Here is a 71,772-nt window from a genome sequence, read left to right as displayed (position 1 = left end):
AATAGCATGCATCGGTCTGCATAAGGTGGCAAATTCATTGATTCGCGCCACGGCAGGCTGCGCAAAGCCAACCTCAAAAAACTCTTTTCTGAACACGTTCTATTCGGAGATTCCACACTAGCTCATATGGAGACCAGACCACAGATGCATTCTCAAGTATGGGCCGAACTAAAGAGCAATATAGGGCCTTCAAGCAGTGAGGGTCTTCGAAATAAATCCCAGTTGACGATTCGCCTTAGAGATGTTGTTGTTTATTGTTTATTGAAAAATTCAACTGACAATTACTGTCTAAATGAATAAAACTTAAACTAAATAGTTACGGTCAACAGTACAGAAAAGGCCAAGTAGCCGATGACGAAACACGTCAGCTGATACATTGAAGTCGAACATATAAAAAAAGTTGTTGAATTGCCGGCTGATTGCTCGAATTGGCTCGTGTTGTGTATAATTCCGGCTCCGTGGTTCCAAAAACAGAAAGTCGTGATGACGAAGAGACCTCTCAGGGGCATACATATTTAGCTGTGACAGCAGTGTTGGGCAGTCAATGTCACCTGTAAGCAGCTTTCCAGCGAACATAGCTTGAGCGACCGTCCGTCTCACCTCTAATGGCTCGATTCCCAGGAGACGGCAACGCTCCTCGTACGGTGGCAAGTTCGTTGGGTCACGCCAGTTGAGGAAACGAAGAGCATATCTCACAAACTTGCGTTGAACGGATTCAATTCTAGTGATCCAGGTAGCATGGAAAGGGCACCAAACAACTGAACTTGACTCCAATAAGGATCGCACAAGCGAGCAGTAAAGTGACCTGAGACATAGCGGGTCACGAAACTCGTCGGCAATTTTGAAAATAAAGCCCAATTGTCGATTAGCTCTGGAGATGATGTCATTGTAGTGGATTCTGAAAGTGAGTCTGCAGTCCAAGGTAACGCCGGGATCCTTTATGTGCTCTACACGAGCAAGACAGCGTCCGTTGAGAACATAGTCAAACATGATTGGTTCGATTTTTCGGTGATAGGAAATAATGTTACATTTTTCTATGCTTAGACTCATCAAATTTCTGGAGCACCAGTCAGCAAAAATACCTAACATATTCTGGAGATCCCAGCAGTCCGACAGGCTTTTAATAATTTTGTAGATTTTCGTATCGTCTGCATAGAAAAGGCGGCATCCTGATGGTATCAGCAAGGCGACATCGTTTAAAAAGATCGAAAATAGTAGCGGTCCTAGGTTACTGCCTTGCGGGACTCCCGAGTTGTTTGAGAAAACATCCGATTCCGACGCGCCAATCTTGACATGTACATAGCGATTCACCAAGTAAGATCTGAACCAATCCACAGCAGTTGACGAGATGCCAAGTATCTCCAGCTTGGCCAGCAAGATACTATGGTCCACCGTGTCAAATGCAGCTTTTAGATCCATATACGCCGTGTCGACTTGCCATCCTGAATCCATGCATCGCAGAAAGTTATAAGTGAACTGCACCAGGTTCGTGGATACGGAGCGCTTCGGGTAGAAACCGTGTTGTTCTGTATCGATATAATTTTTGCAGCGTGCGATCAGAGCACCATTTATGATAATCTCGAACAGTTTTGAGGAGGCACACAGGGAGGTGATTCCACGATAATTTATGACATTCCGTTTATCTATAAGAAAGTTTCCAGCGGCAGGGGAACTCACATTGCTGTGCCGAGAGATTGAATAGCCTCGCAAGTGGAAGGCAGAGATTGGCTACACAACGTTTTAGAACTGATGACGGAATGCCGTCAGGTCCGGAGGCGAACGAGAGCTTCAGTTTGCGTGTTGCGGCTATCACCATGTCTTCTGAAATGCGCGGAATAACGAAACTAAACACACCACGTGGCATCTCAACAGCAGCATCCAGCACTTGTGTTGGCGAAGCGGAGAAATCGTTGAACACTTGCTTGAAATGACGAGCAAACAAGTCGCATTTTTCTCTTTCACTATTAGCCGAGTCATTCCCGAGAAACATGGAACAAGGCAACCCGGATTCCTTCCGTTTTGAGTTGACAAACGACCAAAAACTTTTCGGATTCGTGCGAAGGTTCGCTTCCGTGCGTCTCACGTGTCGATTATAGAGAAAACGATTGTAATTTCGATAACTACGACTCGCAAAATTGAACAGTCGTTTGTAGTACGGCGAGCGAGAGTTACAATACTTTCGGAGGGCGGCAGAGCGTTGACGTTTTAGCACGCGTAGGCGTGGGTTAGACCATGCAGGCTTTAGCGGAGGTCGTCGAGCTGGGACAATGCGGAAAATACTTCCAGTGCAGCACTGAAAAAATCCACTGCATCATTCACGCTAGCGGCAGTTTCGATAAATTACCAATCAATTTCCGCAAGTGCATTGTTCAATGCAACATAATCGGCCCGGCGAAAGTCCCAAAGAGTAGCACTCAGATGACGGCGTAAAAAGAATCGGCGCAGGTAAACTAAATGACACGACGAGAGCGGGATGATCGGCATCTAGATCCATCAGTGGCTCGACCGGCAAGGAAACAGAAGTGCCCGGTAGTGCGGAATCATTTGCCAGGACAAGATCTATTTTTTTGTTTATTAATTTATTTGATAAGGCTCAACCGAATTAACTTTACAGAGCCGAGGATTCTTGGTCACTATACAATACATCTTAAAACTATAGTCAAAAGGTACAACACAATAAACACTTTATCTTCCGCTAACCAAAAAGCCTCCTCCATCAGAACTGGAGCCGCTTCCAGTAGTTTCATTGTATGGCAAATTGTTGTATGCCAACGAGGGTCAGAGCGCGTCCATTGCAGCAATGGACACAAAACGTGGTCAGCACTCACACACTCATCACGAAACGGTTGCTTTCCAAAGTCGACGACACATCGACCGAAAGAACTGCTGATGAAGAACAATGAGAAGGACCACACAATGGTTGCTGTCGAGAAAACAGACGATCGCGTAGCACACATCGAGAGTGGCCTGCTTTTGTCGACAGCCGAGTGAACACTGAGGACAAGATCTAGCAAACGGAAAAGTATTCACTTGTGTGAACCCGTAAAAGTTAAAACCGTCCAAAAGAGCACAGCAAGCAACCGGCATATGCGAAAGCAGTGGATCAATTAATGGTGTGCCACTGTCTGTAAAGCGCCACTGCAGACCAGCTTGATTGTAGTAACCAAATACGAAAGCGGGAGAGCAGGGACTTAATTGTGACGAAATTGACCCTAACGATTCCACATGCTCACGGATGATCGTGCAGTCGTTTTTGCGGTCGGGAGGCAGGTAGATTGCCCCTACAATAAGCTTGCTAGAACTTCCTACGACAATCCACAGCTGTTCCAGTTGACTGTTGACGTACTTACGTAGCTGCAAGTAGATACTGCAATCAGGACTCCGCCACCGCGCGATTTTTGACTGTTTAGGGCAGACCGGTCAGTTCTGAAGACGGAATAGAGTGACCCAAAAAGTTGCGATGAGTGAATTCGGTCGTCCAGCCACGTTTCCGTCAGCACAATCAAATCATATTCGACCTCCGCAACAGCCAGGCAAAACGAGTTGATTTTAGTCCTCAGCCCACGCACGTTTTGGTAGTAGATCTGGAGACCATTCGAGGAGCAATCACGGGAACTAGAAATCGAAAGGACATCAGGAACCGAAAGCTCGGAATCGCTAACATACTCGCCTGAGGTTGCAGTCCGGAAGCCCTCGATACCATCACCGACCACAGGACCGGGACGATGACGATGGCGGATGTCTGCAGCAAGCGCGACTGGGTCGGGAGGTTCGGAAGCTTCCTCAGTGCCTGTTTTAGGGTGTCCCGGATCCGAGGAAAAGCAGGTGGCGGCATAAACTTGCTGGTAGTTGGCAGGACGGATGCATGGACATGATGTGGCTAGTGTGGAGATCGCAGAACCGGAAACACAGCTAGAAGTTGAAGCGGTATCAGGCAAAGGAGAAGCTGAATCGTCAATATACTTGCCAGTAATAGCTGGTTGGAAGACCCCCGACCTACATCTACACTCAGGGCCGAGACGACTATGCAGAGCGCTGGCTGGAATAAGCGCGACTGAGGCAGAGAAATCAGGGGCTTCCAAAGTGCTATCCACGATGCGTCTCGGTGGTGATGGTGGTGGTCCAGAAGCAATAAAGGTAGCAGCATTATTCTTGGAAATCGTGTAAACATCATGAAGCGTTGCACTGGAACACAGAAACTGATCAGGCAAATGACTGTAACTAATGTATGCATACTTGCCTGACGACGATGCTTGGGAGACCTCACCACCGAACTCGACCGCAGGGCCAGAACGACTCTGATGGCAGGAAATAGAACGGCTTTGATGGCGGGAAACAGCTAGCGCGACTGGATCGAGTGGTTCGAGGTCTCCCATAATGCGACAGGCAGTGCGTTCTGGTCTACAGCGCTCCAATTCACAACGCAAAATCCAATTCTGAATCAGCAGGCTGGGTCTAGTCCGGAAATGGGAGTTGAGAACTCGGAAGGTCCCGGAATAGGAGAGATCGTAATGGTAGGCGTGTTCAAACGAGGCAACCACATGTTTTTTGAACCGTCTTCAAATTCACGGAACAAAATTCCTTTCGGCCATGTATCCGATCTAAGAGCAGCTTCGCGTAGTTTGGGATCCATTCCGACTTTGTACGAGATAAAGCTCATACGGCTGATGTCGGATCCTTTTTTGACTAGCGGCACAACCTTAATCGGATCTTCACACTGTACACAACCTTTGACCAGCTTCTCGATTGATTCAGATTTCACGCTAGGACGAATACGAGGAAGGTAAAGCCAAAACAGCCAAGAATAGTGAAGATTGAAGGTCAACTTTGGGTCCAAAAGAACACCAAGATCAGTAATACGTTCTACTCTGCGAAACGTTACATTGTCAATGCAGTAGTCGTAAAGGATTGAACTCTTAGAGCGGTGAAACGTCATCACTGCACACTTTGGAACGCTGATGATGAGCTTATTGCGACGGCACCAATCCACAAACAAATCTAGCAGAGCTTGAAGACGATGACAATCCTCAATCGAGTGAACTATGACGTATATAGCTTAAGATCATCTGCATAAACGAGCTTGCATTTAACTCCCAACGAAGCTGCTACGTCGTTGAAGAATAACGTAAACAAAAGTGGACCCAGGTTACTTCCCTGAGGTACTCCAGAGGTGATTGTAAACGTATAAGAGAGACAAGATCCTAGTCGTACTCGAAGAGTTCGTCTAGGCAAGTAGGAATGTAACAACGACCAAAGTTGCTCAGACGATCCTAGTCTGGAAAGCTTGCATAACAAAACCGGCTTTCAGATCAGTATGACATCGACTTGTGCCTTATCCTCCATCACCGCATGTACTGGTGAAATCCAAAAGGTTAGTAGCTCCCGATCTACCGGGAATAAATCCATGCTGGTCAGTTGAAATGTAGTTCTTCGAGCGGTTCAGGACAAATTCGCTCAAGATGATCTCAAACAGTTTGGACTGGCAGTTTACTACTATGGTAAAATCCATAAGCAAACGTCAGACTGTGCGAGAAACATGGCGGACTTCGTACTATCCTTTCACTCCACTGAAAATTCCCATAAGAAACTGTCAATCTTTGCTAGAAGAGACGATGTTTCGGCGGTGCCGTCAACGCCAATAGACCTGCCGATGTAGAATGAATTGAATTTGCAACCTCATTTGTTGCCAGAGTACTAAGCGTTACTACTTAAGTAGTTGTAAAATACTGGGTAATTTATTTCGTTTCGTTCGTACACCAATAAGTTTAAATATAAATATAGTTGAACTATGTACTTGAATTTCGATTATTTCAACGTATGTTTAACATACAGATATTTTTTTCTTCGAATAAATGCTTCAATTCTGCAGTCAAACCTAGTACCGTCTATTGTAGTTCAACAGCGGGCTAGGTCTGAAGATGATCCGCGTACGTTCGGCCACATCGTCGTCGTATCGCCGCAGGAACCGATCACCAACCGAATGCGCCGGATAGTCGTACTGGTACTCGCGTGGATCTTCGTACACCGTGATGGGCGCATGCGGTGCCGTCTTGAACATCGGTCTCGGTTCGTGGAAGGTGCGTCGCTGGAACAGCTCATCGTAGTTGCGCACCGGAACCATCGGCGGAAGGCCCGGGTAGATTTCCTGCCCATAGTTGTGCACGTGATGATCGCGATCGTCGCGGAATCCGTCACGGTAATCGTGCAGGTTGCCTAGTAGAACAAGATGCTTTATGAATTTCCTAGATTTCAACAGCAACAAAAAAAACCAAACTTCACAAACCTCGATCGGCAGCCGCCTGATGGTGGAAGTCACGAACCCCGCGAAGATCGAATCCTCCGAAACGATCGTCGTATCGATCCCGCAGCTGATCGTTCCTCAGCTCCTTATTGTACAGATGATCGTTATAGTTGTTCCGCAAGTTCTGCCGATTGTCGAACACCTGCTTTCCACCGCGATCGTCCGAGTCTTCGTAGAACGAACTCTTGCTGCCCGATTCGTCCTTGTGATACGAATTCGTAAATCCCGACTTCACCTGCTTTTGATTGTGGGACTTGTCCGCTTCATAGTTCTCCCCAGCCAAGTGCTTCACCTTATCCTGCGATACACCCTGGGAGGCATCCGCTATCCTGTGCCCATTCACTTGGTTGTCCAGTGCGTGATATCGAACCGCATCGGTCGCCGAGTTGATCTTGCCACCTTCATCGAACACATGATCGCGATTAAAGTTACGCAAATCCTTGCCTCCTTCGGACGTTCCCCTGCTGGATGCACCCTTGAGTAGTTTCGATTCCGACACAACTGCCGTACCGTACGGATACCGGTCCGCATAGGGATACGTTAGACCACTTCGCACCGATCCGACTAGGATCAACACCACCGGAACACAGTTTAGAATCATATCGTTTAGACACCACGCGCTTGAAGCAACTAACTTGTACCAGTCGAACAGTGTCGTATATATACGGCAGCGGTGATCAATGATCCAGAAATGAAGCCACAAATCGATCGTGCGTCTTCTCTTGTGACCCTCATTGTATGGCGGGGTGGTCGGGTTTCGCCCTGTCATCGCCCGAGAGGGCGTATTGACGTTTCGTCACAGTTTCGTCGCTTTAATTCAGGAATTTCCGCGACCACCAAAGTGTCATCATCGGCTTGAGACGTTGAGGTGGAAGACATGACCCTTCGGAAAAGGGATCATGGTATTTTTTTGGGACAGTTAATTCGAATTCAATCTAATTTCTTCGAACAAGCTCAACGAGGAATTAGAGGTCATTAACAGAGCGCGATCGCGGTACAGTCAGTGGTGTGTTGACGTGGTTCCACTTGATCGAATGCAGCTACGATCACTGGCTTCGAGCTGTGTGACCAATGGATTTGGTCGGTCTAATTGATCAAGTCTCACGAGGTGGCAGATCATCGATGCGTACCTATCGTGAACTGTCTGTTCGCGTATCTAGCTGTAAACTTTAGTTGTTTGGAAAATATCAGCAGAATTGAAATCGTTGAACGCTTGATTTGATTATAAAGTCATAAATTACACTGTTGGACATCGATTTAAAATTAAAAAAAATGTGGGAAATAATGGATTCTATTGATTGCACATCTTGACTGGATCAGAGCAGTTTCACGCCAAATGATGAACCGGAAAAACTTGACATTCTCCGATTTGCATAATTACAGGGGATACTCAAAATAACTAGGATAGGCAATTTTTTGGTCTACTTTGTTGGAATGTTGTAACTTCGTCAAATGAGGTCTGATTTTAATTATTTCAAAAGCATTCAACTGGAAAACTAATATAATTTTATGGTGTTGCCACGAAAAAATCATGGTCACCAGATACCGCAGATTTTCCGGTTTTTTGAGGGCTTGTCTAACTTTCTAAATTTGTGTTGTGATCTTCTATAGAATGCTGGTTGAAAATCGATATAAATTCACAGAAGCAAGAACCATTTCCAAAGCGAATGATACATCAAGAACTAAAATTGGCATATAATCAACCAAGATATGGCCATTCCCCTGAAATCGGTTCTGTTGGAAGGTTCTGAATGCGGTCAGATATTTTAAACACTCAAAACATACCGAGTGATTTTTTAATCACTCAAAACATACTCATTCTACATGGTTTTTAACCCACAGGCTTTCGATAGACTTTAACCGAAGACTACAAATCAAGAAGACTGGTAACTGTTCCCTTCTCCCATACAAATGTCAAACGTCACTGATAACAGCGCCTCTGACAATCAAAGGTGGAACTTTAAAGCACAAGTGTTAGCGAGACTGCTTATTAACAGTGACTGTGTGTGTGACCTAATGTCACCGAAACAAATAATCATAACACGGTACTCGTTGTTGTTTTTGTTTTGCTCTATAAAGTTTCACGGGAATTTGTATCCTAATCACAGCAAGCCGGTGGTTTTTCAACTCCAACCCGAAAAACATGTCATGGTGGTCATGGTAGAGGATTGAAACTCGGGAATATTGTTTACTGTTCCTGTTGGAAGCAATCAAATATAAGGAACTACCGTCATTCGAAAGCTGCTGAAAATTCAAGGATTCAAAAAGAAGAGAGATCCGGTTCCTACATCACGATCCAACGGAAGGCGTAGCAGAATCATATGTTGGAGAAAATGAAAATGAAAGGTTGAAGGACTACAATCCCAAACGGTACATATTTCCATTTTAGATATTGTCAGAACATGAAACCACCGGATAGTGATCCTCCAGAGAATGATAACAACAGTGACGGATTGGCCAGTGACATTCAAATGATCAGCGAGTACTAAGCCAAGTTGCCCTCCATTATGGCCAGGTGCCAATGCCATGCGGAACAGGCATGCATTTTACTAATGCACAATACGAATGCCCATAAATGCATCACTAAAGGGCTTAGGAAAAGAGGAAGATAATTCTGAGATAGCAAATTAATGATCGAGGAATGTCCTACCACAGACAAACAGACATAACTTCATCGAACAAGCATTTAACGGACAATATAAAAGTATCGTAGTTGGTAGTACCGCCACCTGTGGCGCGCATAGGCAATTCCCTTACGTTTGACGTTTACACACTACCGCCATCTGTTCAGCGCAGTGCCCACCACAGTGTACTCAACAGATGGCGGTAATGTTTTAGCGACGATGTTTTACAGTGAGAAATATTCAATGTGTTATGTCTGTTTGTCTGTGGTCCTACCATCATTGTGCATGTCATCATTGCCATAGTTTTAATTTTCAAAACAAATTTACTTACGTTCAATTTCAGCTGGATTTCGAACTCGTTGTCAGCATAAAGCAAAGAAAGAAACGTTTCACTTTTTACGACAATCATAACAAAACCAATAATTGAAAGCTAATTATTTCTACCTATGCGTGTGAATGCACTCGTGAGTTAACACACACCATCATACACAGGTTCCACTTTTGCTCAGAAGAGGCGTTGCCCTTACTGTCTCCTGATTTTTTGCAGAGTTGCCAGTCTTCCTGATTTGTAGTCTTCGCTTTAACACTCCTAATACGATGCCTCCAAAAAACGTGTAACGGAAAGTTTACAATGGCATAACTTAGCCATTTCTTGATGAATTTAAAAAATTGTGGTACTTCTAGAATTCCTACACGAAACGAAAATCAATTATCTTATTCATGTATTTCACTTATACATTTTAGCCAAAACATTAGCCTTATACATTCCATAAGACAAACCTCATGGGTCCTATAAGAATGCTTAAAAGGTATGTGTGACCGCTTATACATTTCATTTGACACATGATCTTAATTAACTTTGTGCAAGGCGACTGCTTATTAGTTGACTTATACATTTTATGAATAATAAGCAATAGAAATTTGCCAAAAGGTATAAGGATATTTCTATCCGTGTAGGGTATGTAGATTATTTTGATTGTAAAAATATTGAAAATAGAGTCGTCTACCTTATTCAAAAGCGAAAAGAGTCGTTACCAGTGCTGTTAATTTCCATATCATTCGATTGAAGATGAACCAATACAGCCATTCAATCAATTCTGTGAAAACGAATTCTCACATGACCATATTTTGAAGAGCCCCTTTTTCATTCGATACTCTTCGTCACTGTCAATTGAGTCACTCAGGCTGTGTTCCATTTGGTGAATTTTCACTTAAATTTGACAGATGAAACATTTTCAAATAAACACAGCCTCACTTTAATTTGATACACGACAGTGGAGTATGGAAGAAACCCAGCAAAATAGTCCCGAACAGATAAGTCGACCCCGGTGTAGTGGTTAGCATCCATACCTCTCACACCACAGTCTCGAGTTCAAATGTCACCCCCGGACAAGTCACGAATGACCCAAGAGCGTTAAAGTGACTATAAAGGTCGATGTCGACCCAATGTCGTGTTGTTGTTGGGTCAATTTTGGGTTTATGTAGGGTCAACATCTGGTTGGGGTTTGTTAAAAGTCAGGTTGGTGTTGGCTTAGCTTTTTCGCCGGAATGTCGACCAGTTTATGTGTAGGTTACACTCAATTGGATGATATCAAGCGTTTCTCAAATGAGAATGATCCATGCATGCCTTCGTCAAATGACTAAGCAACTGATATCAATGAGAATTTACAGTACTGGTCGTTACACTGTTTTTTTTTTTAAAGGAGTGTTTATGGGTTTTGTAAGTGGCCTAGGATCCATAAATTACATTAATGGGCACAAATGTTCATAATTACCCAGAATACAGTCATGGTTCCTATATATGGATCCTGGAGACAACGGAACGGTCCACCGGAAGATTCGGAACATCCGTAAAATTGATCAATCCACGAAACTGATCCTAGAGCTCCGTGTTTTTTTTTAAACATTAGAAACTGTGATATAAGAAAGAACTTGGGTTCATGACATAAACACGGACCTGGATGGTCATGGGAGCGTGCTCAGGAAGATCCGAAACATCTGTAAAAGTGGTCAATCCATAAAACTGATCCTAGAGCTCCGCGGTTTTTTCGAAAACACTTGGAACTGTGATATAAGAAATAATTTGAGGTCGTGACATAAACATGGTCCCAGATGGCAATGAGACCATCCTTCGGAAGATCCGAAAGATCCTTGAAAGTGGTCCATCCATGAAACTGATCCTAGAGCTCCGCGGTTTTTTTTTAAACATTAGTAACTGTGGCATCGCTATGTCTGGAGGGGGATATGGAACACAATTTTTTTCAAGCGTAATTGGGAAAATTACGCTAGTGCAATTGGCATGAATCAGTGGTCTGCCGAAGATGAACCGAAGAAAGTCGGTATTTAATATCAGTGATAGGATTTGAAGCGTTGCGAAAATATTTCAACTTTCAATTGACGGAAAAACAGCGTCGCACACCAGCAGCAGCTCTCGTTGCTATCAAAGAAAAAGTTGTTCGTCCGCGGAATATGAACCTCACGCTTATTCTGGTCAACTCAAAATTGAGTCGAATGTACTCATCTCAGTGGCAAGATGTTGACTCACTTTTGAGTAAACTACGTTCTCACGTAGACTGAGTCAAATCCACTCGCCGTTATTTTCAGTTGTGGGGAGAGTTTTTGTTTTGATTTTTATTCAAGAAAATGGAAATTGCCTGCTCCGAATTCATTCTACCGGAGCAAAAAACGGTTCAACACCGTTTCCCTAAGCAATTCGTACTTACCTGAAGGCATTTCAGCCGGTTTTGAGTAACATTTTCTATGAGGTTTCCTCCGACATGACTGGCATTTTCTTCCAAGACCAGGATTTTGCTGACTGAGTGGCTTTTACTCAGTTTGACATTTCTCGTTTACTCAATTTTTGACAACTCGATACATCGGACGAAAGTGAGTACGATCGACTCACCTGGTGAGTAAGCAGAAGTTAGCGTGCTTTATCTGTTCACGGCGAATGAGAACGACGCAAATTTGAGTTTAGTTCACTCATAATCGCCAAAAGTGCAGGAACTCAGCGATGAGTAAATTTGTCTCATGGTTTCCTGTGGAAAACCTAAAAAATCTGCCGAAAAATGAGGAAATCGACGAAAATTTTATTCAGTCTCGGAGTAGTACCAATAGACTGAGTGAATCCAATCATTACTTTTCTCAAATTCGTTAATTTTTCCCTGGAAAATCCTGGAAAACCCTGGGAAAACATGAGTAAGCCAAACTCAAATTTGGGTTGTTCTCATTCGCCGTGTTGGAGTTTCTCTCAGTGAAACTAGAGCTGGAAACATACGTGAGTGACTACCGACTGAGTCGGACGTGTGTGCTGTTTGCTGCTGCGTTCAGTGCTGTTGCTGGTTCGAGGAAAGTGTTCGACGGAAGGCTGGTCCGGTAATACGGATTAGGAGGCGGATTGGTGGAGTGATACGAAGATAAGGTGGCGGTTAACATCCGCAGGTGATGCGCTATAATTTGCCCAGTGTGCATATGAGTGCGAGGGGAGCGCAAGGGGAGTTGCGTTTAAGAGTGGAAATTGTGGATTCCACGCCGAACGGTAGCGATAATTTCGAGTGCGAGAAGGCAGGAAAGAGAAAGAAAAGAAGAAGCTGATAGTGCGGGGAAAATAAAAAGCCAAAAATATAGCGGCAAACAGTAGTGTGTGAGTGAGCACCCTAAAGGGATACAGAGTAAAGCGGCGGTGAAATTCTGTGAGACGAAGAGAGTAGAAAGAGAAGCAAAAAGAAAACGGTGAAAGAGAGCGGCAGCGGTTTTAATGCAGCGACAACCGATAGTAGGAGAGTGAGTGCCACATAGGTGTTTCATCTTCTCGTAGTAGGGGTTAAAAGAGAAAAAGAAGGAGAAGAACAGTGAAGTCCGACCGCAACGCGGTCCGCAAGAAAATAGTTTCCCTAGAAGCCCTTCAATTTATGTCGTTTTCGTTTTTGCGGTGTAGCACTGGTGTAGTGTAAGCAGGAATAAGCGCGAGTCTTTGACAGCTCAACATTATTTGTTTGTAAACAAAGGTGCATCCTATATCTACACCCTAAAATATTTCGGTGTACGGCAGTGTAGCACCGGTGTAGCTACACCGCAAAAACGAAAACGACATTAGTGAAGAGGAAGAAAGTGCTGAGTGGTTGCGATGATGCGCGTTGTTGTCGGCCAAATGTTGTAAAGGATCGTGATCGGATTTACCGGGAACTACCGATTGGAGCTTATGACCATTAAGGGCAGGTAAGTAGTTGGTCCGTCAAGGTAAGATAAATTAATAAACATTAAAGTATCCGTTCGATTTTGGCAACACGTTCTCAGTATATTTAAACTGCTTGTGCTCTGCAGTTATATTATTAAATTCTGTTTAATAATTTTCTTAGATTTTCAGTAAAATTGTGGAGCTTTAAACGTCACCTGCAGGCCTGTTCTGCGAGTAGTATGGCTCTCTGTCACTAGTAGGGTGACGGTGGTCGCCTCGTGTGAGGTGACTCTTCATTTGATTGCATGGAGAGTCACCCCACTAGTGCGTGACTTTTGTTGACTCATTTATTAAAGATTTTGAAAAGCTAAGAAGTCAAAATTGTGTTGACAAAATCTAACGGGTAATGCCGATATAAATATATATATACACACATTAAATGCAAAGGGGAGGGATGGGACCACCAGGGCACCGGATTGAAGCGATTTGGATGGGGAGAGTGGAATTGCCAACTCCCTGTCATTAACATTTCGTGAATTGACGGCGGGCTCTTCCCCCCTTCATTGGGACGTTCCCTTGTATGATGGCTTGTTCTACATCGGGTTGTAGGATTTTATCATTGGAAGGCGATTCTCCTGATCCCGCGGATTGCGCGTAAGTGTATCTGCTTACGGGTTCGCCCCTCCGTTTTTGGCCCTTCTTACAATGGTAAATTGAATACAACCAGGTATCGTACTTGATCAAGTCATACTTGGAGGATGATCCACTGTCTAATGGCTGTGCCTTGCAACAATGAGTGGTATCCTTTACATTCATACATACAAGAGCTGGAAACGATTGATGAATTCCACACAAAGTTGAAGATGTTGGTTAACAACCAATAGTGAAATTACTCTCGAAAGAGCCGTTAATGATTGTCGACTGGAAGAAGTTTCTGCAAAGCGGATCCAGCAGCTCGGTTGTGAAAGTGCCTCTGAAGTGAACAAAATTGAATCGAAAAAGGAAAGAAGAGAGAAGTGTAAATTCTGTGGAGGACGTCACGTCTTCGAAAACGGTTCTTGCCCTGCTAATGGACAAAAGTGCAGAAGATGCAGAAAGAAGAACCACTTTGAGAAGATGTTATAACTGATGTTAGAACCCAGCACTCAACAACTACCTACTCGAATATCACCATACAGCACCCGGTCGACTCAGGCGACAAGAGCAAGCTCCGGAACACCCAGGGTCGGCTAGCTACCGGGTAATCAGAGGGTTTCGCGATACAAAAACGAAGAACTTTCACTTTTCTTTAAACGCATTTATTCGCCACTTTCTGTATTATGTGCGTGTTGTTCTGTGTTCATAATTTCGTGTAATATGTGTCGTGTAGCCTAATCGCTGTTCGCTGTACCGGTACATACCGCTGCTGCCGTTAATGGTGAATCGGGATGGCCGACACAGTGACTCCTGTCCTACTGTGCGGCCGGAACTCTCGCCAGATTGGCGAACCGAGCGAATGACGGGCCAGCGGGCGTTGCTGGACGATGGGATGGCAGGCGTCGTCCTTGGTTGGCACGATCGGCCGACCGTGGCAAGTCCACCTTGGTCAAGCCGAGAAGGGAAAACAACTTTGCGATTATGGCCTACGTTTGGCCAGATAATATTGTTTGGTCCTTGACAATTAGGCTCGGAAACTGGTTCCAATTTCACGAGCCGGCCGTGTGCTGACGGATGACCTTTTTAAGGTCCAATATAAAAGAGGTCCTATCGACGAATACGTAATTAATTTACGGTTTTTTGGTGCAGGGTATTTAGTTACCTGAATGTTTAATTTCCCTAGCGCACACTAGCTGCTGCTAGGGGGGGTTTCTCCTGGTTATCGTTCAAAACACCAACAGCTGCACTTAGCTAATTGAAATGCGTCTTAGCACACGGACGCCTCATATTGAAAGAGGCCGATTTTGGGCAATGGCCGTTCTTTCCTCCCAATGTTCCTTCATCCCGTCATCCTTGTTTTGTATAGTTGTTTGTAGCTCTATGGTGGACATAACGTAATGGCACAACATTTTCACGCGGTACAGAACTCTATCACTTCTGTGGTATACTCATAGAGGTAACTCTAAGACCACTGGGTCCCGAAGAAAATCATTATTATTTTTGGCTCACTCAGTACCAGAACAACGGTCCCAAGCAGTCCCAAGCTATTTCACTCACCCCTGCATGTTCTGCATGAATCCACACACCCCTGATGTTATCTGTCAAACTTTCATAGCGAATCAAAACAAACATAGTGTAGTAATAGAATTTCAACTAGGCCCTTATTACGGGTGTCACTTCACGGTGAAAACGAAGTGAAGTGACCAGTTGTCACTCACGGTGAATAAGAGATGAACTAGCCTCAGGCTAAAAATCTCTAAAATAAAGATTAAAAAAAAAAAAAAAAAAAAAAAACTCACGGTGAAGTGATTGCCGTGTAAATCAAATGGGAATCACTTCACCGTGAGTGACAAGTTATCACTTCACCGTGAAGTGACATCGGTAATAAGGGCCCTAGAATAGGGTACGTTAATCGTTTGCTTGGGACCAATAGGCTACTAAAGTGGTGAGCCAATTTAAAATCGTTAGTTTCGTATTGATTGTTGGTATACTGCTGTTCTTGCACAAGAAACGTGAAGGTTCTGAATATATAATATAAATGATAAAAACCTATGAACTTGTGACCAAACGGCTACAATGTGCCCGAAGCAAAAGTGGGAGAAAAGAAAAAGGTCAAGGAAGTGCTGGAAGACGATGACACGAGTGACAGTAGTGAATCGTACGAGACCAGCGCATCTGAGGAATGCAATGCATCCAGTGGTGACCATGTCTTGGCAGATTTGCACCTAAAAATCAGTGATCGCTGGAAGACGGTGAAGTGCGAGCTTTTTTCAAACTACAAATTTCAAACTACAGAGTTTTGGTGGAGGATCGATTCCGGTAATCGGCGAAGTGAAAATTCCGTGTCGCTATAAAGAATAAAAGTACAAATTAGTACCAACAATCAATACGAAACTAACGATTTTAAATTGGCTCACCACTTTAGTAGCCTATTGGTCCCAAGCAAACGATTAACGTACCCTATTCTAGTTGAAATTCTATTACTACACTATGTTTGTTTTGATTCGCTATGAAAGTTTGACAGATAACATCAGGGGTGTGTGGATTCATGCAGAACATGCAGGGGTGAGTGAAATAGCTTGGGACTGCTTGGGACCGTTGTTCTGGTACTGAGTGAGCCAAACATAATAATGATTTTCTTCGGGACCCAGTGGTCTTAGAGTTACCTCTATGGAGTTACCTCTATGTTAGTACTGCAGGTGGTTGATGTTGACCATCGTCCGTTGCTATCTGCTAACGTATGTTACAAGTTGGGGTTAGTGAAATTCTGCAACTCGGTGACATACAAGCAGCCGGGTTTTTCTGAAGACTCTGATACCTGGAAAATTCACCGTGGAAAAATATGCTGAAGTGTTTCGTGGCTACGGAAAAATGGAAGGAACAGTGTCATTGAAGATCGACTCTACTGCACAGCCATAGAGGTAACTTTTAAACCAGAAGGTCTTGAAGAAACGTGCTCAACTTTTTGGCTCAGCTCTGGTACTATTTTCGGTCCCAAGCTAATCGATGCACCCCTCGAAACACAGTAAAATCCACGAACCCTTCATTTTATCTGTCAAACTTTCATAGCAAATCAAAACAAACATTGTGTAGTACTAGAATTCTGACTAGAATGGGGTAAGTTAATCGTTCGCTTGGGACCAATAGGCTAGTCAAGTAGTGAGCCAATTTAAAATCGATAGTTTCGTATTGATTGTTGGTACAGCCGCAGATCCAACAACCTCGGCGCATACCGATCGCGCTCCGTGAACAACTTAAAGAAGAGCTGCTGAAACTGGAAAAAGACGGTATCATCATAGAGGTAACTCTAAGACCAGAAGGTCCCGAAGAAACGTGCTCAACTTTTTGGCTCAGCTCTGGTACTCTCTTCGGTCCCAAGCTAATCGATGCACCCCTCGAAACATAGGAAAATCTACGAACCCCTCATTTTATCTGTCAAACTTTCATAACGAATCAAAACAAACATAGTGTAGTAGTAGAATTTCGACTAGAATAGGGTACGTTAATCGATTTGCTTGGGACCAATAGGCTAGTCAAGTAGTGATCCAATTTTAAATCGTTAGTTTCCAACTGCTGGTATCATCGTGAAGGAATCCCGTCACACGGACTGGGTGAGCAATATACTTTTGGTAAATCGCTCATCATCATGTGAGTCCTTCAGAATCTTTCTAGATCCTATACCTTTGAATAAAGCTATTCGGCAACCAAATCTTCAATTCAATACACTCGATGAGATCATGCCGGAATTGGGTAAAGCAAAGGTATTTTCAACGGTGGATGCAAGGAAAGGGTTCTGGCAAGTTGTTCTTGATGATGCCAGCAGCCTCTTAACCACCTTATGGACTCCCTTTGGCAGATACCGCTGGATAAGGCTGCCATTCGGAATATCATCGGCTCCGGAGATCTTCCAGTTAAAGTTGCGGGAGGCGATTGGAGATTTGGATGGAGTAGAATGTCTTGCGGACGATTTACTGATTTTTGGATGCGGTGAAACCTTGGAAGAGGCGATGCAGGATCACAACCGTTGTCTGGAGAAACTCTTTGAACGTCTTAAACAGTGCAATATAAAGCTTAATCGTTCGAAACTCGTGTTATGTAGACCGTCAGTTAGGTTCTTTGGACATGTCCTTACTGATAGGGACCTTCAGGACGATGAGTCGAAGATATCAGTTATTAAAAACTATCCAGCTCCAGCAAACCGGAAGGACTTTATGCGGTTTGTAGGAATGGTGAATTATCTGAGCAGATTTCTTCCTAACCTTAGCGCGCAAGCACACTACGCAAGCTGATATCCGAAAAAGTTCAGTGGATTTGGAGTTCCGTTGAACAAAAGGAATTCGACAAGATCAAGGCAATGGTGTCCGACGTCAAAACTCTTTAGTATTACGATGTGAAGCAACCCCTTTGGATCGAGTGTGATGCTAGTTTTTTCGGGCTCGGAGTAGCAGTATACCAGGACAACAGGATCATCGGTTATGCATCGCGAACACTGACACAAACGGAAAAAAAAACTACGCTCAGATGAGAAAGAACTTCTAGCGGTGCTATTCACTTGTATCCGGTTTGATCAAATAATCATCGGAAACCCGAGGGTAGTTGTGAAGACAGATCATAAACAACTAATAAACGTCTTCCAGAAACCGCTTCCCAAGGCTCCGAAGCGGTTGCAGCAAATCTGCAAAAGTACAACATCCAGCTCCAAAAGAAGGTTATCTTCGATTTAATTCCACTTAATAAATTTTGGTATCCATGACAGATACGTATTTCGACTACAATGTGCAGTCTTCATCAGTGTCATTCCCACTAAAGAACTTATCAAAATCTAACCCCCTTGAGTACTCTACTCATCTCCTAGGTAAAAAAGTACTTAAGATTGCTTGTCGAAAAAAAAAAAATTTCACGAAGAACCGGAAGAATTCAAGCGGAACAGAAGCCCTACTTTTTCGACGGGAAGAACTTCCCTAACTGGAGTTTCCGGATGGAGACGTTTTTGGAGGAGCGGCAGAAGATCCAAGAAGATTCCGGAGATCCAAGCGGCTGAAACGGATACGGCTCAGGTAAAGGCGCAGAAGGAGACGAAGCTGGTGGAGCGGAAACTTCTGGAAGCTCGTTACAAGTCGTTGCTGGTGGAGAAGATCGCAGATTCGCAGCTGGAGTACATCAAGGTCAAGTCTACTCCGAAGTCGATCTGGGCAACGTTGCAGAACTTGTTCGCGAAGAAGGGAACTTCCGGCCAGTTTTACCTACTGAAGCAACTGGCCGTAATGAAGTGCAGCGAAGCGGAACCGATGGAAGAGCACCTGCTGCGGTTCGAGAGGATCATCCGGGAGCTGGCCTCAGCGGACATCGTGATGCACGAGCGGCTGGTGGTGTTCAATTTGCTGCAAACCATGCCGAAATCGTTCCAGCAGCTGGTGACAGTCCTCGAAACCCTGCCGGCGGAGCAGTGCACACTCGAATTTGTGAAGGACAGGTTGCTGAGTGAAAACGTGAAGCGTCAGAACAACTGCGAACCGGAAGGTACTCTGGATGGTGAGTCGGCGTTTTTCAGTGAGCGGCCCAAGATGAAGTGTTTTTTCTGTGGCAAAGTAGGTCACAAACGCGCAAACTGCCCCATGAAGAAGGACTTGGACCAACGGAAGTCGACCGGGAAGCCGAAGAGGAAGGAAAAGGCCAACGTCGCTGGGTCCGGAGTGGCGTCTGTAACGGAGTCGGACGGTGAAGCTAAGCGTGACGGTGGGAATCTGAGTCAGTTCTGGTGGATTCTCGATTCAGGCGCCTCCGAACACATGGTGTAGTCAGCGGATTGCCTTCGAGACGTGGTGAAGCTGGACAAGCCGGTGCCAATCGTGGTGGCCTCCGGGAAGGTCGCGTACAGCTATCACTCTGGCACGGTAAGCATGGTCTCGATGGTCGGAAAGCGTCAAATCAACAGCGTGGTGAATGACTTCCTGTACGTGCCGGAACTGCAGTACAACCTGTTTTCCATTCGGCGCATCGGCAAGCTTGGGATGCGTGTGACGTTTGGAAGTGATGCTGTGGAAATCAAGCACGGCAGCGAAGTGGTTGCCACTGGTAAATTGTCCGGAAAGCTGTACGTGCTGAACGCCACCGTGAAGCGTGGACCAGTGGATGGAGCGCTGGTAGTCTTGCCGGTGAACTAGTACGAGCTGTGGCATCGGAGGTTCGACCACATTGGCAAGAGTGGTCTGAAGACTCTGGTGCGCAACGAGATGGTCAACGGCATGGTGCTGAGGAAGGACGCATTTCAAGACAACGAAGTGTGCGAACCTTGTGTGCTTGGGAAGCATGCGAGACAGCCTTTTGGAGACGTACCAGTTCCGAGATCCAACAAGCCGTTGGAGCTGGTACACAGCGACGTGTGCGGTTTCCTGACCCCGACAGCCTGGAACGGAAAAAGGTATTTCGTTACATTCACCGACGATTTTACCCATTTTAGCGCCGTATACATCCTTGCGGCGAAAAATGAGGTACTGGAGGTCTTCAAGCAGTACGCGAGCATGGCTGAGGGGCATTTCGACAGCAAGATCCGTCGCCTTAGGTGCGACAACGGCGGAGAATACGTCGGCAACGAGTTCCAGCAGTACTGCCGAGACCGTGGAATGCTAGTGGAGTACACCGTTCCATACACGCCACAGCAAAACGACGTAAGCGAGCGTTTGAACCGGACGATCCTGGACAAAGCGAGGGCGATGGTTCAAGATTCTGGCCTACCGAAGAAGCTTTGGGGCGAAGCAGTTCAAGCGGCGGTGTACATCGTCAATCGGAGCCCAACGATGGCGTTGAACAAGAAGACGCCGTACGAGATGTGGTACGGGCACAAACCAGACGTGTCCAAACTCCGCATCTGGGGGAGCAAGGCCTACAGCTTCATTCCCAAGGAGAAGCGATCGAAGCTAGACGCGCGTAGCCAGGTATGTTACTTCGTTGGCTACGGTACGAACGGGTATCGTTTGTGGGACAGCCACAAGCAGAAGGTGTTTCTTGCTCGTGACGTCATCGGGAATGAATCAATGTATACGTCGACCAGCGAATAACCTGTAAAAAATGTCAAAGACAAAGCGCAACCGGTTTGGACCCGACCGGAATCGCAGGTGGTGGTCCAAGATGAACCAGTAGTTACAATTGAGCCAGCAAATGAACAAGTTGATCCTCCAAACGACGACCAGGATGACGACAACGATGAAACACTGGTGGAAGATGATGATGATGAAGAAGAGGTTAACCCGAGAAGAAGCGTACGTGTACGGAAGGCCCCGTTAAAGTTGGGCGACTACTCGTGCCTGGCGTACGCGTTGAATGCGGAGAACTACGTGCAGAACCTACCGGACACCATTGAAGGGATGAAGTCGCGAGAGGATTGGCCGCAGTGGCGTGAAGCCATTGAGGACGAATTGAAATCACTAGCTGAAAACAATACCTGGGAGCTGGTGGATCTACGGTCGGGACGAAAACCGGTGGGTGTTCAAGTTAAAGATGACGCCGGATGGCAACGTAGACAAGCACAAGGCGAGATTGGTTGCCAAAGGATCCACGCAGCGGTATGGATATGATTACTCTGAAACCTAGGGCTCCGGTGGTGAAGATGTCGACGGTTCGAATGGTGCTGGGATTGGCAAACCAGGAGAATTTGCTGATCCACCAGATGGACGTCCGGACGGCGTTCTTGAACGGTCATCTATCGGAGGAGATCTACATGCGACAACCTCCAGGATTTGAGGAGGGGGATCGAGTCTGTAAGCTAAACAAAAACATCTACGGTTTGAAGCAGGCATCGAAGGCGTGGAACGACTATTTTCACGAGTTTGCAACCTGGATCGGCTTTCGCAGGTCCGAGAGTGACAGCTGCCTGTACGTATGTGAGCGTGATGGTGAGAAGGTGTTCCTGCTGCTGTATGTCGATGATATCCTCGTCGTCTCTCGTTCCTTGGGTGTCATCGGTACCATCAAGAAGCTGCTGAAGTCGGAGTTCTCGATGCAGGACATGGGCAAAGCGAAGATGTTCCTGGGATTGAAGATTAACCACCGGAACGTGTTGTCGGGACGAATGCGACCAAACCAGGAAAACTACACGAAATCGATCCTGAAGCGATTCGAAATGGAGAAGTGCAAGCCCGTATCAACTCCCATGGAAGCGGGTCTGCAACTTGTGAAGAACGACACGGACGAGAAGCTGGAGAAGCCATACCGTGAGCTGATAGGTTGCCTCACCTATTTGATGGTGACGTCCAGACAAGATCTCAGCGCAGCGGTGAATTACTTCAGTCAGTTCCAGAGCAATCCATCCGAAGATCATTGGGTGCACGCCAAGCGGATTTTGTGGTATTTGCAGGGGACAGCTGACCACGGACTGGTGTACGACCGGTCAACCGGTCCCATCCGGCAAGTGACTGGCTATGCGGACGCGAACTGGGCTACGGATATCAACGACAGGCGTTCGGTTTCGGGAATCCTGTTCAAGCTGTACGGAGTCACAGTCTGTTGGAGTACCAGGAAGCAGAGCACCGTATCTTTGTCGTCGACCGAAGCGGAATGTTCCGCTCTAGCAGACGCAGCGTGTGAGGCCATTTGGATCGGCAAGGTCTTGAAGGATTTGGGGGTGCTCGAACCGCAGCCGCCACTTTTATATGAAGATAATCAATCAACCATTGTTATCATGGAATCAGCCGGACCCTCGAAGCGTTTGAAGCACACCGACGTCAAGATACATTTTGTGCGGGAGTGTGTAGCTTAGAAGAAACTTGAAGTTCGCTACATTCCAACGGGTGAGCAGCAAGCTGACTTGTTGACGAAAGGTTTATCGACGATGCCGTTCCGGAAGCACTGTTCGAGTATCGGAGTTTTCCCACGATCAGTTTGAGGAGGGGTGTCAAGAACGAGCAAACCGATCGTAGTAGCTCTATTAAGATATGTTAGATCGTAGTAGTCATGAGTTTGAGTTTGAAGTTAAATAAATCATTCTTTTAATTATCCTTCGACAGAGGTAGTCGTCTTACCATAACTCTCTACTATCACGACATCAGTTTGCAAAACTATGGGGATTTCAACATTCTACGTCTGCACCACACCACCAACAGACCAACGGTAAGGCGGAGGCCGTCGTAAAAATCGCCAAACAGCTTATCTGTAAAGCGAGTGAGTCAGGACAGGATCTTTGGTTCGTAATACAACTCTGAAAGGTGTTCCAGAAGCAATCAGGAAGAATCGTTCAACTTTAGGCACAATCATCTAAGGTCTGGTCTCCGGGATTCATCAGTAATCAACTTAGTGCTCGATCATACGTAGTTAATGTGGAACTAAGAACTTCACAGACATTTACTGCTCTATTGCTCTCTCGGACGATCTACGTTGGAATACTGCTGTGCAGTCTGGAGCCCGAACTACAATAATGGGGCTGAGCGAATTGAATCTGTGCAACGAAGTTTTCTTCGCTTCGCGCTCCGTAAGCTGCCTTGGAGATACCGTCTTCGTCTTCCAAACTACGAGAATCGCTGCCAATTGATCAATGTCGAGCCCTTACGTATCCGAAGAGATGTTTCCAGAGTGTTCAACCGTCGTAGATACTCTGTAAGGAAGCATCGACTGCGAAGCAAATCTGTAACAAATGAACATTAATGTTTAACCTCAATCACTACGCAACGGTCTTATGCTGAGACTTCCACTTCTTCGAACTAATTATAGCTTAGGGAGCGCTATTTACGGTTTGCAGCGAGTGTTCAACCGAGTAGCGTCGATGTTCGTTTTCCACTTGACATGGAATATGCTTCGCCGAGGATTATCTGCCTTTTTTGCTGACCGAAGGCGCTTGACGGCCAACAGCTAAGTGTAAAATTTTAGACTTATACATTTTCAGTTGTCGACTCTAATTGGCAAAATTGGGGCTGTTCTTTCAAATAAAACGACTGACTACTTTTTAGAAGTGCAACAAAATTAGGTGTAATTCATAGCAAACGGTTTCATAGGTGAGTTATTACGAGTAAAAACATTATCGAAGCAGGTTACAATATATTTCACTGCCAGAGCCTAACGTTGGACAACAGGAAAACTCAACATACGACACCAGTGGGAATAAATGCGGGAATATTCACGTAAACAGCTTGTTTATTTGTAGCTTCGGGAATCGATATATTATCGCTTTGATGGAATAGGCTCAATGTGATTAGAAGGATGAGAAAATGGATGTTAGTACGACGCCTTGTTCTGAAAAGTGCCAGTTGGACTTCATTTCACCGAAATAATTACGTTCTGTGTGTTCGATGAATGTAAGTTTGAGGTTATGTATGAAGTTTCCGAGGGTTTTATGTCCAGTCCAGTCGAAATTTAGTTCATGTTAAGAGACGCGTGCAGTCCACAGAGGAATCAAAATGCAATTATTTTGGGGGTCAGTGAACTACGCCGTTTCTCTCCCAGAGTCTTACAGGACTTTCTTTGAGAACCCTTTACAATGTTAGGAGAATCTAGTTGGAAATGTTTTATTAATCCTACTCAAGTTACCAAGCTATCAGCTATTTGAGATCATCGTTTAAAAGTGTTGCTCCTCATTCATAAAACGACCAAGTTGGACCGAGTTGAAGCACGGAACTATGCTCGAAAAGCTTCTCGGAGACTTGGAGAACCTGTTAATCACTTGAAGTGATACGATCCAGCGTCCACCAATCATCGACAGAATGGTTCTTTTGCAACGGCCACTCCCTTACAAGGTTTGTTTACAAAACTGGGGTTGAGGCCTTTTCAATTGTTGGTCGGCATATTCAACTGTCTTCAGTGTGAAATATTTCAGACCACGAATAATTGGCTGAGGCTTCAGTAGGCTTGGGGTGAGAATCGTGTAAAGTTCAAATAATAGATCCCAGAAGATCCGCTGAGAATTCTACAACCACCCCTATTCTGTATTTCGTTCGAAACGAAATTCCTATACAAAACAATATTTTTTTGTATGAGAATTTCGTTTCGAACGAAATACAGAATAGGGGTGAACATCTCACATCAGAACCTACAAGCCTATACGTGTCTTCGGGCAAGATAACCTGAAAGAATTTTAGAATGCTAGAAAGCACAGATAATTTACCCGAAGAGGGGCCAGTTTTGGCACTAGACAGTTGATTCATAGTGCAATTTTACTGGTTCTGATCAATCACGGAGTAGCAACCATTTGATATGGGCAGTCAGTCGGTGCTCCAGTTTTTGGTCCTAGGTCCTAACTCAAATTTGAAATATATTTTCATGGTATTATTTGCATAGATAGTGTGAGGTGACTCTCCATTTGATTTACACGGAAAGTCACCTCACACGAATAAGGGGGTTTATCTCTCTCGAAAACTTACAAAAGCTCCTACTGCGTCAACCTAAGATTTGATATGACTCCCTTCGAAAATAGGCCTTGCTTCCACGAACAAGATCTGAAGATCCTTGGAGCGTAGCCATTTTTCGTCAGAACTAAGGCAAACATTTCTCCACCTGCTTTCTTGTCTCTGGCAAATTGCGTACTGCCCTCGGTGCTGCCTAGATGGTGTTTACTCTTTTTCGAATATTGTATCGATTTGGGCTTGAAAAATGTTAACACTGAAATTGCGTGCTCACAACTTGAACACCGATATTTCACATCTCTAGTTGAGCTTCGAAATTTCGAAGTAGTTTCCCGCAAAATTCCCTCACGTTTTGTAAGGGAACATAATATCTCTTATATAGACATTGTTAACTACAGAAATGAAATTCTGATATCCAGGATGCCACGAATAATTAGTGGATTAGGTTAGTGACAATCGTCACTTCACCATCACTTCGCTGTCACCTCACCTCACACGCCACCCGAGCTAAACGAGTGGCGCTGATTTCTGGTCGCTCAAATTTGCCAGAAGTGGTGGAGGTGGTCTGCTCTAAAGCTAGATCACCATATGACTCGTCATGCTGAAATCTCCCCTCGTTGCCATCAACATACACATAGGAACTAGGTTGTCCAGCAAATTCATTCGACGGAAAATCGATGCAGTCTGGCAACACTTCCCTTTGTGCTTTGCAATTGCATAACTACGATAGCTGCACATCACAACTGAGTTGCCATTTCTATTCAAAGCTGCGAAGAAAATTAAGCGTTCCAAGCAAAGGCATTCAACGGAAATTCGATATATTCCTCGAACGCATCTTTCCCCCCGGCATCACACAGCAAGTTTCCTGCTTCTCCCGAACAAAACTATCGAGCTCAAACGTTCAACCGTTTGCGGATCTCCTCCGCTAGCGATTCCAGTGGAACTTCATCCTCCTTGCGGGTTGCGATCTCCCTCAGCTTCACAATGCCCCGCGCCAGCTCCTCGTCACCCAGGACGATCGCGTACGGAATCTGATTCTCCTCGCAGTACTGCAGCTGGGCCAACAGCTTCGGATTCTGCTTGTACGGATGTTCCGCCTATGGATCGAAAACAAACGGAAAGCTTCAGCACATAATAATACCAGTACTCGACCTGAGCAGTTCCAGGCCAATAGCGAAAAAATACCTTCTCCGATTTGCATGAAGATTTGCGTTATTGTTTGTTAAGTGGGCAATGATTTACATTTTTGCTAAAATTCGGCCATTTTGGATCTTGTAAAATTTTCAAAATGAAATCCTAGAAAATTTTCCGTTTCCGTGCTATTTTTTTTTTTTTATTTTTAAATATGCCCTTTTTGAAAATGTTGCAAGATTCAAAATGGCCGAATTTTAGCAAAAAAATGTGAATCGTTGCCCATAAGAAACAATTATGCAAAGTTGAATGCCAACCGGACAAACCAGCTTTTCCGATTCGTCATTTCTCGATTTTTTTTTTCGAAGGGACGTATCAGCTTATGTAAACAATGCATTTGATCGTCGATTTGGCGTAAGTGGTGAGCTACTCCACTCATACTAATACCACTATCAGGTAGGGTAAAGTTTCTCCAATTAAATGCATTGTTTACAAAAGCCGATACGTCCCTTCGAAAAAGTAATCGAGATTTGGCGTGGAACTGCTGCTCACTCACACCCCTCGAAACGAACCTTAATGCCGGCATCCCACAGCTTGTTCAGCACTTCCATCCGCTTCAAATGCAGTCCCTTGTGCGCCGAAGCCACGTAGACTTCGATCTCCGTCGTGCGGATCTTCTTCTGCTGGTTCTTGGCTTCCAAGATCGAGAAGATCCGCTCCACGCCAATCGAAACTCCCACGCAAGGGACCTGTTTCCGCTTCGGATTGAACATACCTACCAGATTGTCGTACCTTCCGCCACCGGCAACCGAACCGACGCTCACTTCCTCCTCCTTATCCTTGCCCTTGCCCTTACCACCAGCACCGCCCCCGTTCAGTACCGGTTCCGCCTTCAGCACCGCTTCGTAAATCACCCCCGTATAGTAGTCCAACCCTCGAGCTAAACTCAGATCGAAGATGATCTTATCCTTCAGCCCGAAGACATCGCAATACTGCAACAAAAGTCGCATATCTTCGATACCCTCCATAGCCGTCTTAATGTTCTTCAACTTCTCGTCCTCGGCCAGTGTATCCACCAGCTCCGCTCCACCGTTCATCCGCACATACTCCCCGATCCGATCAGCTATCTCCCCATCCAGACCCTTTTCATCGATCATCTCCTTCCGAACTTCCTCCCACGGCGTTTTGTCCAGCTTATCCACCGACGAACAAATCGTCCGGAACTTATCCCCCGGAACTCCGCACGCCTCGAACATGCCATCCAGAAGTTTCCTGTGATTCAACTTGATCACAAACTCCCCCACTTCCAACTCGGTCAAAATCTCCACCACCACCTTCACACACTCCGCATCCGGTAACATCGGATCGTACGTTCCGGCGATGTCGAAATCGCACTGGTAAAACTCCCTGTAGCGTCCCTTGGACATGGACGGATTGTCTCTCCGATAGACCTTGGCAATGTGATACCGCCGGATGTTGAACACATTTCCCATCCCGACGAACCTCGCAAACGGCACAGTCAGATCGTACCGCAGGGCCAAAATCTCCCCACCCTGATCCTTCAGATCGTAGATCAACTTGCTGTCCTCGCCGTACTTTCCCGTCAGCACCTCCTTCAGCTCAAAGACCGGCGTGTCGATCGTTTCCGCTCCGTGCTTTTTGAACACGGTCTTAACCCGCTCCAGAATGTCCAACCGGAGGGCCATCGCTTCCGGGCCATAGTCGCGGGTACCTTTGGCTGTTTTCAGTGTGATATTCTTGTTGCCACGCTCCGGCTCGCCTTCATCGAGATTCAGCAGTTGAGCCTTCAAAGCCAATAGCTTTGCAACCTCCTCATCAATCTGCAAATAAGACCAAAGATAATGAAAGCGAAATTAGTGTGCAGTTCGGACAGTACCAAATCAGGACGAAGGTGACGCGAACCTGAACGATTTGACGTGAGTTGTCGTCGTCAGTGGTCGATCGCTGCAGCGAACAGAAGCGACAATTTCTGTGGCCAACGGTGGTGTTGATCCGACGACCAACGACGGACGCTGAATAGTGGGCACGATCAATCCGTCCAGCAGCAGCGGTGGTGGGTTTGGTGATTGATCGTTGAAGCATGGTTACTGCGGAGACGCCGCCCCGACGCAACTGACAAAGCATGGCGTTTCTTCGGTTTTGTTAATAAAGCAAATTAAAGTGATGCGCGACGGTTACGCCCGGCGCTTCCGCTTCCAAGTCCGACAAATCGATTATTCCTCTTCTGGTGTTTTTTTGTTTTTGTTTTTACTGTACACGAAAGATTCAATAAACGCGATCGCGACGCGAGTCTAACGTGTCTTTTTAACTCTATTTGGCATGAGGTGATTGACTTCTTACTGCAGTTTGAAGGAGAGGCAAGATTTGCGATCATCATTGGCAAAAGTTGAAGCGAGACGCATAGAAGAGAAAGAGAAAATTGAAATCAAATGAGCAAAATGTATTCTTGGCGGCGCGAGTGTCGAGACGATTAACAAGCGGCGTAAACTTTCTTAAAATTTGATTGCATGCTAAGTTGTTTTTTGGTGAGATACAATATTTTTTTCACGATAACACAATTTTTTGAAATCAATAACTTTACGCGAGTTAAGACAATACATCATAAGCCAAAAGCAGAGTACTTCCCACACAGACACAACACATAAGCATTTTCATTTAATTCTTTTAATTTGGAGTACTGCCCATAAAAGCATAGCAGTCACATCTTGATAGCATGATTTCCTGTTCAAATGGGACTGTTATGCGTTTATGGGTAGATTCAGGATAGAAACTAGGGACACGCAATATTCTAAGTTCACTGCAGTTTTAAACTATTTCCTTTAATTACAGTCAAAATTTCTTATTTAAGTACATTTTTAACATGTTCAGTCAGGGCCGTCTCAACCACCCTTGGGGCCCTAGTCTAGTATTTAAACAATTAAATTTAATAAACTAAATCTGTATACGACTTCCCATACTCGCGAATTTGCATCAATATTTCATACCCAATAGTCATGATCACAGCAACCCATTAAGTCTGGTTTACCTGAATTTGTTTTTCAGGATTATTCATATTCTTCCCAAAGCAATGTTGATTATTGTTTGTGCTGCAATTGAGTGTTAAATCACAGACAAACAGACGTAACTCTTTGAAAAAGTTTTTCTTGAAAACATAGTTTCTCCAAACATAGGACCTCAGTAGCGAAATCTCTCAGGCTTCTCGCGGAAAACAAACTTGCTCCCTAACTCGCAAACAATGAAAGTTCTATAGAATGTATAGAAATGTCAAAGTGATCCGATGCCAGCGCTGCGGCGAGTAGTTCGCGAAACTGATAATATTCAAATCAACCGTTAAATGCGTGAACGAACATACACAATGAAGAGTTACGTCTGTTTGTCTGTGGTTAAATGTTAATGAAATTATGCTATAGTGGATTGCCTCCTAGGAACTCGGTTCTCCGAGTTTTGATGCCACATTAACGGCGCGTGTTTTATCGAGAGTCTCGTCACCGTGGGCGCGTTTGAACCCGGTCCGGTTTTCAAATTAGAACGGGAAAGTGCTGATAATGTGTCCGCCGCGAGTTTTGGTGGTGATTAGGTGGTCGACGTTGCCGTAAGCCAGCAAGATTTCCGCTTGCAAACGTGCTCGGCTGAGCAATCTGAAGGATGCCTCGGTGGGTACGCCCAAGACTGGATGGGTGGTAACTGGTGCCGGGGAACGGTTCCTGCGGAAAGCACTAGACACGAACCTCCTCCCATATGACGATGGCAAAGGAAGAAAATCTGTTTTCGTTAAAGGAAGTTATTATTAATCACAAACGTGTTCTTTCGATTCCATTCGTATCCGTTCGCCACAGAAGTATTACGACAAAGGTAATTGATATGTATTAGATATGTTTGCAAACAGTGACAGATAGCGGACATGAAGATCCAGTAGGCTATCGTAGACAAATGGGAAGTTTCAAATTCGCTGTTGTCGCCGTCGTAGTCGCATAGCGTTCGTATGAGAAAGTGGAAGAGTTGCCAGTCTTCTTGATTTGTTGTCTTCGGCTTAATTCAGTTTGTGCACCTGGAAAATCCTCAACTCTTGTAACGATCAGGAATTTCGTATAAATTTGTATATAACTTAATAGTTTTAAATTGTTTGAATTTATTTCCTTAGTGTAGGAAGTAGGGGCTACAAAATGGTAAGTGACAATCTGGAAGGAGCGATATACCTAGCTCCGGTCCTCACAAGTTCCTACCTCACGCCTCCACGAGTCATATGATCACAAAAGACTGCCAGCTGAAACATGGACACAGCTGGTTGGCGTAGCCTGGGCAATGTTGTCAATCCGACAATAGCAGAGTGAGGAGGTGCGACGCGAACACTGCCGCGGTAACCATAGCACGGTGATAGAGGAAATGCTTCGCCAACCCGAGCGTCTGTTCACCATGTAGGTGCGGCTCAAACAGCGTCTGACGGGCATCCAGCGGCTGAATAAGAAATGCTCTTCCCCGGAAGCTACACCTAAGATGGCAGCCCTATCACGGCGGGTAGGAGACCTTAGGCCAACCACCTACTGTCTCTGAAACCTTTACAATTGTTACAGAAACCAACAGAGAAAGACATCGAACTGATTTAACGGCAACGACTTTTAGCGCAAAACAACGGACACGAATTGGATCATGGAATGTATTGACGTTAGCCCAGCAGGGTAAACTGGCACAACTCGCCAACGAGGCGCGACGCATGAAGCTAGAAATCCTGGGACTGAGTGAAGTTCGTTGGCCAAACTTTGGAGAACACAATCTGCCGTCGGGACAGGTACTACTATACTCTGGTATTCGAGGTGAAAACGCTTCCCGCCATCGTGGAGTTGGTCTCCTATTTAGCGTCCAGGCAAGTGCTGCGCTCATCAAGTGGGTGCCTGTTAATGAGAGGATAATCGTTGCCAGATTTAGAACACGGGTTCGTAACCTTACCGATGCTGCTGAGCTACAGGACAAGGAGAATTTTTACAGTCAACTGAATGCCGTCGTGGATAAGGTTCTAAAGGGTGACATCAAGGTCTACACTGGCGACTTTAATGCGAAGATCGGCTCCGACAACACGGACTATGAGCGTGTCATGGGACGCCATGGTCTCGGCAAAATGAGCGAGAACGGTGAGTTATTTACAGAATTTTGTGGCAATAACGACATGATGATCGGGGGCTCGCTCTTCCCTCATCGGCCAGTGCACAAAGTCACGTGGGTTTCCCGTGATGGACATACCGAAAATCAGATCGACCACATCTGCATCAGCCGAAAATGGAGACGGAGCCTTCTTGATGTCCGGAATAAACGCAGCGCCGACATCGCGTCTGACCATCACCTTCTAATCGGTGAAATCCGCCTACGCATGGCGCGGATCCAGCGACGGGAGGAGATACTCGGGCGGCGGTTCAACACACGCCGACTTGAAGATCCAGCGGTAAAAAGGTCTTTTGTTGAAGAACTTGAGACTCGAGCTGCGGACGTTCCAGAAGGTGGCAGCGTAGAAGAACAATGGACGGCCATCAAGAATGCCTTTATAGAAACAAGCGAGAACAACTTGGGTGAGCTGCGCACCCAGAGGAAACAGTGGATCACAGATGAAACCTGGCGGAAGATTGAGGAGCGTAGAGAAGCAAAAGCCGCGATAGAGCGGGCGAGAACCAGAGGAGCCAAGAACGAACCACGTCAACGGTACTCGGCTCTAGAGAAGGAAGTCAAGCGCTCTTGCAGACGGGACAAGCGAGCGTGGGTGAACTCCCTGGCCGACGAAGGGGAGAAAGCCGCAAACACTGGCCATATACGCCTCCTCTGCGATATCTCACAACGCCTGAGTGGAGCACGGATGAACCCGAGGATGCCAGTGAAGGACACGACTGGACAATTGCTTACCGACCCCACTGACCATCTGAAACGCTGGTTTGAGCACTTCGAACAACTTCTTCAAGTTTCGACGGCCAACCAGCCATCAACATCTCGGCATGATCCGCCTAGGGTGCGCCATCACTCGCGTCAATTCCGAGGCCCCATCACTGCAGGAGATTGAAGCAGCTATCCGAAGCATGAAATCCAACAAGGCTCCAGGGGTCGATCGCATATTAGCAGAGATGCTCAAAGCTGACCCCATGCTATCCGCACAAATGTTGCATCAACTATTCTGCAATATCTGGGACACCGCGACTTTTCCGGCCGACTGGATGCAGGGCATCTTAGTGAAGGTCCCAAAAAAGGGGGATCTGACTGTGTGCGACAATTGGCGAGGCATCATGTTACTGAGTATTGTTCTCAAAGTTCTGTGCAAAGTTATCCTGAATCGGATACAGGAGAAGATCGACGCGACTCTCCGACGGCAGGATTCCGTGCCGGAAGATCTTGTGTGGACCATATTGTCACGCTCCGCATCATCCTGGAGCAGGTCAATGAATTCCAAGAGTCCCTTTATTTGGTATTCATTGACTACGAAAAAGCTTTCGACCGTCTCAATCACGAGAATCTGTGGGGCGCCCTGAGACGCAAGGGAGTCCCGGATAAAATCGTCAACCTCATCGAAGCGCAGTATGAGGCTTTCACGTGCCGAGTTCTGCATAACGGAGCCTTGTCCGACCCTATCCGGGTAATCGACGAGATCATGGTAGGTGCAATTGACCGTGTACCGAACCGTGGGATGCTTTGGCAGCCTATCACCATGGAGCATCTCAACGACTTCGATTTGGCTGATGATGTTGCTCTACTAGCACAACGGCGCTCTGATATGCAGAGTAAGCTCAATGACGTAGCCGAACGCTCCTCTGCGGCGGGTCTCACCATCGACGTCAACAAGACCAAATCGTTGGATATCAACACGGGCAACCCTTCCAACTTTACGGTAGCGGGGCAAGCAGTGGAGAAGGTCGAAAGTTTCCAATATCTTGGCAGCCAAATAGCGTCGGACGGCGGGACCAAGAGCGACATAGGTGCACGAATCAAAAAGGCTAGGGCTGCCTTTGCGAGTTTACGAAACGTATGGAGATCCAACCAGATAAGTCAACGCACCAAAATCCGAAATTTCAACTCCAACGTGAAATCTGTGTTGTTATACGCCAGCGAGACGTGGTGTGTATCAGCGGAGAACACTCAAAAGCTGCAGGTCTTCATCAACCGATGCCTGCGGTATATAATTCGTGCCTGGTGGCACAGAGCTCCATCGTCGATGTCATCAGAAGCTGATAGCAACAGAAATTCGAGAGCGAAAGTGGAGGTGGGTCGGCCACACACTTCGACGGGGCGGAAACGAAATCTGCAAGCAAGCGCTGGATTGGAATCCGTCAGGACATCGCAGCAGAGGCAGACCCAGGGGCTCATGGCGGCGGAGCCTCAATAAGGAAATTAAGCAAGTCGAGAGGAATCTGACCTGGGCCCAGGTTAAGGCAAAAGCGAGCAGCCGCCCAGGATGGAAGTCTTTCACGTTGGCCCTTTGCACCGCTGGTGGTGCACAGGACCCTTAAGTAAGTAAGTAAGTACAAAGTAGGAAGACACAAGAATTTCTGCTGAAATCTTTCCTAAGAGGGGTCCATTTAATTTGTTGCAGATTTCCCGGTATATAGAGCAAACTACCGATATCGAATCTCAAAAGCAAACACTAGAAAACAATGCACCAACTCATAGCAACGTGTATCTATTTTACACTGGTTTTATTGACTCTCACGTCCTAACATGATATTCACACTTTCCTATCTCCTTCTTCACTTGCTATTATCTACGTTTCCTAGCTACAATTTGGCTTACATTTCTAGGACGGAGTACTCACGGGCCCGGAGGTTACTATTCACTAGCCGCTCGCTTCGCCTAATCCTGCCACACATCTGATTCGACATCCTGCGGCTCACCGTGTCCGTCTCGCTAACGGGAATCCAACGACCAATCCATAAATTGCGAACGCGTCCGGCCCACGCCCTTGCAGCGCCGATGATTTGTTCGCGATTGTGTCTGGATGCCTACGTGTGTCGGGTTCTTACCGGACAATTTTCTGGAAGCTCAGTTCCGTTTGCTTTCGACCCTCTTCTTGGTGAGTCACCCGAAGCACCGTCGACCTTTGGAAAAAGAACGACAAGGAAAAAACGACCCTAAAGGGTAACTTCCCTTACCATCCGTCAATTCTCAAGTGCGACAATGTGTTACTAACCCGTTGTGGGGTCGTCTATTCTGTCTGGTCGATGGGCCTGTTTTTGTTCGTTATCGTTCGAACGTGCTCGAGGTCCTTTTAACCGGTAGGGATTATTTTCCATTGCACAATCTACATAATCGGGCTTGTGTGGTTTTCGATCGACGACTGCCGTGCTGGAGAATCTCACAGTTTCCGACAGGCCCCACGTGTCAAAGGAGTCCAATAGCAGGGATTAACTTGTGCAATCCTTGATCGCGAAGTACGCGCACTGATCCGGACCGGCAACTCCTCTTACAAAGGTTTCTGACTGGTGTCTTTTTTCACACTTTCCGGTATTGTCTGCCCCGGGTTCTGACGATGGCGAAGATGCTCTCCTCCGCGTTTGCACTTCACCAAGCCAAAAGAAGGCAGAACAATGGGGCTTATTACGGATGTCACTTCACGGTGAAAACTTGTCACTTGTCGTCACGGTGAAGTGATTCCCATTTGATTTGTACGGTAATCACGGCTCTTATTCTGAGTATCACTTGCTTATCACCGTGTAGTGACACTCGTAATAAGGCCCAATATAACTACGCGGGCTTCCCTTAGCTCAGTCGGTAAAGGCGCAGCTACAAAGCAAGACCATGCTGGAGGCGGCTGGGTTCGATTCCCGGTCCGGTCGAGGAATTTTTCGGGTTGGAAAATTTCTCGACTTCCCTGGGCATAGAAGTATGATTGGACTTGCCACACAAAATCATATCAATGCAAAAATGGTACAGGCATCGAAGGGTTTCGGGAAATGATGGACTTCCGGTTCGTTCGAGCTTCACTTTTTACAGGAGGTCTGAAATTGGTACAACTATCTTGCTGTAGCTTCTTATAAAACGCTGATAAAAGTCCGCCAATCTCAGCAAACGTCGAATGTCCTTGACGTTTTTTGGTCGAGCGTAGTTCAGAATCGGCGCTATCCGAGCGTTATCGATGGACACGCCTTCGTCCGTCAGAAGGTATCCCAAATAGGTCACTTGTTTCCTGCAGCATCTACATTTGTCTAGCGATTTCGTCATGTTTGATTCAGTCAGTCTTCGTGGCGATGACTATGTTGTCTGAATAGACGAATACGTTGGGTTCAAGGTCGAACCCAATGACCCGGTCCATAAACCGACACATATGTAGAGAGTAGCTAAAGACGTCTGTCTTTGGTAGTGGTTAGAGAAGAACTAATTTTATTTAAGACGTTTACAATTAAGTATAAATGTCAACCCGCATAAACGCGAACCATAAATTGACCTTACCGATAATGGTTATAAATTGTTTATAATCCCTCCTTAACTTTAACTGAAATGGTTTTGGAACCTTACATGAACGTTTGTGTGATAAAGTTTTAACCTTATGTATTATGGTTTTTAGGAAGCGGACCTTACAAATAATGGGTTGTTAAGAACCATTACCATTTCTAATTCTTGTTTTCTCCATACATTTTCGGAAAGAGAACTATATTAGAACGTTTTACTTATGGTTTGAGAACATTAATGGTTATGGTTATGGTAGTCAGTAAGGCCCATGAATGGTTTTGTAACATCGATCAACTTTATGTGGAATATATCGCGAATTGGTTGGCTGTAAATTTCTAAATCAGCAATAGAAATTTGCCAAAAGGTATAAGGAGATTTCTATCGGTGTAGAGTTACCTCTATGGTTGAATTCAATTGGCTTGAAAAGTTGAGCCTGGTTCAACTTTTTTCAATTCAAGTGAGTTGATCAAGTCAGTTGAATCATAGAGGTAACTCTAAGACTAGTAGGTCCCGAAGAAACGTGCTCAACTTTTTGGCTCAGCTCTGGTACGCTCTCCGGTCCCAAGCTAATCGATTCACCCCTCGAAACATAGGAAAATCCACTAACCCCTCATTTTATCTGTCAAACTTTCATAGCAAATCAAAACAAACATTGTGTAGTACTAGAATGTTGACTAGAATGGGGTACTTTAATCGATTTGCTTGGGACCAATAGGCTAGTCAAGTGGTGAGCCAATTTTAAATCGTTAGTTTCCACCGGTTGGTTGTAGTTTTCGGGTCCCGACCTCTTGTTGAGTTTGAATGGTCCACTTCGTACACTCTTTCGTAGCGGTCTTTTTGGTATGGGTGAGCTCTCACTGCTCAGCCTTAGCTTCAGGCCAATTGTCCCCTTTAGGTAGCGAACCATTCGCTTCAGCTCGTTCCAGTTTCGTCGGGTCGGACAACTCACCTTGCGATTCAAGATCGAGATTGCCGCCGCAATGTCTGGTCTATTATTGACGGCAATGTACAACAGCTGCCCTACTACCTTTTGGTATTGTTGGTTGTTAGGTAGTAGGTCGTCGCCGTCGTCTGTCTTATTATATCCAACGTCCAAGGGAATGGCTGATACTTTAGCATCTTGAAGGCCGACGGAATCAACTACTTCCTTGATGTACTTCCGCTGACTGATGTGAAAATCTCCGCCTTGGTCCCGTTCTACTTCGATACCCACGTAAAACCTGATGTCACCGAGGCTGCTGACGAAATTGCTTTTGAGAGTTTGCTCCAATGCGATAACCATCCGCTCGTCCTCGCTCGCTACGATAAGGTCGTCCACGTAAACAAGAGCGTAACACCACTTTCCGTCAATCCGCTTTCGATAAAGACAGGGATCTGCCTCACACCGTTGCAATCAATTTTCAACTAACACTTCGTTGAGCCGCTGGTTCCACGAACGGGCAGCTTGCTTAAGACCGTACAAGCTTTTCTTTAAACGGCACACCTTGCTTTCCATACCACTGACGGCGAACCCGGGAGGCTGCCTCATAAAGATCTCCTCCTCAAGGTTGCCGTAGAGAAACGCCGTTTTTACGTCAAATTGCTTGACAACCATTCTCCTCTTTGCAGCGACAGACATTAGGGTGCGAAAAGTGGTCTGACGAACTACGGGCGCAAATACTTGATCGTATTCCGTCCCAAAACGCTGGCTGAATCCCTGAGCCACTAACCTGGCCTTGTAGCGTACGACATTGCCTTCTTCGTTACGTTTATACTTATATACCCATTTGCAACCGATGGCACGGCCTCCCGCCGGCAAGTTGACAAAGTCCCACGTGTCATTTGCTTCACAAGTACTGCGTCGCTCTCGACTTCCTCATCAGGCACCTCAGGGTACACCAATTTGTAGCCGATCGATGGATAAACGAAATCTTCCACTGCTGACCCTGACTCTTGCCTGCAAGTAGCTAGAAATTTTACATCACGGTTTATAGTTACCTTTCCCTTTGCTATGTCCATCAACCGGTATGCTTTGGACACTTCGCTGTATCCGACAAACTTGAGCTTAATTGCCTTCCGGTCCAGCTTACCACGCTTCTCACATGGTACATGACAGTAGGCGTCCACACCGAACCGCTGAATGTGTCCGAGATTTGGCTTCTTCCCGAACCACCGTTCATATGGTGTACCACTGATGGACCTCGACGGCAGTCTGTTTTGCATATAGTTCGTCGTCACTACTGCTTCTCCCCAGAAGCGATTGTCCAGATTTGTATCGATCAGCATGCACCTGGCCATTTCAACCAGGTACCGATTTTTCCGTTCGGCTATCCCATTTTGCTGTGGGGTGTACGGTGCCGTGAACTGGCTAATAATCCCGTTTCGCTTCAGGAACGCTTGCACTTTCTTGCCGGTGTACTCACCTCCACGATCAGACCGCATAATTTTAGGCTTCTTTCCGAATTGGTTCTTTACCAGCTCGACATACTCCTCCAGTTTCTGCATTACTTTGGACTTCGCACGCAGCAAATAGACGACAGTGTACTTGCTGCAGTCATCAATAAACGTGATGAAATACCGCCTTCCAGCAAAGGTCTTTGTACGCATTGGTCCGCAAATGTCAGTATGAACCAGATCCATAACACCGGATGATTCGCTTTCTGACACTTTTGGGAACGGTTTCCTGTGCATTTTTCCTTGGATGCACACTTCCCATTCTTCAGTGCAATAACAGCTTTTCACCTTCACTCCTTGAGCCAAATTTGGCAATTTCGCGATAGCAGCACAGTTTCTGTGGCCCAATCGTCTATGCCACGCATGCACGCACTCGTTGCTCGTTGTTGCCATTGATACGCTTTCGTTCGTTTGACGCAGCACGAACAAATTTCCAACGAGTTCCGCCACAGCGCACAGTTTTTCGCCTTTCGAAATCTTGGCACCACTTGCATCGAATGTGACGACAAATCCCTTTTGCACCAGCCGCTTCACCGACAGCAAATTGGACTTCATCTCTGGAACGTATAAAGCACACTCTATCGGCACTTCACGCCGTCTTCCAGCTCCATCGAGAACGCCGATTCGACCAGTTCCGCGACCCTTCGAACGCGCTTTCATTCCGTTTGCGACCCAAACGTCCTCCATAATCCCCTCTTCCAGATTATCGAAAAAAAAAAATCCGGTAATTGGCAATGTGGCAAGTCGCTCCGGAATCCAAAATCCACTGTTTTTCCGCTTCACTGTTACAACCCGTGAGGAACACATAGTTGTCATCATCTTCGTCACTCTGTTTTACGTGGTTCGCTTTGTGTTGCTTGGCTACCGCTTTGTTTCCTACCTCCGCTTTTCATGCTTTGATTTTTTCGCAGGTCGCTTGCAGAAAAAACACTTGCCTTCTCCGGCTTTGGAATCCACATAGTGAGCACCTTCAAAATCACCATCGCTTTCGTTCCCCTGCTTCTTCTTCTGCCACTCATCGATGAGCCCTTTTACCATATTCAGCGTCAAATCCTCCTCCGGTCTAGCTTCGAGAGCAGTTACCAGCGTCTCATACTCTTCGGGTAGGCTACTGAACAAAATGGCTACCAGCCACTGATCGTCGAGAATCTTCTCCGGCTGCAAAGTGTTCAGCTTATCAAATAATTCAGCCATTTTCGATACGAGCGCTTCCATGTCCCCGTGCTTCTCCAGACGTAAACTGCAAATTTTCCGCATCACCGATACCTTCGTCGTCAACGTCTTCTTCACGTGGAAGTTGTCAAGAACCTTCCACGCAGCAGATGCCGATTCGGCCTTCCTTATGTGGATTAACTGATTATCATCCACTGCCAATCCGATCGATGCCAGCCCTTGCTCGTCCTTGGTCTTCCAGGCATCCGTCACTGGTTCCGGTTTCACTCCTACAACAGCCGTCCAGTTGCCTTCCTTCGTCAGGGGTAGCTTCATCCTGCAACTCCAATTGTCGTAGTTGGAGCTATTAAGCTTTGGAAACGACACCAGCCTATCCGTCATCTCGATGTTTTTTTTTTACGATGCTATCGTTTCTTCACCAGTTCCGATTCGATTGTCTGGGCCCATAACCTATCGGAGGTACGGGAAGGAAATCGGACTGGACTTTAATGAATTGACTACGATTACAAGAATAACGTCTTTATTACCAGGTAGTTGAATATAAACTGAAAAACTGAAATATTTCTTCTCTTCGCATGGTTGCTTTGATCGATAGTAGAGTTGGATTTGCTCTACAGAGGACTCCTTTTGTCTCCTTCCTTGTCGTTCACGCCGAATGCCCCGATTGCGCCGTTCGCTTCGATTACGCGGATCTGTCTTCTCTGAATCTGGTGGGATGGTTCGCGCCAATCGTGCCGATTGCGCCGTGTACGTCGAACACGCTTATTGTGCAGCTTGCACTCGTCTGGTTCCACACCGACACGTATTACGACGAAACTACCATCGGTGGAGCCTTGATTCGCAGACTTATTGTGTGGCTTCGTCCACTTGATGACGGTGTCGCTTACCGTTTTATTTCAAGTATGGAAGTCGATCGTGGTTTACAGAACTTTTCCACCACTTCACTAAAGTTTTCTTCAAGCTGCACCGGTCTCGTTAACCGCGGGGGTACCCCACCCTTCATCACATTCGAGTAGTCAAACGTATGCGGCGTACGTAGGCTGGATCCCGCAGCTCTCCCCCCCCCCCCCCCTCTTTACACTCTGGGCCTTTACGTCATTGCGTATGGCCTTTCAAGTGTTGAAGCTAGTCAACTGGAACGCTTGCTCGCTCAAGAGCAAGAAAATCGAGTTTGTTGAGTTTCTTAATGAACGAAACATCGACATTGCCGTAATAACTGAAACCCACCTGAAACCCGAAATTAACGTCTACCTTCCCAATTTACGGCTCCTGAGCCTTGATCGAACCAACTCTGGAGGAGGAGTGGCTATTGCGCTAAGCCGAAACATCTGCTGTCGGCTGTTGCCGAGCTTTCAGTTGAAGATCATCGAAGCCGTAGAGGTGTAAGTTTCTAGTCTTGTCGACCCCATCACCATCGTTGCGGCTTACTGCCTCAAACAAATCAACATAATAAGGGACGGGTCGCGCAGCAGAGCTGCGACAAAACATTGTCAAGCTAACACATCATCGCTGGTGACCTGAACGCCAAACATCAAACTTGGAGCAACAGTCGGCGCAATCAAAACGGAAGCATCCTGAACAACGACCTGCAGGAAGCGCAGCACAACATCTTGAGTCCGGACGGTTGAGTCGGTCCGGTGCTCACGCTACCATCAACATTTTCATCAACTCAGCTCGGACCACTATCCGGTGGGGGCCGAAGTTGGTTCCTCGGTGAACCGATTCGAAGCTTCCCGGCGCAACTACCATCGTTTCAACTGGGCTCAATATCAACACTGCATCGACACAACCATCGACAGTGTTCACTCGGCTGTCGACAAAAGCAGGCCACTCTCGATGTGTGCTACGCGATCGTCTGTTTTCTCGGCAGCAACCATTGTGTGGTCCTCCTCATTGTTCTTCATCAGCAGTTCTTTCGGTCGATGCGTCGTCGACTTTGGAAAGCAACCGTTTCGTGATGTGTGTGTGAGTGCTGACCACGTTTTGCGTCCATTGCTGCAATGGAAGCGCTCTGCCCCTCGATGGCGTAACTGCCGTACAATGAAACCACTGGAAGCGACTCCAGTTCTGATTGACGAGGCTTTTTGGATAGCGGAAGATAAAGTGTTTATTGTGTTGTACCTTTTGACTATAGTTTTAAGATGTATTGTAAAGTGACCAAGAATCCTCGGCTCTGTAAAGTTAATTCGGTTGAGCCTTATCAAATAAATTAATAAACAAAAAAACAACCATCGACTGCGATGTCCAACCGGAGACGTCCGAAGACGTTGACCGGTGTCTACATACCATCGAAGAGACGATTTCCCGGGCCAGGGAACAACAGGTGCCAGTATCCAGACAGGTGAGTAACACTCTGAGCCTTGACAGCGCTACTAAAGAGCTCCTTAGACTTCGTAACACCATTCGTAGGCAGAACCAGCGTACTGGTCTGCCAGCCTTGAAGACCAATTGAAATCGATTAACAAAGATCATTCAGGCCAGGATGGTGAATCTCGGAAATAACGAGTAGGGGAAATGTATGTAATGTCGGCCTTAGTGTCCCTAATTTGGGCCCATACATAAATTCAGCAATCGACTAAATTTTCAATAGCAACCAAAAATATCCATTAGTACCGTCCCAATGACGCCTTCATCTATTGATTATGAATTGATAAATTGCAGATTTTTAGCGATGGGTCCAATCTTAGATCCATAGGCCAACATTAGAGCCATTTCCCCTATGTTAATCAAATCCGTTCTCTCCCAGATTGCGCAAAGCCTCTCTGGAAGCTAACCTTAAAAAATAAGTCCAGACCCATTCCACCACTGATTCCACTGAATCGACCCGATGATTCAGTGGTTCATCTGAAGGCTGCTGTGATTGGCTAACACTTCGTCAGCTCCCACTGCCGTTGCCGAAGGGGCAGTCAACCTTCATTTGATTCCCAACAACTTCCCCGATCAAATCTTCCAAAACTATGAAGGCCCCAGGTTTCGATAACATCTTGAATCTAGAGCTAAGACATATGAGCTCTCGATTCTATGATTATCTGGCACTGATGTTCGATCAGTGCCTTAGGCTTGGCTACTTCCCCTCGTGTTGGAAGTTAGCTACTTATCCGTAAACTTGGGAAGGATCCTTCCTCTCCCTGCAGCTACAGACCTATCAACCTTCTCTCAGGGTTATCAAACGACGAAAATAACATCTTACTCGAGGAGCAGTTTGGTTTTCGACAAGATCGGTCAACTACTCACCAACTGACTCGAGTAAGCAATATTCTCAGGCGGAACAAGTCTGTATCTAAAACATCTGCCATGACATTGTTAGACGTTGAAAAAGAAACCAGTCCAGGCAATCCATTTTTTTAAAGAAGTCCTCCGCATAACTACCTTTGAATACTCCTAAGAATTCATTTAGATTTATCCCTAGCAATCTGTAGGAATTATCATCGACATTAATTTCATAAAGCCGATGCAAGCTACTTTCTCCAATTCTAAATCTGGTGCAACTACAAAGCAAGACCATGCTGGGGGTGGCTGGGTTTGATTCCCGGTCCGGTCTAGGAATTGTTCGGGTTGGAAAATTTCTCGACTTCCCTGGGCATAGAGTGATTGAACTTGCCACACAATTATACTGATGCAAAAATGATACAGACTTGAAAGCTCTCAATTAATAACTGTGGAAGTGCATCTAGAACACTGTGTTGAGAGCACGCAATAAGCTTGAAGAACGAAGAAGAAGAAGAAGATAATCAAAACTGAAAACTTACGTTAATCCAAAAAGGATTTCGTAAAAAATCGAAACATAAAATTTTAAGAAATTTCAAGAATCAAGTGGACATTAATTTCAGTGTAAACCTTACCCAACACTAGTTACGTCACTGGCAAAGAGTTTGATCCAAGGTTAGGAAATTGTCTGTCTCATGATTATTATTTCATAAGGAGAAGCCTTTCTATATGAATCACATTTCAACTTATCTAATTTCTTAGTGAATAATAGTTACCGAGTAGAAATTTAATTGGCTTGTTTGCTGCGTTCAAACAAGCCATGTCTGCCATTTACAGATATTTCTACCCCATGAATGTGGAGATCTGAGCTCGCTATGTAAGGGAACGAAAAACCAATAATTTTATGATTTCACAAGCAATGTATTTCATAATGTTGAACAAGCTTAATTACCTATATACCCTTTGGAAAGAGACTACCGGGACGTAATTGAAAGATAAAAATTGCTATTACATTATTTCAGCATATTGCACGAAATTTGATTCCACTTCAAAATTGGAGCTCTCTTGCATGCACCAGTACCATTCATTGGCCTGGCACAGTGAAAGCCAACAATTGAATTGAAAGCGAAGCGAAGGTGAACGAGTCCACCTTTTTCCCCCCAGCTGATCCCGCATGCTTGATCAATATACCGAAGTGGAATCCACGTTGTCAAACCGGGGGCTCGTCACCAATCAAGAACTTCCCCCAGATACTAACCTTAGATTTCGGCTCCTTGGCTGCCTTTAGCTTGCGAACCAAGTCTCCCTGGGCGGTGATCTCGGCCTGCACAGTTTCCCGACCGGTCATCACTGGTTGCACACGTACTCCGTTCTTACGATTCGATCCGAATAAAATGCAATGATTTACAAATCAAAACCGATTCAGAAAGGCAGTAAAATTCAACATGCGCTAGCGACAATCCTCCTAACGTAAACAGCGAACGTCGACTCGATACTGTTAGATCGAGATTGTACAGACTCAATGACTTTATATAAGGTCTAGGCCAACAGGCAGCTTGCTGGTGTTAGAAGCAAAAATGTTGTAAACATTGCTGAACATCTGCGAACAGATAGAAATACGTCACTGCCATCATACTGAGAACAGATAGAAATACGTCACTGCCAACAGCTGTTTCGTGTAAAAAGATAAACATTGCAATAAAATACAAACACCACTAAACATTTGCACATTTCACTAACACCAATAAGCCCTTTGGCCCAGACCTTATATAAACGCCATTGGTACAGACTGACACTATTGGCCTTTGACAGCAATTGGCGTTGACGGCGACTCTGTATATAGCTCTTTACTTCTATGAGAAAATCCATAAGCAAACGTCAGACTGTGCGTGAAACATGGCGGACTTTGTACTATCCTTTCACTCAACCGAAAATTCACATAAGAAACTGTCTATATTTGCTGGAAGAACAAATTTTTCGACGGTGCCGTCAACGCCATGAGCTGGATTACCGAATCGGTTATGTTGTGTGAGTGAAACCCTGAAGATACAAGCAATTAGTGACGTCACTAATTGCGTTTACGTTGATTTTTTGGTTTACTAATCCAACTATATTTCACAATCTGGTGAACCTCTCTCTGTGCTCCTTGGGCAGGGAGGGCTGTTCATTTGGTTTACGTTCACGCACGCACACAGTTTTCCGATGTTTTGTATTGGTTCGAGCTGCACATGACTTGTTCAAAACTGATTTATTCTTTAAATTCCGTTATAATTGCTTATCTTTTGACAGATACGCGTATTTCGTCTACTACTTGCAGACTTCATCAGTGCCAAGTACTCAACTGGCACTGATGAAGTCTGCAAGTAGTAGACGAAATACGCGTATCTGTCAAAAGATAAGCAATTATAACGGAATTTAAAGGAAATAAACCAACCCACTCAAAGCTCTTCATAAAGGGATTCCGTTAAGAGGTCCGACAAATTTAAAGGATTGATTTATTCTATTGAATTTTTCTAACCTAACTATATCTTAAAATGTCAATACATTTAATTTTTTGTAATAGTAATTTGATCTTTATTTAGTTGAAGCAACAACTTTTAGTGAAAATTGTCCATCTATCATGGTAAATGGTATCCTTTGCAAACAATACTACGGAAAACCAAATGTAATGAACACGTAATCAAGAACATAAACACGTCGAGAACGTCAAACCTAAAAGTGACATCAGTATGCTCTATACCACTGCGCTGATAACAGACAGAAAAGAATCCATCGGAATCACCGGAACACAAAAGCTAGTGACCAGAAAGTAGCAAAACAAACAAGCATCCATTTACGCTCTCCGTTCCGAAACGCTGCATTGGCCAGTGACCGGGCCGTATAGTGCAAAAACAAGGCCAGTGAGAATCCACCGCGTAGCAGTCGTCGCCGCTCCACTCTCCAATCACCATCGTGCGATGGGACAGCAGGTGTCGAGTCTACCGCAGAAGATCCTGCCGTGCGATACGGTGGACTCGCTGCAGTTCGAAATCAAGAAGCAGGCGCAAATATTCTCCGAAATCGGAAGCCTCACCTACGAGGACTTTCAGAAGTGTCTGGCCGATCTCAACAGTTTGTGAGTATATCTGCTATCGGTGTTAATCAGTCACATATTCGTCTGCCTGAAAATCTTAATAAAGATAAGCAACCAACCAGTCGTGCATTGGAAATTAGGTGGTACATACTGATACTAGGGGAAATGTATGTAATGTCGGCCTAACTGTCCCTAATTTGGGCCCATGCATATATATTCAGCAATCGACTAAATTTTCAATAGCAACCAAAAATATCCATTAGTACCGTCCCAATGACGCGATCATCTAGATACAATTATTGATAAATAGCAGATTTTTAGCGATGGGCCCAATCTTAGATCCATAGGCCAACATTAGAGCCATTTCCCCTATCATGTGCAATTAAATTTTGATAACGCAATTCGACAATCAATTCCAATTCGACAGTGAGCCTGATTGCAGTTCGACAGTGAGCATTCATAAGGGCGTATACGCGATGATCGATTCTCTTCATCGATTTTCTCTTTCGTTAATAACTCGCTAGATTTAACGTTTGTCGGTGCGTTTGCTGTTGCTTTTGATGGCCAATGCAACCTGTTACAACTCTACATTGAATAAATTCTACAAAATTGTTTCGCTTAGCTGTAGCAATGCAAAGAGAAAATCGATGAAGAGAATCGATCATCACGTATACGCCCTTATGAATGCTCACTGTCGAGTTATCGATTCTCTTCGTCGATTTTCTCTTTTGTTAATCACTCGTTTGGATTTACATTTCGACAGTGAGCATGTATAAGGGCCTAAACGCGATGATCGATTCCCTTCGTCGATTTTCTCTTAAAATTGCTACAGCTAAGGGAAGCAATTTTCTGAACTTTGTCCAATACAGAGCTGTAACAGTTTGTATTGGCTATCAAAAGCAACAACAAACGCACCGAGAAATGTTAATCCAAGTGAGTTATCATCAAAAGAGAAAATCGACGAAGAGAATCGATCATCGCGTTTACACCTTTATGCATGCTCACTGCCGATTTCTCGGTGCGTTTGCTGTTGCTTAGATGATAGCCAATAAAACCTATTACAGCACTGTATTGGGGTGAGGGGGGGCTGAATTTTCCCATGCTTGGTTGGAAGTACTCTGAACCCCTCGTCAGAAGTTCTCTCGGGATTTCATTGATCTTCTCATCGGAAATTCTCTGAATTTCTCGTTGGAAGTTCTCTGAAGCTCTCACCGGAAGCTATCTGAACTACTCACCGGAAGTTCCCTGAACTTTACGTTGGGATTTCTTTGAACTTCTCGTTGGAAGTTCACTGAACCTCTCCTTGATAGTTCTCTGAATTCGTCGGAAGTTGTCTGAATGTTTCGACGGAAGCTCTCTGATTTTCTCCTCGAAGTTCTCGGAACTTCTCTTTGGAAGATCTCTGAACTTCTAGTAAGAAGTTCTCTGAACCTCTTGTCGGAAGTTTTCTGAACTTCTCCTCGGAAATTATTTGAACTTCTTTTCGGATTTTTTTTTTCTGAACTCGGAAGTTGTCTGATCGTCTCGTCGGAAGATCTCTGAACCTATCCTCAGAAGTTCTCTGAACTTCTAGTCGGAAGTTCTATGAATTTATAGTGGAATGTTATCTGAACTTGTCCTCGGAAGTTCTTTGCACTACAGAGATCTTCCGACGAAAAGTTTAAATAATTTTGAAGGAGAGATTCAGAGACCTTCCCTGAGATTATTTTCGGAAGTTCTCTGAACTTCCTCTGGAAACTTCCCTTTTGGAAGTTCTCTGAACTTCTGCTCGGAATATCTATGAACTTCTCGTCGGAATGTTTCTGAATTTCTCTTCGTAAGTTCTTAGAATTTCTCGCCAGAAAATCTCTGAACTTCTTCTCGTAATTTCTCAGAATTTCTGTTCAGAAGCTCTATGAACATCTCGTCGGAAGTTCTCTGAATTTCTCATCGGAAGTTATCTGAATTTCTTCTCAGAATTTCTCTGAACTTCTCGTCAGAATTTCTCTGAACTTCTCGTTGGAAGTTCACTGAACCTCTCCTTGATAGTTCTCTGAATTCGTCGGAAGTTGGCTGAATGTTTCGACGGAAGCTCTCTGATTTTCTCCTCGAAGTTCTCGGACCTTCTCTTTGGAGGATTTCTGAACTTCTAGTAAGAAGTTCTCTGAACCTCTTGTCGGAAGTTTTCTGAACTTCTCCTCGGAAATTATTTGAACTTCTTTTCGGATTTTTTTCTGAACTCTGAAAAAAAAGTCTCTTCTTCTTGGAAGTTGTCTGATCGTCTCGTCGGAAGATCTCTGAACCCATCCTCAGAAGTTCTCTGCACATCTCGTCGCTCTCTGAGCTTCTAGTCGGAAGTTCTTCGAATTTATAGTGGAATGTTATCTGAACTTCTCCTCGGAAGTTATCTGAACTACAGGGATCTTCCGACGAAAAGTTCAAATAATTTTGAAGGAGAGATTCAGAGAACTTCCTACTTGATGTTCAGAGACCTTCTCAGAGTTTATCTTCGGAAGTTCTCTGAACTTCCTCTCGAAACTTCCCTTTGGAAGTTCTGTGAACTTCTCGTCGGAAATTCTCTGAACCTCTCCTTGGAAATTCTTTGAACTTTTCGACGGAATTTTTCTGAATTTCTCGTCAGAAGCTCTCTGAACTTCTTCTCGTAGTTTCTCAGAATTTCTCTGAACTTCTGTTCAGAAGTTCTCTGAACATCTCGACGGAAGTTCTCCGAATTTCTCATCGGAAGTTATCTGAACTTCTCCTCAGAATTTTTCTGAACTCCTCCTCAGAATTTCTTTGACCTTCTCGTTGGAAGTTCACTGAACCTTTCCTTGATAGTTCTCTGAAGATGTCTGAATTTTCCGACGGAAGTTCGCTGATTCTACCCTCGGAAGTGCTCTGAGTTCTCGGATGTTTTCGGAACTTCTCCTTGGAAGATCTCTGAACTGCTAGTCGGAAGTTCTCTGAATTTCTCCTGCATCTTCAACTACTCCTGCCAGTCGCTTGCTTGTTGACGGCACGGCTTTTCATGGACTGAGCCAGATAAACCTTGTTCCCAATTTCCAGTCTCGTTTTCTTGACTTGGTTTTTGTTAGCGAAAGTGCACTTCTGGACTATGTCGTCGTTGAAGCGCCTGATGTCATCGTTCCTCTTGACAATTTCCACCCTGCTTTGGATATATCTATCGCGAACGGATCTCAAATTCGTTTTGATGAAACCATGACTTCCACTCGGCTCAATTTCCGGAAGACCGATTTCCGTTTGCTGAGACGTTCCTTGTCCCGGATCAACTGGAACGTGTTGAATGACCTTAATATCGATACAGCAGCCGCTCGCTATAATAGCCTGTTGCGCGACTGTGTTTGTGCTTCAGTACCGAAGTGCCAACCTCCAAGAAAACCGCCTTGGTCTAACGCTACTCTCCGCAACCTGAAACGAGTGCGATCTAGAGCTCTCCGTGCTCTCACTCATCGACGATGTACCCTTACCAAGCGAAATTTTTCAATTGCCAGCAATGATTATCGCCACTACAACAAGCTTCTTTACAAGAGGTATGTAATTCGTACTCAACATAATCTGCAATGCCACCCCAAGGGATTCTGGTCGTTTGTGAATACTAAGAGGAAGGAAACTGGACTGCCGTCAAAAATGTTTCTCGGCAATGACGTAGCATTGACAACTGAGGACAAATGCAGCCTATTTGCTAGGCACTTCTTAAGCGTCTTCTCGAATGACTCCCCATCGCAAGCAGAAATTGAGCGAGTCGTCCGTGATGTGCCAACCGACGTCGTAAACATGGATGTTTTTGCCGTAGATGTACAAATGGTTCTCTGTGTGATGAGTAAAACCAAATCATCATTTTCACCAGGTCCGAGTGTTATTCCATCTGCAGTCCTAAAAAAATGCTCCGATATCTTAGCTGCTCCGTTGTCCTTGCTCTTCAACCTGTCACTTCGTCAACAGAAATTTCCCGCACTATGAAAACGGTCTATTAAAGGGTGATACGGTCAAAATTTGGTCAAGGGAAAACGCGTGTAAATCGGCGAAATCGTTTATTTAAAAAATCAAATTAAATTTCTTTTTCAAGTTCAATTAGTATAAAATTCAGGAAAAATATTCAGTTAGGCTTCCGCTTTTCCAAATCCAAATTGCCGGGCCTTACGCTTGACCCCTGCCATCAGATTTTGTACAGCCACCTTGTCCACCTTCTTCGCCGCAGAAAGCCAGTTTGCCTTGAACTGCTGCTCGCCCTTAGCAGTTTTTTTTTGGTCTTCTTTAGGTTCCGCTTGACAATAGCCCAGTATTTCTCAATTGGGCGGAGCTCTGGCGTGTTGGGAGGGTTCTTGTCCTTGGGAACCACCTGCACGTTGTTGGCGGCGTACCACTCCATGGCCTTTTTACCGTAATGGCAAGATGCCAAATCCGGCCAAAACAGTACGGAACAACCGTGTTTCTTCAGGAAAGGCAGCAGACGTTTATTCAAACACTCTTTCACGTAAATTTCTTGGTTGACAATGCTGCTTTTCAAGCCACAGGTACAGATGGCTTGCCAAACCAGATATTTCTTTGCGAACTTTGACAGTTTCATGTGCTTGAAAACATCTGCTACCTTTCCCCTTCCTTTTGCCGTATAAAACTCCTGTCCCGGAAGCTGCTTGTAGTCGGCTTTGACGTAGGTTTCGTCGTCCATTACCACGCAGTCAAACTTCGCCAGCATCGTCGTGTACAGCCTCCGGGATCGCGCTTTGGCCGTCGTATTTTGTTTATCATCGCGATTTGGAGTCACTACCTTCTTGTAAGTCGATAGTCCGGCTCGTTTTTTGGCTCGATGCACGGTTGTAGAGGATACACCCAGCTTATTTGCGGCATCTCGGAGAGAGAGGTTAGGGTTTCGCTTGAAACTACCGGCAACTCTCTTTGTCGTCTCAGCGGCTTCCGGTTTTCGATTTCCCCCCGATCCAGACTTCCTGGCTGTCGACAAACGTTCCCCAAACACTTTAATTACATTTGTAACGGTTGATTTGGCAACTTTTAGCGATTTTGCCAACTTTGCGTGCGAGTAGCTCGGATTTTCGCGATGCGCGAGCAAAATTTTGATACGCTGCTCTTCTTGCTTGGACGGCATTTTGACAACTGAAGAGTGAATTCCAAAATCAAAATAGGAGCAACATTCTACACACACACACCTTCAAAATGAGGGGTGTTCAGGTTTTTTTAAATGCAAAATTGAAAGAAATACGTCAAGTTGATATTGACCAAATTTTGACCGTATCACCCTTTATGTTCCCTGTTTTCAAGAAAGGAGACAAACGCAATGTGGAAAACTACCGTGGGATTACCTCGCTTGGGGTTGAATCTAAGGTGTTTGAGTCGCTGATAAATGAGAGATTGTTTGCTTCCTGCAAGCATTACATAAGTACATGTCAACATGGTTTCTTTCCTGGCCGCTCCGTGGAAACTAATCTCGTCAGCTTTACGTCGTTCTGTATGGAAAATGTATGCAAGAAACTTCAAGTGGATGTCATCTACACTGATCTTAAAGCTGCGTTTGATAGAGTTGTGCACGACGTTCTGCTAGCAAAGCTTGAAAAAATTGGATGTTCTGTTTCCTTCTGCAGCTGGCTTAGATCGTACCTCGTGCAACGTGAAGTTACGGTATGCATTGGAAACTACTCATCGTACTGTTTCTCGAACAGATCAGGAGTTCCACATGGTAGCACTTTGGGACCAATGCTCTTCTCTTTATTTGTGAACGATGTAACGTTTATTCTACTACGAGGAGGTAAATTGTTTTTTGCCGATGACTTGAAGATTTATCTAGTCGTTCGAGGCTATGCCGACTGTTTAGAACTACAAAACCTTCTTGAAATCTTTAATGATTGGTGTGAACGTAATTTTATGGTCCTGTGCGTCTCAAAGTGCTGCGTAATTAGTTTCCGTCGAACTAGGACTGCCATTTTGTTTGATTATAACGTTGCTGGAACTGCAGTTCAACGTGTCGATCACGTTAAAGACCTCGGTGTCATGTTGGATGAAAAGCTCACATACACTCGCCACTTCTCAACCACGATCGACAAAGCTAATCGACAGCTTGGATTCATGTTCAAGATATCTAAGGAATTTCGTGATCCTCTGTGTTTTAAAACCCTTTACTGTTCATTGGTACGCTCACTACTGGAATTCGCGTGTGTTGTCTGGAATCCCTACCAGGCTGTATGGAGTGGACGATTCGAAGCTGTTCAACGCAAATTCGTCAGATACGCACTGCGCTATCTTCCATGGAGTGACCCGCTGAATTTACCACCGTATGCTGACCGCTGTCGTTTGCTGGGTTTGGATACTCTTGCTAAGCGACGAAACATATCGCAGGTCGTCTTCGTTGCTAAAGTTTTACTCGCAGAATATGATGTTCCTGAGTTACTGGCCAAAATTAATCTGTATGCTCCTGCCCGAACACTCCGTCCGAGAACCTTGCTACACGAAGTAGTACATGCAACCAACTATGCTGCAAACAGTTCCTTTGTCGCCATGATTCATCAATTCAACGAAGCCTCTGACCTATTTGACTTTGACATCAATGCCTCGATGTTTCGTCATCGTTTGCTGTTGGCCAATTTTTAATTTTTAATGAGTGACTACATTTAGATTTAAGTGTTTCATTGAGACTATCAAGTCAGATGGACTATAATAATAATAAATAAATAAATAAATAAGGAACTTTTTGTCTAAAGTATCTGATCGTCTCGTAGGAAGTTCTCTGAACCTATCCTCACAAGTGCTCTGAACTTTTCATCGGAAACGCTCCATACTTCTAGTCGGAAGATCTCTGAACCTATCGTCACAAGTTCTCTTAACATCTCATCTGAAGTTCTTGTCGGAAGTTTCATCATCTTTGTGATCCTATCGTTCCCTTCAGTAGCGTTTTGAACGATTTTACAGCACTCTCCCACAAACCTCCGAAGTTGGGTGAGCGCGCGGGAATGAAACGAAATTCGATAATGTCGTTCGCTGCTTCTCTGAGCGTGGTCTGGGAATTGATGGCTGATGAAGAGTTTGCGTAGTTTTTGGCTTAGTCGCACGTAATGATGACAGGTTTTCCACTTCGAGACGAAAATCGCTTGAAGGAAGCTAGGAGAGCTTGTGTTGTTGGGGAGACGAACCAGCCCAGGGCTGAAAGTCTCCTTAATAAAAAAAAGCTTGTGTTGTTAGGTCATCCACTAACTCCAGGTGCACAGCTTTTGTGACTAGGCAACTGAAGACCACGACGAAACATTTCACAGGGCGAGTACGGCGCTGAGGATAAGCGACCAGAAATGGACCACAAAGGTCGATGGCAACACGTTGTAAGGGAGTGGTGTTACCCTCTCCGACGGAAGGTCAGCCATTAGCTGCTCATGAACCTTCGTTTTGGTACGAAAGCAGCGTACGCAATCGTGGATTACTTCAATCTGACACTCATCTCTATCCTTAACGAAATCTGGTACGAACTTCTCAACTAGGGGAAATGGCTCTAATGTTGGCCTATGGATCTAAGATTGAGCCAATCTGCTATTTATCAATTTTATCTAGATGAACGCGTCATTGGGACGGTACTAATTGATATTTTTGGTCGCTATTGAAAATTTAGTCGATTGCTGAATTTTTGTATGGGTCGAAATTATGGGCATTTAGGCCGACATTATCATAGAGGTAACTCTAAGACCAGAAGGGCCCGAAGAAACGAGCTCAACTTTTTGGCTCAGCTCTGGTACTATGCTAATCGATGCACCCCTCGAAACATAGGAAAATCCCCTAACCCCTCATTTTATCTGTCAAACTTTCATAGTGAATCAAAACAAACATACACGGCGAATGAGAACGACCCAAATTTGAGTTTAGTTCACTCATAATCGCCAAAAGTGCAGGAGCTCAGCGATGAGTAAAATTTGTCTCATGGTTTCCTGTGGAAAACCTAAAAATTCTGCCGGAAAATGAGGAAATTGACGAAAATTTTATTCAGCCCCGGAGTAGTACCAACAATCAATACGAAACTAACGATTTTAAATTGGCTCACTACTTGACTAGCTTATTGGTCCCAAGCAAACGATTAACGTACCCTATTCTAGTCGAAATTCTAGTACTACGCAATGTTTGTTTTGATTCGCTATGAAAGTTTGACAGATAAAATGAGGGGTTATTGGTTTTTCCTATGTTTCGAGGGGTGATTCGACAAGCTTGGGACCGAAGATAGTACCAGAGGTGAGCCAAAAAGTTGAGCACGTTTCTTCGGGACCTACTTGTCTTAGAGTTACCTCTATGGTAGTACCAATAGACTGAGTGAATCCAATCTTTACTTTTCTCAAATTCGGGAATTTTTCCCTGGAAACTCCTGGGAAAACATGAGGCAAATTAACTCATCGCTGAGTTCCTGCACTTTTGGCGATTATGAGTGAACTAAACTCAAATTTGGGTTGTTCTCATTCGCCGTGTAGTGTAGTACTGGAATTTATACTAGAATGGGGTACGTTAGTCGATTTGCTTGGGACCAATAGGCTAGTCAAGCAGTGAGCCAATTTAAAATCGTTAGTTTCGTATTGATTGTATTGATTGTACATCCATTTTGTTGAAGAAAGCGTTCTCGCTTCAATAAATTTCTTAATTCAGCACTCATCACTGATCACCTTCAAAACTTATCAATCAATTGCACTGACACAAAACTATCACAGTATTGACAGATCGACTCGACGTTCCACTTAAGGAATGACCAAAGCAGAGAAACGACCGCAGGGAACTTTCGACCGCGTAGAAAAATACGGAAACTCGATTGATTTTACGAAACGTGTTTATTATTGCGTAGTAGCGAATAAGGAATAAGGTAAACACAAAACCCAAGTTAATACATTTCAAAGTGTTGATAATGTCTCTCTTTACTTAAGTTCAGTGTGATAGCGCCTCTGACGTAACAGCCACCAACACTCCTCCTCGCTGAACACTGAACTTCCTGCTCTTACTGCTTTCTGATGAGCCCGAGACTCTTCGTGAACTGACCAATCTTCATTGGCCTTCGTGAAAATGTCGGCAATCATGTTTTCAGTGACGCAGTGTTTCAGCTGAATAATTGCTCTAGCACACAGATCCGGAGCATGATGTAATTTAATGTCAATGTGCTTACTGTGCTTGTTCTGCCGCTCCAACGAAACAAAGTCGATGCAGCTTCGATTATCCTCAAAGATAACTGTAGCTGCCTGCTGCTTCTCACCGAGTTCATCCAGCAACCTGCGTAACCAAACCGCTTCCGACGCCGCTTCGGAGAGAGCGATGTACTCGGCTTCCATCGTAGTTTGCGGCTCGCCCAACTAACCGTTGCATGACCGACTTGAAATAGGAACCCGCTGGTAGATTTCCTGTCTCGCGAATCTCCCGCCCAATTCAGGCTCAGCTCGTAGTCCTCCGTTCCGATTAAGTACCGTACCACCCCCTTCTTTGTTGACACATACAGGAGGGCACCTACCAAACTATGGTATTGTTCATTGTCAGGTAATGCCTCGCTGTCCTGCTTCCAGTACCCAACATCCAAAGGGTACTTCGACTGCTTCGCTTTACCTAGCCCAAAACGAACAGCAATCTCGCGAATGAACGCTCGTTGACTGAGGCAGAACACTCCACATTCATCTTTCCTCACCCGGATGCCGAGGAAATAACCGACCTCACCAAGAGATGTGATATCGATTTTCTCCCGCAAAGCCGTCTAGGCTTCCATTAAGTAGGCATTCTTCACATCTACGTGCCGTACATGATACTTCCGGTGACCTGCGACAGTCAGAAGAACCGTCAGTGTCGCTTGCATAGCCACCGGTGAGAACACCTCTCCATAGTCAACGCTGAGCAAAATCTTGGGCAACTAGCCTTGCTTTAAATCGCATCGTCTGCCCACGCGAGTCCTTCTTCTCCTTGAAGACCCATTTTGAGCCTATCGCTTGTCGCCCCGTAGGCAACGGCACGAGGGACCATGTTCCTTTGGAAAGAAAAGACTGGTATTCATCGTCCATTGCTCCGACCCACTCCGTTCTGTTGACACTGCTGATCACTTCCTTTTAGTTTTTTGGTTCACTCTCACTCAGTCGCGCCACGCTAACAACGTAATCCTCCATACGCTTCGGCAGTGCACCAGAAGTCGACCGCTGTGGTCTTCGTGGTTCTTTAACGCTTGTGTCTTCATCCAGATCAAAGTACTCCTGATCGGTTGTATCAGTGTCGCTCAAGCTGTGAAATGATGGTTCTTCCTGCAGACTCCAATCAGCGCCACTTCCGGTTGGCCTTGGCTTGACCTCCGCTTGCTGTTGCGAAGCATCCAGCTCTACATCCGGTGGCACTGTGTCCAAATCAAGCGACAACTCTTCCACTTGTTCCGGAACTCGCTCCTCCTGAAGCTGCGAACCTAGCTCCAAAAACTTTGCGTCCCGACTGACCATAGCAAAAACAATAAAATTTCTGACCAAAGCACACTACTGACATCTAATACGCATGCAAAAGCTATGAATTAGTTCGTATCTGATCTATTCTGGACAAATTATTTTTATCTAGATCAAAAAATCATATGGTTTTGACAGTTCGGATTACTGCACACTTAAATCGGCCGTTCATGATTTTCGGGCATAAGTCAGAATTAAATGTCATGTCGATTTGTCGTTGATCCAAGTTCAATTAACCTCGTACACACTTAGATTTTTTTGCCGAGATGGGCACCACCGAGCAGCTCGGCATTTTATTTTACTGGAAATTCAGCAAAAAATATGTTTGTTAGCTGAGATCTCGGCAAAATTCCCGTTTGTTAGCTGAATCTCGGCAAGTTTTTCACTGAGATCCAGCAAAATAAAATGCCGAGCTGCTCGGTGGTGCCCATCTCGGCGAAAAAATCTAAGTGTGTAGAAGTACAGCAGGGCTGGTAGCGCTGATGCGATATAATAGTAGTGACTTTAGTGACTAAAATTACGGAAATAGTGACCAAATAGTGACTTGTAAATACTAAATAAGTAACCATTTATATGGTAACATTGAGATTCAAATACGGTTCGATATCGAAATAAACTTTTTATGTCATGGAACTCAGTATCAAATTTCATAAATTCATCTAACTTAATCGAATCTCACAACGGAAACCCCTGTGAAGAGCATTTGAAGTGATTTGAATAATTTACTTTTGCTTACGTTATACATGATGCCTAGTAAATAGTAATTCCCATTTTTATGATCTTGAATTTGATTCTGCGTTCGAAATATCTAAATATTTGATATATCTAGGTAGATAACTTTGATAATTTGCTATGAAATTTTCACAGAATTTCTTCAGAATGATCTCAAGAACTTTTTTAGAATAATTCCCCTTCTCTTAAACTTAGAAGCAGATGAGCTTTTACAAACATAATATTGCGTTCTTGAAATTCTTTGCAGAACAATCAACAAAATTCTTGGAAATAAATCATTTTTGTAGTTGGAAACGCTTAACATCAAATATCAGAACTAAAGTGGACATTTTATACGATAGATGAGGAGATGAATGTAAAGAGTTCAGAGTAAAGAGTTCCGTTATAGGGATGATCACCGATTTTCTCATGTACATCTGATGTGCGGAAACAGTTCTATTGATTGTTTCACACTCAAGTCGCCATCGGCCGTAAACAACTACCCGATTCGTACCTTCCTCAAAATTGTCCTTTGCTCGCTTTCTACTTTGATAAACAATTTTCACACTGCCGTACTATAACGGAACTAGCAACTCTATAATTGAATCTCCTCCTCGGTCGTATAAAATCTCCATTTGTAGTCTGATATTTGACGTTAAGCATCTCCGACTATGTAAATCGTTAAATTTACGCATGAAGTAATAACACATGATTAGTTAAAGTAGATTATTTTCGATTTTTTATTAATTCTTTTAGAAACTCCCTGAAGGCTCCTTCCATAAATCCATCCTTAGAATTTCCATGCAATTAACCTCAGAAGTTTCATAAATTTCTGCTTAGAATAATCTTGGACTTCTCCCTTGCATTCATTTGCATTCTCCTTAGAATCCCCATAGTATTTCCTCCGAATTCTCAAAACAAAAATCCATCACAAACTTTGAAACTCTTCTCAGAATTCCTTCCTCAAAATTCGATTCCATTTGAATTCTTCTCGGAATTTATTTCGAACTCTTAAGAATTCTCTTGAAAGTATCGTCAGAAATCACCCCAGAATTCTTTTAGAACTATCCGCAGAGACCATCTTTGGAGTTCACGGGATTTTCATGGAATTTTTTCATCAGAGCCATTTCAGAACTAATTTTGAATTCTTATTATAATTAGACCTAGAATCCTCATCCAATCATCATAGAATTCTTATCAGAACTCTCGTTAAAATGCACTCTCAATGACATTAGAATTATTTCCAAAATTGGTTCGGAGCTGAATTTTGAGTTTCTATTAACTTAAACAGTAATCAAAAGCGACGCCCGTATGTGTTAAGCCAAGTTTTACTATATAGGTAAACCTGGCTTAAGATTTAAGCGGATATGAAGAAATCGGTCCTCAGAACAGTTAATTTTACATGAGACTTTTGTAGTCTGTACTTTGGTATTCTTCTCTGATATATCTTGGTGTATTCCCTGGAATCCTTTAAAACTCTCCTTTAAATCGAGGCATTAAGGCATTTCCCAATAGTTTTCCTGGTGTTCTAACGTTTTGCGCTTCACTGGTCACCCTGGTTAAAATTTTCAATTTTTAAACAGATATGTATATTTTGTTAAAACTACTGTAGACTTTCTTAGTGCCAAGTACTAAATTTAAACATTTTGCGAAAAAGTGACTGTAGTGACTATTTTTAGGGAAATAGTGACTTTAGTGACTTTTAGGTGTAAAAAGTGACGTTTTAGTGACTGGCTTCAAAAAAGTGATCAAGTCACTAAAAAGTGACCTGCTACCAGCCCTGGTACAGTGAACTTTGTAGTAGTGCCACCGACAAACCAACATGAATGATCATACAAATTACAAAGAAATTTCTGATCAAAGCACCGAACTGACATCTGCCGCCGTGTTCACGGAAAATATTTATCCTAGCCACGAACACGCATACAAAATCTATGAGTAGGTTTGTGTCTAATCTATTTCGGACAAATTATTTTTATCTAGATAAAACATTTCTATGGTTTACATTTGAATCGGCCGTTATGGATTCTCGACCAAGAGTTAAATTTAAGTTGCATGTCGGTTTGTCGGTGTTAATAGACCCTCTAACAAGCTTCGGAGCATGCCCTTGTCTTCTACTAAGATAACACCAAATATCGCATTCCGTTTCTCCCGCAGATCCCGCAAATGCCTGGACCCGAACGGTAAGCAGCTGGTGTTTGCCGTCAAGAAGGGAACGGACAGTAGCGTCCTGTGGAAGGGTACGGTGCGCATTGCCTGCGTCAAGGTCGATCCCACCACCAAGAAGGTCGAGTGCTACAAGCTGCTGAACCTGAAGCAATTTCTGCAGGTATTCCGCACCTTCCAGACCAATCTGCACGCGATGGTGACCGTTGAGACGCAACGGATTCGCACCCCTAACTCCAGCCCAACGCACTCCAGCTCCACGTCGACGACCGGGCGGAATGGCAGTTCGTCCAGCGGAACCGGTTCGTTCGAACGGCCTGACATCAGCCCGCAGACGCCAAACGCGCTTGTATTCCCCCAGGCCGCAACCACGACGGCATCGATTCTGATGGAACAGGTCGATGCCATCAGTAGCGGCAGCGCCGGTTTTAGCTGTGAAGACGGTCTACGCGGCGCCCAAGATTGTTACCTTGAGTGTAACGAGTGCTGCATCTGCTTGGAGCGGAAGCCGGAAGTGTCACTTCCTTGTGCTCACAGCTACTGTACACCGTGCATCGAGCAGTGGAACATTCACCAGAAGAAGTGTCCCATCTGTGATGAGGAGCTGGCCAGTACCGACGAAACTTGGGTCCTCTCGGAGATGCCCGAGGCGGAGGAGATCAGTGAGGAAATCTGCGTCACGCTGATGAAACTGTCCGTCGATGAGCGCAAGAAGTGAATGCGATTGAGCTCTCTAGTTTGCAGTGGGATGGTTCAGAGAGGAATGATTCTTCATTGTTTTTCAGGGAATGAGTACCTGCATTGAAGTGTGTGAACCGGAAAGCGTGATGTGATCGATCAGTGGCACTGGCTGCCACGGCTGTTGGGCATTGTGATTTGTGATGTGTAATGTGTAGATTTTATTGATTATTTTAAGCCATTGTTTGATACAGTTTACTAATTTAAGACCTTACTAGATTGACATATGAAATCAGTTGCAAATGATAATTAACGGATAATCGAATATAATGACGATAAATGTTATGAGTAATTCATTCTATACACCCTACAAATATCTTGTAATTTCATGTGCTAATGCTTGATAATAAAGTATCATGAGAATAAAATGATCGCATTTCATTAATGAACGCCGATATTGCAGTCTAATAGTAACGTTCAGACTGGCTGATATCATGTAATATAGGCTGTCTTACAATGAAAACCAGGGCTGGTAGCGAGTAATGCTGTAAAAAATTGTGATGTTGGTGACCATGTTGAAGAAATAAGTGACCAAATAGTGACCTATTGTTGTAAAAAAAAAGTTACTTAAGAGAAGAAAGGTAGTCGATCTGATGGCACACCAAATAAATATTTGATGCCTCAGACTTATTCAATTAGTATATCATTAACACTTATGTACGATATGCACCTTCAATCGAAAGTTTATGACCAGAGCGGACGAATGGTTTGAGACCATTGAAGTTCATGGAAGAAGAGTGTCTGTCAATGTGCTGCCCATGTGGATTCTCCATGATATTTCCGTAGTAATCGAACCATCGGTGACGTAAAATCTGTTGACATACAACGACCAGAATAATATTAATATTATTAAATAAACAAAAGTGATCTGTACGAAGGCCTGGGATGTTTGCGAAATTACGTTTATGATATTAACCTCGTCGGTAATCTAGCATGGAAAATCCGGCCATCGAGAAACGTACCCCACAGTATCAGAGAAAGAACTTTCTAGCGTGGAAATATTAGGAGTGACTGCAAAGATAAGATTGTTCGAAAGAAGGGAAAACTACGGATCTGCCTTGATCCATCGCAGGTTAATTAGAATCTCTTAAGAACTCACAAAGATTGAGGAAATCGCTGCACGTTTTAAACATTCTAGTCGGTTCACAATCTTGGATTGTAGAAAAAGGTTTCTGGCAGATACAAGTGAGTGACCGCACATCAAAATGCCTCACGTTTGGAACGCCGTGGGGCCGTTATCGTTGTAAGCTACTACCATTTGGCCTGGCATCGGCTCCCGAGGTATTCCAAAGCATTATGCTAGAGGCGTTGAATGCTCTATGGATGATATATTGATTCGCGCCAGGAGCTCAAGGCAGTTGCAGGAGATTACAAACATCGTCGTATTGAAACGGATTCATACTGCAGGACTAAAGTTGAACCGTGAGAAGTGCTTGTTTGATCGGCCGACGGATTAAAAGCAGGTGACCCAAAACGGAATCTCCAGGTACCTACTTATAGGCAGTAGCTGCAGAGAGCTCTAGGCATGATTACGTACCTCGGTAAGTTCATTAAAAACCTGTCAGAGATTACAAGTCCACTTTGAACGCTTTTAGGAAAGAACGTTGCATGGGATTTCTCCGCCCATGCTAGCCTTCTACGACGTCAATGCACCTGTTACGTTGTCAGTGGATGCTAGTTCGAAAGCGATGGGAGCAGCGTTGTTGCAATGTGGTCAACCACCAGTCGCCTACGCTTCGAAGTCGTTAAATTCAACAGAACTCAATTATTCGCAATTAGAGAAAGAGGCTGTAGCAATTAGTTTTGCATGTCAAAAATTTCACCATTACATTTACATATACGACAGAGAAAAGACCATCGAGAGTGACCATGAACCACTGGAGTCAATTTTTCGGAAACCTTTAGACCGCGCACCCGCTGGCTGAATGTTGCGTAGTATAATCCACGTGACGTCTACGTAAGAGGTAAGGACATACCAATCCCAGATATACTGAGTCGGGACGTCTTGAATCAACATAATGATGAGTTTGAGGAAGAACTCGAGGTTCATATCGTACTACAGATGTCTAAGCGATCATGAATTGCAACTACTGAAACAAGTGATAATTACTGGTTGGACGATGTAAATTCTGGTTTTTCCGCGATGAGCTTGCGGTATACGAGGGAATAGTGTTCAAGGCTCATCAAGTAGTGGTTCCACGATCTGCTAACAGCTTTCCACAGCGGACATCCCGGACTACACAGTTGTGTGAAGCTTGCGAAACAGTTCCTATTTTGGATAAACATGACTTCTGACATCCAGGAACTAGTCGACGCCTGCAGAGTCTGCCAAAAGCATCAACGAGACAACGTCAAACAAATCATCTTATTAAAGGAAATTCCTGGTTTGCCACGAGGTTTGCCATTTGAAAGAGTATAGCTTTCCACGAGCCAACGGATTAGATTTTTTGTTTTTTTTTTTTTGTTTCTTTATTTAGGAGATTTTCAGTCGCAGGCTGGTTCATCTCCGGGAGCCCCAGAAGGAGGATTCCCTAATCACATAGTTGAGAGTTTGTAGAACCCAGAAGGGGTTCTTCTAGGGGTTGGTGGGGCTCCAAAAGGGAGTCCGCTTAGTACAGAGTATTTTTTTAACAGAGTTCATTATAGTTCCTGCTTTGGTTCTTAGCGTGGTTGCCGGATCATGGTGTGAATGGCGGTGGTCGTTGTCGAAGGTAGTCAGGTAATCGTCATGTGATATCCAGGCTCATTCCAGTGGTGTCCATGTTCGAGGCGTGGTCATTTTGTATATGTATATTGATTATATTTTATAGAACAGTCCAGCATCTTTTAGGAAAACTATTAGGGCTGCTTCTGTGGACGGGTCGTTAGAGAGGGCGTTAACGTATGCTGTTCGGTATTCAATAGAGGAGCCGAATGTTATGGAAGCAGGGACAGTTAATAATCAGGTGTTCGACTGTCAAAATCGTGTTGCAGAAGTCGCAAAACTATCGCTACCCATGTTTTGGGTCACTCGGGTGTGTCCGGATCGAAGCCGGAATAAGACCCCCAGGCGTCTTGGAGGGGTGCTTTCACCCATTTGTTTACGTCCGGACTGGGTACAACTGTGGTGGCCATCCGGCCGGAGCGACCTGTGGCAGCGATATGATCTGCTTCACAGTTGCCCCGGATACCGCAATGACCGGGTACCCAAACAAATGAGGTGTTCGGCGGCGCGGCCTTTTGGATCCCTTGTATCCAGGGGTGTCTGGATGTTGCTGAATTCAAGGCGTATAAAACGCTGGCGGAGTCTGTTAGGACACATATGGGTTTATTGGCGGGTGTCGTGGTGGCGAAGTGGATGGCCGCAGCCTCCGCCGAGAAGACGGAGCACTGAACGGGTAGTCGAAAGAAGTACCTATTTGATACATCGGCTACTCCGAATCCGACCTTACCCACGGCCTTAGCGCCGTCCGTGTAACGGTGTTAGTTCTCAGCAGCTCCGCTACGTGGGCCGGCATGGCACGGGTGTTGTTACCTGTCTTGAAGCGCTTGGCAATTGAAAGGTCAACGCGTATGGTTGGTTCTGTCCATCCTCTGGCTCCGTTCCAGTGTACCCTGGACACGGGTGGGAGCTCCTGATGGACCAAGTTTCCGAGAGCTCTGTTCCCCTCCCTGAGGAGAAAGACCTCGTGGTTCCCGGTGGTCTTTAACGGATTAGATGAACGCTACGTGCAGACGGCTAAAATGATTCTTAAGAAATGTGCTGAAGATAAGTCAGATATACAACTAGCATTACTTCACGCCAGAAATACGCTGAGGTCTACTGGATTGCCTGCCCCATTGTCAAAGATTAATGGGAAGATTTTTACGCACAAATTTACCGGTCACTGATGAGAAGTTGCAGCCCAAACTAATCTCCGGAGTTCCACAGGCATTGTCAGAACCAGTATTGCTTCAGAATCAAAATACCAAAACATGAAGGCCAGCAATAGCGATGTATTGTATCGTCGGAAGAATATCGTTTGCTGTAGCCGACGGAGAAACTGTACCACAAACGAAGTGACAGACGGAGCGGCTCGAAAACTTTGGTGACTAACCTGCTATTTCAATTTTTCAGTGTACCACATGGCAACACCACTACTACTGGATTGTACCACATGGCAACACTACTACCACAAACGAAGTGACAGACGACTAACTGGCGAAGAAATCCATTTAAATAAAGTGGTTCACTGTAATAGAATTTTCTTGGAAGCTTGTGCCATCATCCACCAGATGGGTTAGTTTTTTGTTTTGATTTGAACAAAGTTGATTTTGTGTACAATGATTCTTTGACAGTGTGCAAAGATTGCGTATCATTTTGTCATTTTTTTATGCATTTCAGTTTTGAGTAGAGTGAAAGAGATAGAACCAAAACATTCTAGTACATTTGGTGAAAATGCTAGTTCAATCTAGTAGTAGCACAAACGAAGTGACAGACGGAGCGGCTCGAAAACTTTGGTGACTAACCTGCTATTGCAATTTTTCAGTGTACCACAAGGCAACACCACTACTACTGGATTGAACCACATGGCAACACTACTACTGGATTGAACTAGCATTTTCACCAAATGAACTGGAATGTTTTGGTTCTATCTCTTTCACTCTACTCAAAACTGAAATGCATCAAAAAATGACAAAATGATACGCACTCTTTGCACACTGTCAAAGAATCATTGTACACAAAATCAACTTTGTTCAAATCAAAACAAAAAAACTAACCCATCTGGTGGATGATGGCATAAGCTTCCAAGAAAATTCTATTACAGTGAACCACATTATTTACATGGATTTCTTCGCCAGTTAGTCGTCTGTCACTTCGTTTGTGGTAGTAGTGTTGCCATGTGGTACAATCCAGTAGTTGTGGTGTTGCCATGTGGTACACTGAAAAATTGCAATAGCAGGTTAGTCACCAAAGTTTTCGAGCCGCTTCGTCTGTAACTTCGTGACTAAAATTAAAAAAAAAAAAAATTCTAAACATCTCTGAAGTTCTCTGATAATCTGGAAACTTTTTAAAATCTCCAACTAATTTTCTGACTAAACTTTATTGAAATGCTCCCGCATTTTGCTAATGTTCATGGAAATTCCTGAAGTTCCCGTATTTTTCTTCAAGTGACATATGTCCTTGAAATTATTTGAACTCTGATCTGTCTTTATGTTCTCGGAGCTTCTCTGAAGCTCTCAATTCCATTGAAGATACCTCGGTTCAGCTCTGAAATAAATAGAATTCTCGTAAACACCTTTAAACTTCCCTGAAATTCTCTGGACTTCTATGAAGTTCCTGAAATATTTCTGAATTTTTCATAATTTCTCGGAACATCTTATGGTTTCTCGAATTTTTTAGAACATCGTGGAACTATCGGGGGAGGTAGCTCATCGATTCTTCCGGTTCGCCTCCTAGCATCGTGCTATACACGTAGAAAAATGGATTTTTGTTTCAGGGCCTAATGTATTTTGTTATTGATTCAAACATATTGTATCACTATTTCAACAAAACATATTTTTGAATTAACCAAATGGTTTTTAGAATCAACAAACAGATTATTGACTCTACAACCGGTTTGTTGATTCAAAAATATTTTTCTTTGAATTAACCGAATAATGTATTTGAATCAATACCAAAAATATATTAGGCCCTGAGTCAAAAATATATCCATTTGAATTTAAAAATCATTTCTCTGCGTGTAAGGTACCAGGCGATAACCAGGGTAGTTGATCGATAGCTCGATGACGTCATTTCGTTGGCGTCTGCTATGGGAAATTCTCATAGCAGGCGTTGACGATGGGACGTTGTCGAGTTGTTGAATAGCAACTATCGTGGTAACTCACCGATTACCTGTCGATCTGCCAAATTTGGAAAGACGTCTGCATTGAATTGTCTCATATAATAATATTCCGCCCACTATATCACACGAAATTGCGAGTAGTTGAGTGGAAAGGAGATAAGTTAAGCATTGGGTACAGGACCAAGTCTCCCCTGGGTGGTGCAAGAAGATGAGCGCAATAGAATCATCAAGTTGCCATAAGGCACGGAATGAGACTATTGCATGGCTGGGTAGTCAAAGTCTTCCATTCGTTAGTCATTTCAGGTGGATTAGAACAGGTTTAGGTTTAGGGTGGGCGTTGGCCAGATTTGGATTTTTCAGATATAATCCTAAATAGGACCTAGATTATTTAATACACTAGTAACCTCAACTTCTGTCACAACGTTTCATTGTGACTAATCAACACTCAATGGGTAAAATATCAAATTTGCGGTAAATTTGAAAAAAAGGGAACTTGGAGTGTAGAGTGCACTGCCCACTGGACGATTCTGAAGCCTGACCAAGTGAGTGGGTTACGGGTTTATTTGATTGTACGTCATTTCCAAGTTATATATAGATACATTCATACCATTGGCATTTTGTATTTGAGATAAGACAGAGACAGGATGCGGAGGGCCCGCTTAGGGGGAGCGTAACCCATGTTATGGCTTCCATTTATTAAATAGTTCAGATAGGCTGGAAATGATAGGTTCATGGTGAGAAAATGTACCATATGGTGCCCGTTCACTGATCAAAATTAGATTCAAATCGTCAGGCCCTGCCCTGGAATAAGGGAATTGACGATGATTTGTCAAGTTTCATTTTGCATTTGCATATAATTGTAAGTTTAGGTTTGCTTTTGTAATTGTAAGATAGATAGTTTGCCTCAATTGAAACATTGAGTTAAACATGACGAATCATACCTCTAAAATAGTAGTAGTTACAGTGCCGCATTATCTAACTTATGTTTTGTTTGTTTACATATAACTAATACTAATACTATAGTCGCTATATTCATAGTCTGGCGGATAGAATTTTGATCTACCAAAATGCGAAACCAATTCAATATATTGTAGACCAACAATTGAAAAGGTTCTATCAACTATTATAAACAACACGTTGATTATTCTTTCCTCGCCAATCGAACGCAAAATACCAGCATCGTCGGATAGGGGAAACTTTCCTCAACCCAAAGATGGTGTCAGTTTGCGTAGGCAACTTTGAGTCACGAGAAAATGGTTTCCGAAGTTTTGTTCGCAATAGCTGATGTGCTCTTTTCTGTTGTTGGTCTTGATTTGCTCGATTGGTTCCGCTATTTGACAGCTCAATTGGTTTCCGAGATTCTATCCGCCAGACTATGAATATAGCGACTATACTAATACCTCCTTGTTTTCTCTCTAATTTGTCTGCTACACTCAAAGATAAATTAAATCAAAAAAGCTTAAAAAGTATGCAGTTTCCCGCTTCACCTTATTGAGTCCGAGCCATGATTACTTCGGCAGTAGTCATGCATGATTAAAATCGAAATAATTTTTCCATTATTAAATTTTATTCTTTTTCAATACTGATATATAATCAAAAAAGATTAAAATTCAATCAAAAATTATTAAAATAGAATCAAAAATGATTAAAATTTATTCAAAAAATGATTATCTACCATCTAATCAACCATGATTAAACTGGGATTTATATCAGATGCTTATTTTTTAGATAGAGAGGATTAATTTTTAATCATTAGATATGATTAAACTGAGCTTAATGCCAAATTGATTAAATTTCAAGCAAAATGGGAATAGTTCAATTTATCAGTGTATGTCCCACCATCACGATGAGAGATGAGCTACCGTACATGGTACACGCTCATATACACTCCCAAAATAGTATGCCGCAAGTAAGTATATCACAGAGGCAACTAAAGATCCAGAAACAAAAACCGAAAACGCTGAACGGCAGATTGGTTTACAGTGGTCGATCAGGGTGTGTGCGGATAAATTACAAAATTACAATTAGGGTAGATGTAGTAGATGTAGTGTGTTCCAATCATGGCCTATGGAAATCCTATATGCCATAATTGGAACACATCATAATAGGAGCGTATAGCCATAACTGGTACATCTACCCTACATCATTATTCCATACATCAGCTTGAATTACGTTGATCGATATTACATTTTTTTTGCTGTGCACTACACCACCGGAGCCAGCAAAGTTCAACAATCCATCGTTGCTTATGCCTTTGTTGTCGTTTGGAACCAGTTTTGCGCTGGGGGGGGACGTGCTGTCAAATCAGCCTACTGATCATTCTTGTATGAAACTGGCTCCAAACGTAAACAATCGCTGTAGGTTTCTTATGGCTTGTTTACCTTTGGAACCAGTTATGCGAGGCATGCGAGGTAGGCGACGATTGTTCGTATTTGACAGCCGCCTCCCCCCCTTGGTTTTGCGAGGTAGGTGACGATTGTCCGTATTTCTCGCGTAAATTTTGAAAAGGGCCTAGCCTGAACAATACGTAAAGAGCAAATTGAAACATTGTACGTCGCGTGAATGTGGAACTTAATGAAGGCCTAAGTACTTTTTCGTAGTTTTTAGTTTTCGGATTTGAAAGATCGTCGGTTACAGTAGCCTGCTTACTGAGCAGAAAAACGCGGTCCCAGGTCCTTACATATCAAAGAGATTTATAGTAAAATCGCTTGTGTATCGTGTATTTTGCGAAACTCGTTGTTGTCGTTGGTTCCGGGTTTGAATGGATACAAAAATTTGAGCAACGGTATTATGTGATATGAGGGGCTCGGTGGCCTTAGAGCAACCGTTTTTGCTTACTGAGCAGAACATCATGAGTCTAATCTCAGGCCCATCCACAATCAAGATTCGTCAATCGTTTTATTTGTTAATATGACTACATGGTAATAACAGCAACTCGGTGATTAAAAAGGTGCTCGTCTGCCTAGTGGCAAACGTTTTTGCTTACTGAGCAGAAGACCGTGGGTTTAGTCCCAAGCTCCTTCGCGTTATATGATCGTTAGGACATTAATTCAGCTTGTCGTTTACCAAAACGAACCCTGCTGCAAACCCAACCCTCTTATCCAACATCCCAGTGATTCCTCGTGGAAGTGCAGAGGTGTTCTCGGCTTCCATCAAAGCGAGTGTCATGTCAACACAATCCTTCCCATTCCTTTCTTGACCTGTGTTTGGGCGCGGCCGGCGCTGGTATTGCCTAATTCAAGATCACCAGTTTTTACACATTGAGGATGATTGCTAGTCCCAAGCATCGTCTATTGGTTCTCTGTGTAATTACAGCTGATCTGGCAATAACAGAGTAGCAACCGTGGGCGGTCAATCAAGCTCAAGCTCAAGCTCAAGTTTTTAGAACATCGTGGAACTATCCTGAATGTTTCTAAACTCACGCTTATAGATCTTTAAACTGCTCCAAAAGTCTGGACTAAAGTTACGGTAACTACTCTTAAGGTCTCTGAAATTCTCCAAAGATCTCTGGATTTACCTTTTCTGAAGTACATACTTGGAAATTCCTAAAAATGTCCACAATTTTCCTTTTTTAAGAACTTCTTGAAAATTCCAGCAGTTTTTCGGAAGCTTATAGATTTGCTTTAAAATTCTTAAAGCTTGAAATTCTCAGCATTTCCTTTTAATCCACATAGCTTCTGTAAAGTTCGTACTATTTTTTTTGAAGTTAATGGGACTTCAATGAAGATCTCTAATCTTTCATAAAGTTAATTCCAAATCACCCAAGCTCACTAAGCCAAAAAGTGCAAAATAATGCCAATATAAGCGGATATATAAAAAATTAAAGCCGCAAAATTAAAGCAAAAATCGCAAATTCAAAATCAATCCTACACACCCATTTTTTATCGCTGAAAACCAGCAATATTTTGCTGGATTTTGCCGAGCTGCAAGTCTAGCAATCCTTCCAGCAAAGTGTTTTTGCTGGACAGCCACAAACACACTTAGTTTTTTCTACCGAGCTCGGTCGTGCAAATCTCGGCAAAAAAAAAGTTTCACTCATGGTGGGTATATAAATGGTGATACAGCTTTGTCACTATATAGGCGAGGAGGTCGCGGGGGGGAAAAGTGCGGTTTTAGAGCTAATTGTAAACAAACTGGGTCGCTGTCCCATACAAAAATCCAACATGGCTGAATCATGAATTTGACACATTAGAACACCTATATGTAGTTACCTTGGTTTCACTGAGATCTCGCGTCACTTTTCAAATAGACCAATGTAACATATCCACCATTTTGAGAAAATCGAAGTTAAAGTTCAACAGATTATTATTTTAACTGTTTAAAAACAATACATTTTGCAATACTTTTTTTCAATGTAGTCAGTGTATAATAACGTTGAAAATTCAGAAGAAACGGTAAAATCACAATTTTACTTTGAATTTCATGCTACAACATAGAAATAACCACATAGGACGTTTTGACAAGTCGAGTTGAACATCGGACATGTTACATTGGACGATTTTTTTCAATGACATAATCAATGAGTGTTACATTGGACGTTTTGTCTACATGATACTAGATTCCCTTTCACAGATTTCAGAGTATAGTACTTAACTTTAGATTGGCCCCGCCTTTGGAAAATGAGCACCAATCATGTTAGGCAGTCCGAATGACCGAAGTAACAATCATATACCCATCATTTCAAACTGTACATTGGACAATTTTTGATCGATGATTTTCTTAAATAAATCAAGAGCAAATTTTCATTATGTCGTAAGTAACATTCGCACCGATCTGAGAAAAATAAAGTTTTGTTTTGATGACCGAAAAGTTAATCCTATTTCCAATTAAACACATATAATCTCATAGTGATAGCCAAGTTTAACATATTTAGCCGGGTTTTAATCATACAAAGGCAAATCGCTAGCAAATGAAATGTATGCTGAGATCTCAGTAAAACTTTTTTTGCCGAGATTTGCACAGCCGAGCTCGGTAGAAAAAACTAAGTGTGTAGTCCCAATTTGACAGCACTCAACTGTTATGTTTACTGCAATGTTTACTGTTTTTCCAGCAAAACGGAAAGTGAATCATTTTGCTGGAATTACAGCAGTATTCGTTTGTTTATATATGTTAAATTGTTTTAATAGTTTTAAAAACACATTTTATTACATATGCACTATTTCATGGTAATATCACAAACGAAGTGACAGACGACTAACTGGCGAAGAAATCCATGTAAATAATGTGGTTCACTGTAATAGAATTTTCTTGGAAGCTTATGCCATCATCCACCAGATGGGTTAGTTTTTTTGTTTTGATTTGAACAAAGTTGATTTTGTGTACAATGATTCTTTGACAGTGTGCAAAGAGTGCGTATCATTTTGTCATTTTTTGATGCATTTCAGTTTTGAGTAGAGTGAAAGAGATAGAACCAAAACATTCCAGTTCATTTGGTGAAAATGCTAGTTCAATCCAGTAGTAGTGTTGCCATGTGGTTCAATCCAGTAGTAGTGGTGTTGCCATGTGGTACACTGAAAAATTGCAATAGCAGGTTAGTCACCAAAGTTTTCGAGCCGCTCCGTCTGTCACTTCGTTTGTGGTAATATAATACTAAACACCGGTTTCCTCAAATTGATTAGAATTTTGAGTCGAAGGAAAAAATAAAGTCTTATTGAAGAACTTATGATGGGCCTCATGGGTGAGTTTTCATGTGAAAGGAATGCAAGGATAAAAAGAAGTGAGCATTTCAAAAACATCGACAAAGTGTAGAATATTTACTCTACAATTCCAGAAAAAATTACGTCATCCCAATGATAATTCGCAAGCAGAACGCTTCTTGGACTACAAAATACTCAAAACCGCGATCAGTCAGATTTACCAACCAAACTGTCTGACACGCCTGAATTTGACATTTCAGGTAAAACATGTCAGAATGGTCTAACTCGAAACGTAAACAATGGCTTGGATCGTCGGTTTCTTACGAATAATAACACACCCACTCAAACTAACTAAATCCATCTGACAGAAAACTATTTGCTCTATGAGCTGGTGTAGTCAGATTCCGTGGGTGTGTGGTCATTCAAGAGAAAACGACGTTCAAAGCTATTGTTAACGTTTCGAGTTACCCTAATAAAAAATAACCATAAACGAACGATAACCCAAATCATTGAACTATTCCACAAATGTTGGATTGATACCCAGAACACGTCGTTAAGCAAATTAATCATACAATTTTTATTAGGGTATACCCTTCTGACATGTTTCCCCTGATTTGTTACAATTTACTGGAACATCCATATAAAATATTTCAGATGACTGATCTTCCAGCAAAACTTTACTTTGCTGGGTCTTTGGGTTCTTTAATTTTGAAAAATGTATCGTTTTTTATACATCATCTGAAAGAGCTTCGTTTTCGGAGCACAGCGAT

The 71,772-nt window shown here is 44.0% G+C and overlaps 3 protein-coding genes across 5 annotated transcripts; 1 reads left to right on the top strand and 2 right to left on the bottom strand.

Annotated features, from left to right (window-relative positions):
- Positions 1-5,871: 5,871 nt before the first annotated feature.
- Positions 5,872-6,914, bottom strand: LOC135710660 (uncharacterized). The gene is made up of 2 exons (XM_065233302.1): positions 6,284-6,914; positions 5,872-6,213 (listed from the first exon to the last, which is right to left on the bottom strand). Exons 1-2 carry the CDS (start codon positions 6,900-6,902, stop codon positions 5,876-5,878), a joined length of 957 nt encoding a protein of 318 aa, XP_065089374.1. The 5' UTR covers positions 6,903-6,914; the 3' UTR covers positions 5,872-5,875.
- A 16,779-nt stretch (positions 6,915-23,693) lies between these two features.
- LOC135710661 (histidine--tRNA ligase, cytoplasmic-like) lies at positions 23,694-43,905 on the bottom strand. 3 transcript variants are annotated; one of them, XR_010518438.1, is made up of 5 exons: positions 43,703-43,803; positions 28,120-28,556; positions 26,769-28,037; positions 25,105-26,162; positions 23,694-24,949 (listed from the first exon to the last, which is right to left on the bottom strand). XR_010518438.1 is itself a non-coding variant. In XM_065233303.1 (4 exons), exons 2-4 carry the CDS (start codon positions 28,339-28,341, stop codon positions 25,959-25,961), a joined length of 1,695 nt encoding a protein of 564 aa, XP_065089375.1. In that variant the 5' UTR covers positions 28,342-28,556; positions 43,703-43,803; the 3' UTR covers positions 23,694-25,958. The 3 variants fall into 3 exon arrangements, 2 of the variants coding, with proteins under 2 accessions (XP_065089375.1, XP_065089376.1); XM_065233303.1 differs by having other exon boundaries at positions 23,694-26,162; XM_065233304.1 differs by lacking the exon at positions 28,120-28,556 and having other exon boundaries at positions 23,694-26,162; positions 43,703-43,905.
- A 1,324-nt stretch (positions 43,906-45,229) lies between these two features.
- LOC135710659 (RING finger protein 141-like) lies at positions 45,230-59,930 on the top strand. The gene is made up of 2 exons (XM_065233301.1): positions 45,230-45,559; positions 58,816-59,930. The coding sequence occupies exons 1-2, from the start codon at positions 45,402-45,404 to the stop codon at positions 59,540-59,542; spliced, it is 885 nt and encodes a 294-aa protein (XP_065089373.1). The 5' UTR covers positions 45,230-45,401; the 3' UTR covers positions 59,543-59,930.
- The last annotated feature ends 11,842 nt before the right edge of the window (positions 59,931-71,772 follow it).

Source organism: Ochlerotatus camptorhynchus, unplaced genomic scaffold (assembly GCF_037179485.1).
Source record: "Ochlerotatus camptorhynchus isolate MF236.1 unplaced genomic scaffold, CSIRO-AGI_Acam_v1.1 ptg000397l, whole genome shotgun sequence".
NCBI classification, from domain to species: Eukaryota; Metazoa; Arthropoda; class Insecta; order Diptera; family Culicidae; genus Ochlerotatus; species Ochlerotatus camptorhynchus.
The sequence above is the reverse complement of the archived record's forward strand: the minus strand, read 5'-3'. Positions and strand labels throughout refer to the sequence as shown.

Bases quoted from the DNA above. Each gene is read 5' to 3' on its own strand.
- LOC135710659 (XM_065233301.1), top strand. From the start codon at position 45,402: ATGGGACAGCAGGTGTCGAGTCTACCGCAGAAGATCCTGCCGTGCGAT. The intron at 45,560-58,815 runs GTGAGTATATCT...TTTCTCCCGCAG, and splicing joins CTGGCCGATCTCAACAGTTT to ATCCCGCAAATGCCTGGACC.
- LOC135710661 (XM_065233303.1), bottom strand. From the start codon at position 28,341: ATGCTTTGTCAGTTGCGTCGGGGCGGCGTCTCCGCAGTAACCATGCTT. The intron at 28,038-28,119 runs GTTCGCGTCACC...TCTTATTTGCAG, and splicing joins ACTCACGTCAAATCGTTCAG to ATTGATGAGGAGGTTGCAAA. The intron at 26,163-26,768 runs GTTCGTTTCGAG...TTCGATCCATAG, and splicing joins TGTGGGATGCCGGCATTAAG to GCGGAACATCCGTACAAGCA.
- LOC135710660 (XM_065233302.1), bottom strand. From the start codon at position 6,902: ATGATTCTAAACTGTGTTCCGGTGGTGTTGATCCTAGTCGGATCGGTG. The intron at 6,214-6,283 runs GTTTGTGAAGTT...TTGTTCTACTAG, and splicing joins TCAGGCGGCTGCCGATCGAG to GCAACCTGCACGATTACCGT.